Source organism: Emys orbicularis, chromosome 4 (assembly GCF_028017835.1).
Source record: "Emys orbicularis isolate rEmyOrb1 chromosome 4, rEmyOrb1.hap1, whole genome shotgun sequence".
Classification (NCBI taxonomy): domain Eukaryota; kingdom Metazoa; phylum Chordata; order Testudines; family Emydidae; genus Emys; species Emys orbicularis.
In genome coordinates, this window is record NC_088686.1 from 44,813,417 (window position 1) to 44,885,505 (window position 72,089).

Below are 72,089 nucleotides of genomic sequence, written 5' to 3' on the forward strand. Positions count from 1 at the left end.
ATGCTGCTCTGGGCAGGTGGGAATGCAGCAGAGGATAGACTCGCTCTCAGGGTTGGGGTGGGGGAGACTGGACCAGGGGGGAGAGAGTCGCTCTGACATGGGAATGGGTGGGACAGAGACTCACTCTGAGGCTGGGTATGTTGGACCAGGACAGGAGAGACCCAAAGCTGGTTCTCAGGCTGGTACAGAGGGACCCAGAGCCTCAGTTAGCCCCAGCCTCCTCTCAGAAGAAGATGGTGATAATTCCTGATCCCTCAGAAAGGAGGGGGCAGTGTGGCAGGAATAGTCCTGAGGGCAGGGAGGGTGGAGGGGCAGGAATGCTCCTGAGGGGAAGTCTCTGGACACACCTGACAGTCAGAACTTGGCCTGAGCCTGTGGCTTCCTGAAATGCAGAGAGACCATGTGGGGCCTCACTCCCTGTGCAGGGGCTGTCGGAGGGGCCCTGTCAGTCTGAGAGGAGGCTGCAGCCCCCCCAGAGGAGACAGTCTTTGGGGGCTGGTTTCCATCATCTCTTTCCCTCTAGATCTGCTTCTCCTCCTCTTGTGATGAGTTTGATTTCTCCATTTGTCTCTCATCCTCTGACGCTGCCTCCTCCTCTTTTTCTGGCTTCCTGGCTGGGGTTGGGGGGTCCCCAGGGACGGTCCCCAGGACTTTGGTGCTATGCTCCTGAGCTTTGGCCCTGAGGGCAGCAATGCTGTTCTCTCTCAGTTCCTCCTGGGAAATGGTGGTTTTGGGATCCGGGCCCCTCTCTTCCTTGTTGCTCTTGTCGAGCTTGGGCAGGGCCTGGCGTTCCACCTCCGGCTTCCTTCCCACCTCAGCTGCTGCCTCCAGAGACTTTTTGTGCATCCCTAAAAAGAATTGTTGGTATTCGGGTTTAGAAAAGCGCCTGGGCATGGGAAAGCCATCTTGAACTGAAAACAGCAAAGATAAAGAGAGGCCAGAATTAAGGAAAAGCAGAAACCCTTGCTTCAAACAGCAGTCACACAAAGAGCCCATTGCTTTGGGCCCTGCATGAGGGAGAACTCCGGCCAATTCTCTTCTAGAGACAGGCCAGCACTGAGGGGGAGCCCAGGACAGACCAGAGGGGGGAGCTTGTGCCAACTCTGTGCTCTGAACAGGCCAAACATAAGGGAGGAACCTGGCCTGTAGCAAAAGGCATGGAACTTGGCCAGAACTGAGATAGGCCACACCTAAGGGAGAGGAGAGCGGTGGGAGGGGACAGATCCCTGTGCTCCTCAAGGGCCAGTCCTGAGAAGTGGATAGGGTGACCAGATGAGGGGAAGAAAATATCGGGACACATGGGCACATGGGGGGGTGCCCGCCGGCAGAGCAAAAAAAAAAAAAAGAAAAAAAAGGCCGAGTCCTGTCGGCTGAGCAAAAAACCACAGTGCTGCCAGCGGATATCGGGACAAAATGCGTCCCGACCAAAGATCGGTCGGGACGCGGGACAGACACCGAAATATCGGGACAGTCCCGATTTTATCGGGACGTCTGGTCACCCTAGAAGTGGACAAATGTGCCGAATATGATGCCACTTCAGGAGGCACAGTCTAAACATCATGAAGAGCCAGAGTTTTCCTGCCTCAGAGGTTACGGGTGTGGCTGCAGGACTGGAGCATGAGGGACCAAACAGAATGGGCTCCCTGGTGCTAGCGAACAGTGAAGGTACCCAACTAGCAATGACAAGATAACGGGGGGGGGGGGGGGGCTTGTACAGCACCCTGTTACTGGAGCCAGGTAGCAGGAGGGGTATCTGGCTATTCTCTCACCCACAGGGCTGACAAGAGGTGTCCCTTTGCCTGTTCTCCTCCCTCTTGCACAGCCTACCCCTCCACCTTTCTCGCTCCCAAATTCACACAGACAGAAGGACAGGGCAGTGCATTTCTAAGAGGCCAGAAATGAGCTTTTTGGCAGAATGAGCCTGAGAGATCAGAAAACAGGAAGCAAAGAGCAGGAATGTGAAAGGGAATCTGCTACTTCCACATCCACACAGCCCCGGCCCACCAGAAGAAGGCAGGCAGGAATTAGACTGCCTTCAGCTGCAGGGAGCTGCGGGAGGATACCAGTCCCTCCCTTCCTCCCAAAAAGAGGACTCAAGAGGACACTTGGTTCATCACAGGCACAAAAAAGTTGCCCCCCCCCCCCAAGCAAAGGATCACACAGGGGACCCCTCAAGGGCTGCAGGAGTCAGACCCAGACAATTTCTTGCTGTGTAGCAGGGAACCCAGCCTGCTATGGTTTTTGAGTACAGTGGATGTTGACGCCCATGCCACAGGAACCTGGGCCAATGGGATGGTACCCCCACCCCATGCCACAGGAGTCTGGGCTCAGGGCTGATAGCCCCCCCCCCCATGAGTCTGGACCCGAGGACTGATACCCCACCCCTGGGCCAACGGGCTGATACCCTTGCCCCTCAAGTCAGGACCCAGGGATGGCAGCCCGACCCCATGCCCCAGGGGTCAGTCCCTAATATAAAAGGCAGTGTCCTTGTGCTCGGGGGTATGGGGAAAGTGTGAGTGCAGGATAACTTCCTCCCTTACTCAACCCTTCCAATGTTACTCTAAGTTTCCCTATTTCAACATGTCACTCCCTGGAATACTGGCTGTGCCCAGGGAGGGTGCTGGTCTCTTACCCAGGAGCCAAGGGGCGCAGGACTCCATGATGCCATCCTTGGCAGATTTGAGGATAGACTCTGGCAGCGGGATTGAGTGACGTACCATTGCGCCATACAGCCCATATTCTGCCATCACGCTGCTCCTGCCCCAGCACTTCTCCCGCTTCCGCCACTTGGCCCGACGATTCTGGAACCAAACCTGTAAAGAGCAGAGCAGTTTACTGAGGCCCGGTGAATTGTCGCTGCCCCCTAAGTTAGCCTGGGATTCTGTGTGCGCGTCCACGAACGCGTGCTTGTGGCTATCTGTGTGAGGAAATATGTCCCCCTCAGGAATCACAAGCCAAAACAAGAGAGACTTCTTACAAATGTTGCGAGAGACTTTAGTCACCTTTATTCCTGACAACAGCACAGGCCTGACCATGCTGAATGGATAGGGCACAGTGCAGGCCAGAAATGGGCAAGCTTCCACCTGCTGCTCTGCTGATGCCCCTCAGGTCCCCTTGCTACGTCAATGGTGGGACTCTCTATACACAGCTCTGCCAATATCCCTCTATCTCATGGGAGAGGGTGGGGAGCGCCCTTCTACGGGCCATGGAGATGTCTCAGGAGCAGCTCCACCTCTCCCCTGAGTGGCTGTGCACATCTCCCGCAGGGGCCGCCATGTCTACCCCAGGGGGGGCAATACATTGCCTCTACTGGAGCAGCTGGAGCTTTCCTCCCCTCCTGCGCCCCTTCAGTAGACTGTGTCTTTTCCCCACCCTCGCAGGAGCCAAGCTTCAGTGCAAGTCCCATCCCTTGCTGCAGGATGTAATTAATTTTCCATTGCAGTGTCTCTCGCTAGTGGCTTTTGGCTCGGGTGCCTGGGATTTTCTCTTTCATTATTTACTGAGTGGCTGAGCCGCAGAGAGAGGCTGTGTGCAGCGGTGTCTGTGGGGAGGGTCGGCCCAGGGTGGTGTGTGGGGTGGGAGGCAATCGCCACAGCTTGCCCTGAATTCCCCATTTGAAAAGCCCCTCATCTTCTCAGAAAATTGGCAGCATAATCTCTGGGCTGTGACCCAGGGGGCAGTGAGCAGAGACTCGGGTGGCACCAAGGGGAGTGTGGGGGGGGGGAGACTCACAGAAATCTATTAGTGTTCTCGCTCTGATTTCCATTCCTCTTGTCTCGCTCTCCCCCCCACCCTCCCCTCATTCCCTCCCTTCCCGTAGTGGAGAGGCATCAGCTTTAGATGAAAAATTGCTTGAGGTCTATTCAGAAGGCGGCAAAGGAAGAGTCAGCCCCAGGGGCAGCCCGGGCCTGATTGAAAAATAAGTTAATTTCAGTTTGAATCGATGGGCCTCAGGCACTGAAATATCACGGGAAATTAAAGCAGCTGGTCCCCAGGGAACCGCGCCATTGACCCGCGCTAATTAATGCCACGGAGTTACCATTCGCCTCTCTGTGAGGCAGCCCCTCCTTCCCTGAGGACACCCCAACCACCTCCTCATTTAACTAATTAGACTCACGGAAAATTGGGTGTTAATTTGTTTAGGAATTTTTTTTTCTTTCCAGGGAAGTACATGGCAGAGTGGAAATGAATGGCGGGGTCTCGCTGGCAGATGGATGCTCGGGGTCATTCCGCAATCTTCTCCAACTTGATTGCTTGATTAGGTCGTTAGCACATTAAAAAAAAAAATTGCTTGCCGTCTGGCGCTGGCCTGATGAGTGGGATGAGGCGGGAATCGCCTGGGTAATTTATCTTTTTATACTGCAAAGAATTTGATTTCAATCTGCAGATATATGGAGGCGCCTTTGACACCTGTTTAACATTACAGAGCTGACAACTTAACCCTCTGATGCCTCCACTGCCATGAGCCAGAGGGGAGCAGTGATCACCGCTCCAGCTGGGGGCCCGATGCTGGGAAGCGGGTTCCCCAAGGGCTGGGCTGGGGAGAGAAATTCTGGAATGAACTCCGGACACTCCCCTCCGGCAGCGAGGGAGCACTTGGAGGGATGCATCGCAGGTGGGGGCTGTGGGGATGCAGCTGACAGGTTTCTTTCTCTGGCACAGCGGAAAGTCAGCACGTTTGCCGATTTGAAATGGATGAGTCTGGGAAGACCCTACAATGGCTGTGGGGAGCACCCCAGGTTATGGCGAAAGTGGTGTCAGCCTCTCCCAGCAAGGAGCTCTGTGAGGGGAAAGAGGTGGGTGCACCCCTGTGGGGAAGCTCCCAACTACTCGACTCCCAGCCTTTCTCAGAAGGAGGCGCTGTTGGGGACAGAACAGGGCGCCAGCAGTTACTTCTGTATCCTGGGGCGGGGAAGCAGGGGTGCCAGCTTCCAGGGGCTGCTGCACCACTGTGCTGTTCTGCTGGGGGATTTTTTGGCGGGGGGAGGGACTTGGCTTTTTTTCTGCTCAGGGACTCGCGGGGAGGAGGTGACACCAAAAACGTTTTCTGCCCTGCCCGGCGGAACGGCTAGTGCTGCTCCTGCCAGTACCAGCCTGTTCTACCAAGAGCTGCGTAGGGTATAGGACAGCAGCAGTTACTCCAGTCCCGCTCTCTCCCAGCAGGGGGCAGCAGGAAATGGACCAAGGCACTAGCTGTAGGGGAGTTGCCAGCTACGTTAGCCCCAGCCTCTCCAGGCAGGAGTTGCTGTAGGGCAGTGGTTTCCAACCTGGGGTCCGTACGCTGTGTCTAAGATTTCCCAAGGGGCCCGCACCTCCATTCAAAAATTTTTAGGGGTCCACAAATGGAAAAAGGTTGAAAACCATTGCTGGAGGGAATGGCGGGTGAACATCTCAGCTACTCTCATCCCAGCCTTACCTAGTAGCAGGCACTGTAGGGAGTGGAGTCAGAGAGCTCACCGTCACTGACTGCCTCACAAAAGAGTAATGTAAATAGCATCCTTGAACATTTAAGATCCCATATTCTTTGCATTTTCATTCTGCTGCTATTTTATTTCTGGACTGTTAATGGTTCTGAACCCATAGATCCCTTGGCGAGCGCCCTCCAGGATTCGCCTGCACCCTCCTGGCTGGAGGGCTCTTTATCAGTCAGGAGGTAGAGGAATTCTTGCTCAGGAACGGCTTTGTTCATTTCTCCTGTGAGCTTTCCAGTGTCAGGCCTGTCACCCAGAGGACAGTAGCTCCTTCTTCTCTAGTACAAAGAGGATGAAGCAGAAGGGGACTGTGGAAGTCCCCACTCGGAGGCAGCAATGCAAATGGTACCAGTCCTTTCTAACTGACCAGCTTTGAATATCACTGGCAACACCACCTCTGACCCATACAGCAGTTGCCATCAAAAGGTCTCCACCCCCACACCAAGCGATGGAGCTTGCCAATTTTACCTTGGATAAATAGATACAGTTATCTCCCTATCTACAGAAGTCCCACGTTCTTCCCTTGATATCCTATTAGAAACACGTTGGGTGCTGCAAATTCTGTGGGAAGCTAACTGCAAATAATTACACTCCTGTAAACAATTTCTAAGATGCTCAGCGCTGCAGTAGCTGAGCACCAAGATTATCTTGGCATTTGTCAACAATTATCACACAGCGACAGCCAAGCTGGCCATAGATTTCCCCCTGTGAGATAGATGTGGGTGATTCACTGTGCCTTTTAAAGTGCATTTACTGTACATAAAGGACTGTCCATACATCAATGCATTAGGGGTGGGTGGGTTCTTAATTTTAAGTGTTTGTTTCCGTGTTACAAAAGGGGAGGTCTTGAAAATCACCAAAAAATGTGTAACAATTTAACTCTTCCCCACCCTTCTCTCTTTTTTGTACATACCCCTTCTTTCCTTCCCCAACCCATGTTTTTTATCACCCTTCACTTTCTTTTCCCCCTCAATACTTCATTTCCCTCCCCCACGCTTCCTGCTGCTCCTCCCCTGGGACACACAGTCTTGTGAACTTCTCTCACTCACATCTGTGACAAATGCACACCATTACTCACACCCCTCTCTCATGCCACTTGTTTCCCCAGCTCTTTCATGTAACTGCATCTGTAATGTCCACTAGGTGGCTCCATGCATTGAAACTCAACATACTTACTATCTTTTTCACAGCAGAGGAGAGGAAGCAAATGTAGAAACAACAGCAACAGACTGCCAGGTGGCAAACAATTTTCTATCAGCTAATGCTGTGTCAGTGAGATCAACATGTTTCATGAGAACTGTCAATTCGGTCAAAATTTTTGATGAAAAATTATCAAAGTGCTTAAGAGCAATAAGATCAAAGCACCTCATTTTGGCTTTGTTTTGACTATTATATATTATAATTTGTAAATATAAAAGTCATGTTATATCATAAATGATATTAAAAGTCAAAATGATAAATTTGAAACAAAGCACTTTGATGAGGTTGTTCTGACACTTCCAGCATGACATTTTTTTGAGATTCTTTTTTTTAATGGGAAACTTCAATTTTTTGTTTTGAGTTGGGATGAAAATAAATGTTGGAATGTCAGAGTATCTTGTAGAATGGACATTCTGAGGTTTGATCAGCTCTAGTATTGATCCAAGGAGCCAGATTCTGCTCTCACTTACATTCATAAATCAGGCATGAACTCCAGTGAGACCAATGGAGTTTAAAATGGGGGTTAATGAGATCAGACTCAAGCTCTTCAGCGCTGCCACAATTAATGCCTTAGACCTCAACAGACGGAATCACAGAAATGTAGGGCTGGAAGGGACCTTGAGAGGTCATCAAGTCCAGTCCCCTACACTCAGGCAGGATCAAGTAAACCTAGCCCATCCCTGACAGGTGTCTGTCCAACCTGTTCTTAAAAACCTCCAATGATAAGGATTCCACAGCCTCCCTCAGAAGCCTATTCCAGAACTTAACTATCCTTATTGTTAGAAAGACTTTCCTAATATCTAACCTAAATCTCCCTTGCTGCAGATTAAGTCCATTGCTTCTTGTTGTAACTTCAGTGGAAAAGGAGAAAAACTGATCACTGTCCTCTTTATAACAGCCCTTAGCATATTTGCAGACTGTTATCAGTTCCTCTCTCAGACTTCTTTTCTCAAGACTCAACATGCCCAGTTTTTTTTTTAACCTTTCCTCTTAGGTTAGGTTTTCTAAACATGTTATCATTTTTGTTGCTCTCCTCTGGACGCTCTCCAATTTGTCCACATCTTTCCTAAAGCGTGGCACCCAGAATAGGGCACAGCACACCAGGCCTCACCAGTGCTGAGTAGAATAGGACAATTACCTCCCATGCCTTACATACAACATGCCTGTTAATGCACCCCAGAATGATATTACACTTTTTCACAACTGCATCATATTGTTGATTCATATTCAATTTGTGATCCACTATAACGCCCCATGATCCTTTTCTGAAGTACTACTACTAATTCGCCAGCTATTTCCCAATTTGTATTTGTTCATTTGATTTTTCCTTCCTAAATATAGTACACTTGTTGATTTCTCTAATTTGTCAAGACTATTTTGAATTCTAATACTGTCCTCCAAAGTGCTTGCAACCAGTGGCGTAGCCAGGTGGAGCTAACGGGGGGGGCGGACATAAAAAAAGGTGCCACCCACTGTGGCGCTTGTACTCACCGGGCGGCGCTCCGGGTCTTCGGCGGCACTTCGGCGGCAGGTCCTTCACTTGCTCCGGGTCTTCGGCGGCATTGAAGGACCCGCCGCCGAAATGCTGCCGAAGACCCGGAGCGAGTGAAGGCCCGCCGCCAAAGTGCCGCCGAAGACCCGGAGCGAGTGAAGGACCCACCGCCGAAGTGCTGCCGAAGACCCGGAGCGCCGCTCGGTGAGTACAAGCGGGCGCAGCAGGTGGCGCCTTTTTTTATGTCCGCCCCCCCGTTCAGAGTAAAAATTAAAAAGGCGCCAAAAAATTAAAAAGGCGCCACTTGTGTCCAGTGGGGGAGCGGCCACTCTCCCTGCTCCCCCCTAGCTACGCTATTGCTTGCAACCCCTCCCAGCTTGGTATCATTCACAAATTTTATAAGCACACTCTCCACTCCATTATCCAAGTCATTAATGTAAATATTGAATAGTACCGCACCCAGGACAGACCCCTGTGGGACTCCAGTAGATACCCCCTCCTAGATACCCCCTTCTAATTTGATAGTGAACCATTGATAACTACTCTTTGAGTACGGTTTTTCAACCAGTTGTGCACCTACATCAGTAATTTCATCTAGACCACATTTCTGTAGTTTGCTTATGAAAATGTCATGTAGAACTGTGTCAAAAAGCCTTACTAAATCAAGCTATATCACATCTACTGCTTCCCGCGAATCCATTAGGCCAGTAACCTAGTCAAAGAAAGAAATTATATTGGTTTGGCATGATTTGTTCTTAACAAATAACATGCTATTTATTCCTTATAACCCTTTATCACATAGGTGCTCATAAATTGATTGTTTAATAATTTGTTCCAGTATCTTTCCAGGTATTAAAGCTAGGCTGACTGGTCTATTATTCTCTGGGTCCTCTTTGTTCCCCTTTTTAAACATAGGTACTATGTCTGCCCTTGTTCAGCCCTCTCGGACCTCACCTGTCCTCCATGAGTTCTCAAAGCTAATTGCTAATGGTTCTGAGATTGCTTCAGCTAGGTCCTTAATTACCCCAGGATGAATTTCATCAGGCCCTGCTAATGTGAATACATCTAACTTATCTAAATAGTCTTTAACCTGTTATTTCCCTGTTTTGGCTTTCATTCCTTCCCCCTTGTTGTTAATGTTAATTGTGTTGAATATCTGCTCATCATTTTGGTCACCTTTTTAGTGAAGACTGGAGCAAAATAAGCATTAAACACCTCAGCCTTCTTGATCTCGTTATTAGTTCTTCTTTACGGCTAAGTAGAGGACCTTCATTTTCCTTCATCCTTCTCTTCCTCCTACATAAGAATGGCCATACTTGGTCAGACCAATGCTCTATCTAGACCAATGCTCTATCTAGACCAATGCTCTATCTATTCCAGTATCCTGTCTTCTGATGGTGGCCAGTGCCAGATGCTTCAGAGAGAATTAACAGAAGAGGGCAATTTATCAAGTGATCCATCCCCTGCTGTCCAGTCCCAGCTTCTGGCAGTTTGAGGTTTAAAGACACCCAGAGTTTGGGGTTACATCCCTGACCATCATAGCCATTGATGGACCAATCCTCCATGAACTTATCTAATTCTTTTTTGAACCCTGTTATACTTTTGGCCTTCACTATTTTTGGCAATGAGTTCCATAGGTTGACCATGCATTGTGTGAAGACGTATTTCCTTTTGTTTATTTTTGTATTTCCTGTTGCTTATTAATTTCATTGGGTGACTGCAAGTTCTTGTGTTGTGAGGAGGAGTAAGTAACACTTCCTTATTTAGTTTCCCCACACCAGTCATGATTTTATAGACTTCTCTCATATCTCCTCTTAGTCATCTCTTTTCCAAGCTGAAAAGTCCCAGTCTTATTAATCTCTCCTAATATGGAAGCTGTTCCATACCCCTAATCATTTTTGTTGCCCTTTTCTGAACCTTTTCCAATTCCTTTTTTTTTTTTTTTTTTTTTGAGATGGAGCGACCACATCTGCATGCAGTAATCAAGATGTGGGCAATCCTCGATTTATATAGTGTCATTATGATATTTTCTGTTTTATTATCTATCCCTTTCCTAATGGTTCCTAACGTTCTGTTAGCTTTTTTGACTGCTGCTGCACATTGAGCTGATGTTTTCAGAGAAACTATTCATGATGACCCCAAAATATCTCTCTCGAGTGGTAACAGCTAATTTAGACCCCATCATTTTGTATGTATAGTTGGGATTATGTTTTCAGCGTGCATTACTTTGCATTTATCAACATTGAATTTAATCTGCCAATTCTAATGTATTTAAAGAACCTCTTCTTATTGCCTTTTATTTCCCTTACTAGGTATAACTCATTTTGTGCCTTAGCCTTTCTGATTTTGTCCCTACATGCTTGTGCTATTCTTTTGTGCTCATCCTTAGCAATTCATCCATATGCTACCCTTGTTGTAGGATTCCTTTTTGTTTTTCAGGTCATTAACGAGCTCCTTATGGATCCATATTGTCCTTTTACTATCCTTCCTATCTTTCCTTTGCATCAGGATAGTCTGCAGTTGCACCTTTAATACTATCTCCTTCAGAAACTGCCAGATCTCCTGAACTCCATTATCCCTTAGATTTTCTTCCCATGGGACGTTACCTACCAATTCTCTAACACTGTGGAAGACACTATGGCTGTGAGCCTTAGCAGGTCACATCCAGTCCACCATTGTCAGACAGGGCAGACTTATTCCCTACAGTTTATTCTCAGGGTTTTGTCTAGATTTAAAAGGCCCAAGCCTTGGGACTTCTCTTGGGAGATGATTCCACGGCCTAACAGATCTTGTTCTTGGGAACCGTTTCATGATATTCAGCCTACGTTTTCCTTTGCTCAATTTGTCAGTTGACTCAGGGCCAAGGGAAGCCCTTTCTTTAAGATAGTGGGAACCATTTTTATTTTCTCTGCTTTTATTGATGCCTCACTTTTGGTAAGTCTGTGGAATTGGCTGTTATGCAAGTATATCTCTTCAGCCGCCACCACAATGTATGAACGTGGAGCCACTTATTGTAGGCAGGCGTCTTGTCTCCACTTTCCCTTTCCCTGGAGAAAATGGCTTCACCTTTACTCTCTGATTTCCTTGCAGCTTCGGTTCTTCTATGGCTCCTTGATCAGAGTAGCCTTTGCTTTGGAATGGTGCTGATATTTTTGTTCTCCAGCTCTTTCCATAAGCAGCATCAGCAGTAATTTGTTGGCCACTGGGAGTAGTATCCAGGTTAAATCAAGACATTAGCTGCTGTATAGGTCTGCTCTTGGTGCCTCCCCTCATGGCAGGCTTTGCATGTATATACCATACACTTTGCTTTCACCTTGTAAAAGCTTGTCCTTAGCTTGGTTTTCCCATTATACTGACTGGGATAGGGCAAGGAGCTTATATATTTGCACTCCCAAACTTCCCTAGTAATGGCTTTGAGCCATTAGCAATGGCCACAACATTAGAAATGCACAGGTGACTAACCTGCTCACTGCAACACTCCACAGTCATAGCAGAGGCTGTGTCTCTGGGAGGTTCAAGCTCCCTGAAGTCAAAGTGATAGTTAACTGCTCTGAAATACTTAAGCTGTTTGTCCATACTAGCTTTGCTCCAAGGTCTGAGGGAACATCATGTGGCATAAGTGGCTCCTTCATGTTGTTATACAAAACATTACACATTGCACTGTCTCTCATAGCACCTGCTGTCCGAGTTCCTGCCTGGCCAGAATAACATCTCCGTCTTTGCCGAGACATCTTCTCTGTGCCTTGGTGACCAGCATGAATTCTTGACAACATAACTCATAACTTTGGCTAGAACTATTCTGGGTCCTTTGTAGGAGACTCTATTTTGCATCCTGATTTCCTCCCAATACACCAAGTATTCCCTAGTGCTGTCAGGATCCCTGTCTTTTATATCTGACCTTCCAGCTTGCAGCACAGCTTTCAGTGCTTGTAGTATTTCATCTCATCTTCCATCTTCAGTTAGGTACTGATCTGATGTACAGAGGCATACACCACAGGGAGAAGAAGAGTAGAGACCTCTCTGAAAGACCTGATGTTTTTTACATTTTACAGATACTTTGCTGATAGGCATATTCAAAATGAGAAAGTTAATTTCTCAAAATTTTATTTCTGTTTGCTGAACAATGTCTTTGAATTTTTGCAAGGCTCTCAATTTGGTGATTCCCTCTTGGACCAATGCAAAGTATCTTGAGACAATGCTACTCCTGAAAGAAGTTTGCAATGTGTACTTCAGATCCCTTTTTATTTCATTTGAGCACATTCTGTGTGCTCAGCCCTGTAGAGACAACAGAAAATATGGAGCCGGCCCCAAGAAGCTCATAATCAAAACTGCTCAAGACAATATAGTAAACAGGAGGGATTTTGTTGTTGTTTTTACCTTTTAGGATCTGGATGAGAAAAGGGAGGTTGTTCAGCATTTGAACAAGAGAGAGAGGGTGTACCAAGTATTTGGGGAAGCAGGGGAGAAGGTGCAAAGAGGAAAGTGGGAGGATACAATGGTTAGGGCAAGGAGAGACTCTTGGATGGAGCACAGGCAGCAAGTGGGAAGAGGAGGGAGAGATGAGAGCACAGATGTAAATGGGTGGAGTCATGAAGGGGTTTGAAAGTAAAGATGAAAAGCTTGGAAAGCAAGAGGAAGCCAATGAAGGGGCTTGAATAAGGCAGCACATGATCAGCACATGCCTCTATCTCTGTACTTCTAGAGGATTCAGGGGCAAATTGCAGGGAAAGATGTTACCCTGAGGCTTAGGGTCTGAATCAGCACTGATCACAGCTCGCCATGCAGATCAAATCCTCTGGATGCGAGCGCTGTAGCCTGGCACTACTTTTTAATCTGTGCCTATGGCAGCTTCCTAAACGAGAGAGACTTTGACCTTCAGGCTGTCTTTCCTGTGGCAGGGTTGAACCTAGTCCTGGCTCACTTCAATCACTCCGAATTGTTACATCCTCGTTGACATCTTAGTATCCAAGTGCTGATTGCTGAAGACAATTGCTTTCACTTGCTCAGAGGCTTATTATGCTGCGACTGCCACTCCCAGGCAGTGTCCTTGTCTGACAGTTGATGGAGTGGCTTATACACACCGTACAGGTGGGCAAAAATTGAGAGAGGTAATTCACAGACACCATTAAACCTCGTACTGCCTGCACAGTGGCTGGCTTAGGCATAGCCAGAATTGCATACATCTTCTCTGATCTGGACACATCCCCTCAGCAATGAGCAGACGGAAAATGCAGGAAACTCCTTTTTTCTCCTGGCTCTCTGTAGTATGTTGCTATGGTCAGTTACTGCTTCTTCCATTGTCTCACCACAGCGACATACTGGAACACCTTCTGCAATAGCCACTGCTTGATGCTGTTGCTGCTAGTACTCCTCTGGAGCATCTGAAATACCAAACAGCACCTGATGCCTTTGATATTGCCCCACTGGGAACCAAGGTACTAGAGAAACGTGGGTGTTGAAGCTGACCCACCACAAGCTTCTCAATACCCTTTTCCTAAGGAGGGAAAGGTAGAGACAGGGCAGTAGTTGGCAAGCTCTCTGTCACCCAATACAAATTTCTTGAGTGAGGTCTTGACACTTAAGGACCAGTGGGAGCTGACCCTCCCCCAGCAAGGCATAATTGGTCTCCATTAGCCCCACATCCTGTCTTTCATTAACCGGATGGGGAAGGGGTCCATGTCATATGAGACGGAATGGTCTTCTCATTGTCTAGTGCCTTCAGAACCTACACCTGTGTGACAGGCCCAAGTTGCATCAGGAGTCCAACCGCCCCCTTGCGCTCTGAGCCCATTTCCACAGATCTGGTGGAAATGACACAAATTCACTCTTTTCTGCAGGACAACAGCTTTGCACAACAGGACATGTTAGATTCTGAAGTCAGGTGAAGACAGCTCATCCTCAGTGTTTATTGTTTAAATGTCTAAAGTTGTCTGCCCCGCTGTTGACGAACCAACACTGTCATGTAAGGCTGCCCTTTGCAGGTAAACAGCTGATACCTGGAGCTGTGAATCCCAGCCAGACACTAGCTGGGTTAAGAGGCAACAACACAAGCATAAGTACAGCAAATTGGCTAGATCACTTTCTGTGCAGTACCGGTGAGACAAGAAGATGGTCACTGCGTAGTGGGCTGTGTGTGTGCATGCACAGACTTCCTGAGTGACCTTGGGCAAGTCACATGGGGTACATCTGCACTTCGAGCTTGAGGTTTAAATTCCAGCTCAAGGAGACATACCCGCACTAGCTCTGATTGAGCTAGTGTGTTAAAAATAGAAGTGTAGCCATGGCTATGTGAGAAGCGGGAGGGGCTAACTGTCCTGAGTTTGTACCTGTCCAAGACACTATGTGCGTACTCAGGTGGCTAACCACTCCCACTACTCGTGCTTCTATTTTTATCACGCCAGTTCAATCACAGCCTGTGTGGGTATCAGGACCGGCTCTAACTTTTTTGCCGCCCCAGGCAAAAAAGAAGAGCGCCGCCCCGCCGTACCCCCCCCCACCGTGAGCGCCGCCCCGCCGTACCCCTCCCCGCGAGTGCCACGCCGCCGAACCCCCCCCCAGCGCCGCGCCGCCAAAATCCCCGCCCTCCCGAGCACCACGCCACCCGAAGCCCCACCTCCGAGCGCCGCGCAAGCCCCCGCCACCCAGCGCCGCGCCGCCCGAAGCCCCACCTCCTCCAAGCGCCGCGCCGCCCGAAGCCCCCTGCCCCCCCTCCGAGCACCGCGCCGCGCCAGCCCCCGCCCCCTCTCCGAGCACCATGCCAACCCCCGCCCCCCCATCCAAGCGCTGCGCCAACCCCCGCCCCCATCCGAGTGCCGCGCCGCGCCAACCCCTGCCCCCCATCCGAGCACCGTGCCAACCCCCGCCCCCCATCCGAGCGCCGCACCAGCCCCCGCCCCCTCCGAGCGCCGCGCCAGCCCCTGCCCCCCCTCCGAGCGCTGCGCCGCCCGAAGCCCCACCCTCCGAGCGCCGGGCCGCGGAAACAAAAAAAACCTCCAGCGCTGCCCCTACGAACCAAAAATAAATAAATAAATAGATAAAATCCCGAGCGCCGCCCCGCCCCAAGGTGCCGCCCCAAGCACGTGCTTGGTGGGCTGGTGCCTGGAGCCGGCCCTGGTGGGTATGTCGCCTCAAGCTGGAATTTACACCTCCAGAGCGAAGTATAAACATACCTGCAGTCTCTCTGTGCCTCAGTTCCCCATCTGTAGAATGGGAATAATAGCACTTTCCTACCTCCCAGTGATGTTGTGAGGATAAATATATTAAAGATTGTAAGACGCTCAGATTCTACAGTGATGGGGACCATATAAGTATGATAGATAGACAGACAGACAGACATGTTTTCTCTGGTGACTAGAGCCACAGAGCAGATAAGGGGATCTGCTCCTGCTACCAACTAACAGAGCTCATCTTTATGACAAGTAGCAGAGGCCTGTGTTTTTTAGAGGTCAACTACCCTGCTCCCCAGGTGTGTGAGAGAGTTATCTAGTTGCTGTGCCTGGAGCACTAGGATTATTACATTTGGAAACCTGCCATCATTATGTAATAAGCGAATACTGAGAGGTCACATGGCATCCTCAACAAAGAGAGATGTGAACATCATCTGGAACACTGTAATTTGCTTTAGATAGCAGAACAGCATGGGTTCTCTGAACCCACTGCTGATCCCTTTCCTCTGCTGGAGCATAGGACACAAAAAGCTGATGCATCCTAGGACGGAATAAGCTGCACGCATCAAACTGATACCACATATCTCCAGTAGATATCACAATCTGTGAACCACAATATCACCTCTTGGAACATCACACAAACACACCCCTGCCTATACCTGTGACGCCTTATCACCAAATCTGGCTGCACTGTGAAATCTTGGAAAATGTGACTGTTCAGAAACTATTTCACCTGGCAATGGGGTGACCACTGCTCCAGAACAGCAAAATCTCAGCTATGATACACTGTAAAATTGCTTCACTGTAAGGGCTTGACAAAGTTATTCTTGTCTGTTTCCTTCTTCTATTAACCACAATTGAGATGACTAATTCTTATTATTATTGATGATGATGTTATGAGTACATTGTATCAGAAAGATTCTTTCATTTTGCAAAGGGAGATGAGACAGAATGTACTCTAGTCATTTGCATTAAGTATATTAGTTTGTTTACTCTATGAACTCCTGAAGCAATGCCTGCTAAAGAGAGATTTCCTTCATCTTAGTCTTGTGGTTGGGAATCAGAATTAGCAAACAGAAATTTAAAAATGTCTAGTTTCTAATGCTGTCCATGTGCTCAAACAGAACACAGGATATTACAATTTGGGGGGGGGGGGAAGTGGGGACAATATGCAAGCGTATCTCCCCTCCAATCCGTGTGAGATGGATAGACCATTTTTTACCTTTTTAATTAAAGTTTCATCCTATATATCCAGGCATTGTTCTTCCCTGGATCTTCAGGCTTGAAGTTGATTAATTTACTTACTGTTTCTGCGATGGAGCAGCTTACAAACACCAAATCTCACCCAGCACCTTTGATACCATATTTCAGTAAACTTTATTGAGCATAGAATGCTATTCTAACAAACAAGCGCATCCTGAAATGTCCACTAGATGGCCACTGGCAAATATGTACACCTATAGACAGACAGACAAACCAACAAAATCTCTCTGTCTCTCTCTCAGCACATATTTTGCATAGTCACTAAGATGCAGGTGTACATCGCTGTTTGAGAGTCTGAGATTGAGGAAATGAATAGCTGGCATTAAGAAGCTCTTCTCTAGCTCTTCCCACCACTGATTCATAGTCAATTTCCCCTTGTCCTGCAACCAACCTGATAAACCAACATGCAGCCATTTTACCACAAATTTCTTCAGATCTGATATTACCCGTGTCTCAAACATCCTGCTGTTTTCTCAGGCTACCAGACCTGTTCCCTTCCACTACGGAATAACAACTCATAAAAAGGAGGGGTCTCTGACTGAGAAAATAGCAGGGAATAATAAACCCCACCTGATGGCCAGGAGATCATGGCCAAGGAGCTAGTGAGCTTTGCTGGGTGGATTTTTTCCCTTGACCCTCTTTCTTGGGTGATTTTATCTGCTCCCATAATCTCATTTGTCATCTCTATGCTGATGATTCCCTGATCTACTTCAATCCCTAACATCTCCCTGTCTAATCTGGCATCTCTGACTGGCACTTCTCTGAAATGTCCTGCAACCATCTCAAACAAAACAAGGCAAAAGCTGAATTTCTCATACCTCTTCCCGAGCTCTCTCCTTGCTTCCCATTATCTAGCACATTGAGAACACCAATGTCAGTCAGTCATCCAGACTGTCAACCTCTAATTTCTGATGCTCCCTTCTCTCCCCATATCCAGCTCTTGACAAGTCCTGGCACTTTCTCCTTTATGTCATCTCTAAAACCCCTCCCTGTCTCTCAGTTCCAACCACTAAAACCTATATCAACATGCTGGCCCTCTCTTCCAACCACCTCCTCTCCATCCACCTCCCCTCCAGTCTGTGAAACACTGCTCCTAAAATCATCTTCCCCTTCTGCAGCTGTGAACATGCCACTCCCCTAACCTCTTCACTCTTCCTTGAGAGAAGGCTTCCTCTTGCCTTGAGTATCACATTGGAGCTTCTTGTCCCCACCTTCAAAGCCTTGAACAATCCTGCCCCTGTCAGCATCTCATCCCTCACTCCTCCTCCCCTTCCTCCTAAGGATGACACACCTTCCTTTGTATCCTTCTCCTGACATCCTCCTTCCACTCTTGGTTTGCCTTTTCTTCTTATGCTTCCCTCAGCTTGGGCACCAGTTAGTTAGCTTCCCTCTCCTGACTCAAAACCCTTCTTCCCCCAGTGCTTTCAGTGATAATCCACTGAAATAAAAACACCACTGCAGCGATATTGATCCCTCTGCCTTTGCATCAAATGTGTCCCACTACATCGTCTGGGTCCGATTTAAGCTGCAAACAAACCCCTTGGGACAGAGACTCTCTCTCTTTGCACATCACCAAGCACATTGTTGATGCTCAATAAATCAATTAATTATAATAACAGTGCAAGTCTTGACTGGATCTTGATAACTCCCTAGCGAGTCTTGATTGCCGGCCAGGGGTGCAATTGTAGACTTGGCTCAGATACTGCTTTCAGATAGGTACTGGGCCCTCCTCCTACGGGCCCAGGAGTGGAAGACCTGGCCTGGCTTGGAAACTTCCAGGCTGCTCAAGGAGGCTGCACCATGTTTATAAACCAGGAAGCTGTTTATTGCTGTTTATTCAAATGTAATGTCAAGATTATTGGCACTATTTATGGTGACATCACTTTCTATGGAGGGTGTAAAAGGGCTATGAAGTTAAACGAGCACAGTAAAGGTGGCACATGGCCTGCATGGCTGATCATAGAAGTCATGACTAGCATTGTCCCTGCTGCTTGCCTAAGCACAGCACAAGGGAGCTTTGCACTGACACCAGGAAGATGGATCCCACCACGCTGGAGGACAAAGGCCTTTCCTTCCAGGCTCAGCAATTTGTAACAACTACCTCTGCCTCTGGACTCACATCCACACCTCTTGAGGGGGAGGGTAAATCTATGTGCAACTTTAAAAAATGCAATTGTCTGGCCTTCATTTGAGAAGCTGTCACTTGCTGCTAGTGATCTTACCAACCACTGACCTGTCTGAAATCTCTCCCTCCAAGGTTACCTCCCTGATGAGGTTGCTGCAAGCTAACTACACTAGTTCCTCTTCTCCGACAATACCTTGGACCCTTCCAGGCTGATTTCAGCCTGGCATGTGGCATGGAAACAGTGCTAGTGTCACTGATGGACTGTGGACAAGCTAATGTAATATTAAGGTTTATGGACATGCTAACATTGCTAGATCTGGTAGCATCTTTCATCACTTCCATCATGTGATGCTACTGACCCACCTATGGGAGTCGAGAAGTGGGCAGCAGGCGTCACGTTCAGCTAGCTTCACTTCTTCCTCTTGAATAGATCCCTGCGGGTAATGATGGGCACTATTCCACAACACTGAGGGCTCTCACTTGTGAGACTCCACCAAGCTCATCCCTGTTCGTCACCTATGGTAGGTTGCAGGGGAGATTGAGAGACACTGTGGGCTACAATACCATCAATATATCAATGCCACACCACTCTTGCTGTCCTCGTGAAGCACAGACATACTATCCTACTAATGCCCCGGTGTCTGACGGAGTTAGGAATGGGGATAGGAAACAGCTGGCTCAAGATCAATCCTGAAAAACTGAGGTGCTGCTGGTAGAGAGGGAAGAGTAGTAGCCGTGGCTGTGCCCTCAGCAGAACGTGTCTGTCTTCCCAGCCTTAAGGTGGATTCCCTGCTGCTCTCAGGAGCCCAGACAGAAGGTGGAGCCAGAACTGCTTATGTTCCAACTTAGCCAAGAGACAGTGCCCTTACCTCTTGAATGTGGACCTGACCACAGCGATCCATACTTCGGTCACCTCCAGGCTGAACTAGTGCCATTGCTTGTTTGATACATGCTTCGTGGGTAACCAACAAGAGCATATCACACCAACACTCCACACTCTGCTGATTTCCTATCCAGTCCTTGGATATTTTCTTTAAAGCACTAAGTGGGGGTGGGTCTGGATACCTGATACACTCTCTGTGCAGGGTAGCCACGCTCAGTGGGGATGCTAAGGCAGGCGGAGCTCAGTTTCAAACTCATGGAGGGTAAAGTAGGAGAGCCCTGGGCTGTGGACTTCACCATGGCTGGAGATCGGGCTGAGCAAGAATTTTACCACTTTTAAGGCTTCACTGTTGTTATTGATTGTTTTTAACAGCACCCCAAAGCATGCTTGGAACTTTACAAAACAAGCGAGACCCAGGCCCTGCCCTGAAGGGCTGAGACAGGACACAAGTGAGAGAAACAAAAAAGGGATTAGAGAGGGAGTCCAGGGTTCACCTTGCCCAGAGAACACGTTAAAATACAGCACTGGGTTTCAAATGTGCTAGATACAACATTGTAGATAACACATTTCAAACATACACACAAATCCTAATCTAGACAAGTCCAAAGATCCATTTTACATTAACACAAAGGATGGCACTTCACAGGGTTTTGCGCGGTCTTGTCCAGCATGTGTCAAGCTGATCTGAGGGGCCACAAGTAACAAGTGAAGTATGAGGGCTGAGTAGAAAGTGGCCTAATCTCCTGAAGGCCAGTGGAATAATCTAGTTGCATCAGAAGTGCCTGAAGAGCTAAGGCAAGCCCTATTGGAGTCTATCCACAGTCAGATACCTTTCTGTTGCTTCCATATTGTGTGGGCTCTCTCCATGAACATATGGCCCATCTCTGCCGGTCAACTTATCAGAAATTGTAAGATAAGCAGTCAGGGCTGCTCAGCATTTAGATGAGAGGAGGCCTCCAAAGAAGAGACATAGGAAGTAGTATGGGTTGTGCTGTAGCACTGCTCTCCTCTCTGACTCTGTACCAACCCAAATGCCCCAGTGTGGTGCACTTCAGGGGGTGGTGCAACTCAGCAGGGGGTGCTCTCCCTCCTGAGTCAATGCTGCCCCCATTCCCCCAGGGGAAGAAATGTGCTAGGATAGGTGCACACTTTCGGAGGAGATATAAAACCAATGTGGTATCAGGCTACACCGAAGGCTCACTCATTAAATCTCCCATGGCACTTTTTGTAACATAGGGAGCTACAGCCTTGGGGGCCAAACTGAACCCGTGAATATCTGCACTGACTCCTAGGCTTTTTGTTTACAACTGTCATGTTCCACTCCAGAGGTGGCCATATTTTGGTGAGTAGTCCCTAAACAGAATGCACACTGAAGAATGTAAGTGCTTTGGCATTCTTCAGGATGACAGACAGTATGGCAGCATGAGGGTAATGTCACAGAGAGAGAGAGAGAGAGAGAGAGAGCGCATGTACAACAGCCAGTGTGCCCAGATGTCAACATGGTTAACCACCCGTTTACTGAGACTAGGCTATAATCAATAGGAGATTACAAGACACTGATGCTGCTAACCAGCTCCCCCTCTTCTGCGCTGTCCAAGATTCATCTCCATACTCCATTGGAGGGAAACCTCCAGAAAGGGAAGCAGGGGGAGGGGAAGAGCAAGAGATCTCCAGAGGCTCATCTAGGTTTAAATATTGCCCAGTGAAATATGCATTGGAGGAGAGGGGGAGAGGAAGAGCACACACAGCTCCATCCCGGGGGCTACACTACAAAGGGGTGAATATCACACAGTCTATGAAACCTCCAGTTAGCGCACCAGCAATTAGCAGGCGAGTTGGGGTTAGGGTGCTAGCCAGAGAGCCAGGTTCAATTCCCTGCTCTATCACAGCTTTCCTGTGCAACCCAGGGCAAGTCCCTTAGCCTGGCTGTGCCTCACTCCCTTAACTGTAAAATGGGGATAACAGCATTTCCCTCCCACGGAGGGGTCTTGGGAGGCTGTTAACAATTGTGAGGTGCTCAGGTGTTATGGTAATGGGAGCCATCAGTACCTACAATAGACAGACAGAATTTCCCAGAAGTGCCTCAACCTGGGTCCAGTTCTCAGGGACTTTCCAACACTACAGAGGTTTCCATGCAGGATCCTTGAGACTCCTGAGCTACACTTAATGTGTGTATTAACAGAATGACTTGGGCGGTAAGCTTTTTCAGGCAGGCACTGTGGCTGTGGAGCCCCTACCAGCAGGGCACCAAACTCATATACCCAAATAATACCCAATTTATGATTATTCAGGGAGGAGGGCTGCGTTCCCACTGTAGGTAGGGGACTGGAGCAGAATTCTAGGACTCCACACCCATCTCCATCCACAGCAGAACACCTGCTGTGGTCAATAGGAGATTTGACACAGATCAAGGGTAGAAGCTGGGTTCCTGTTCTAAATTAACTACTTTGTTGTCACACTCAGTAACACTTGGCAGAAAAATGCATCTCCCCTGTAGGCCACAGTTATTTCTGCCCTTTGTTTCTCTTCCTTCTCCCTCCTTCTTTGTCTGTTTCTCTCCTTCCTTCTGTTTTTTGTGTCTCCTCAGGTCTTCCCTGTGCATTTTCTTCCTTGTACCCATTCCCAATCCGCTGGGCTCCTCTCCGAATACTGCCCCCATTCCATTTGCTGAAAGGATCAGTAACACAATTCATGTCAACATTAACATGTCCTTTTGGTTGACACTTCAATGAAATTAATAGGAGTCTGAGCAGCGAATGCCTCTCTGAGCCATTGTTTCAGGCTGGCTGCAGACTTAGGAAGACAGCAGTGCATCCATTTACTCTCCGTTCACCTATTGAAGCTTTTCTTTGCGACCATGAGGGCTAGAAACTTAATTTTTTACAAAATGTAACCAACAGCCTGATCAGTGTGGTGCTTTGTCTCCCTCTAGTGGGGACTGGGCCACAGCTAGAGGTTGAGGCAGCTTTTACAGCCTTAGCTAACGGAGCTTAGTCTTTTAGCTCAGGAATTAGAGGGTCATGACATTCTGCACAATCTGAATATGTCACGCAGGCCACAACAATACAGAAGACGGGCCAGATCCAGCCTGCAGTCAATACATTTGACACTCCTTGCCTTACCCAACAGGGTCCTGCTACTGACGCAGGTCCCCAGGTGTTATGGCACTATAAAGAATAATACCCAATTTATGATTATTTATCCTGCTCCCTTTCTTCTTGATTGTTAGTCATCTCCTTTGGTCATTTACATAGCAAGTGGTGCTGGCAAGTCCTTGTTTCATGCAATAAGAAATCATTTTACCACTATGCTCACGACAGCTCTTACCCCAGGCCTCCGCGTGTATGGGGCAGGGAAGAGACCCTCAGCAGTCCAATGCACCAGGTCAGATGAAGCACAAAGGAAAGTATCACCAGAACATCGCCAGACGACACAACAGGCGAGATGGCCATAGTCAGAGCAGCAGAACAGGTGGAAGAATGTGACAACCAAGAAGAGTAATACGTGTAGAAACCCTCTCCCTGGCACTAGCACCTGCCCCAGCTGTGATGCAGCAGCACAGAATGCTGTGCTGGGCAGAAAGACAGCCAACGAGAGGGCAGCTCGAGCTGGGGCAGAGGCTCAGAACCCACCCGAAGGGGGCAGTTGGAAAAAGATTTTAGAGAAGAAGGAGGGAAGGAGAAGGATCTAGCTGCTGAGCCTGCAGAGGACCCGGAGCTGGGGTAGGAGGTGCGGTAATAAAAGAAGAAGAGAAGAATAAAAGTAGGGAACTGGGGAATAAGAAGGAGGTTAGCAGAAGCAGAAAACAATAGACCTGGGTATGTGAGCAGACGCTATTCGAGAAGGGAAGTAGAGGGAAATAAAATCTAGACTTACCAGAGAGCGAGTATCAAGGGAATAAACCGAACGGAAATATAATTGGTGGGAAAAGGAATTGATCAAAAAGCTGTGTTAGATGCAAACAGATCCTGGAAGTAGTAAATGAAATGCCCATCCACAAAGGACCTAAAATACACGAACAGAGAGTGTGACTGTTTGAACGTCTATTGAAGGAATACAGTTTAAAGGTGGCTAATGGAAAAGTGATGGCCCACTAGGTGAGGAAAACCCACAATGCATTTGGTACTAACTGCCCAGCATGTAGAAGCTCACAAAGGTTAAGGAGTTAGTAACCTATAGTTCATTACTATAAATAGTGGGCCTTTGGTAATGTTCTATATTATTTATACTCCCAGTACAATTTGAGGGTTTCCCATATAAAGTTCTAAAAATTTACAATCATCCCTGTTGGCTTGGTTTGCCTCTGCCTCTCCTCACAGCTAGTGTAGCCCAGCCTGGCTGGGTCAGCACAAATGCAGAGGGCAAAGGGCTATGGAGCCTCCCAACATCATCCCTAATGACAGGAGCCTGCCCTTGAAGGAGAAGAAGAGACTGAGACCAGGCCAGATATGGACAGTTCTCTGACCAGTGCCCAAGAAGACAGGAAGCCACCAGAGAGAAAAGGCAAGTACTGCTATTTAGCCTCACTGTATGGGCACTTCACAGCTCTGCCGCAGCCCACATCTCAGCTCCTGTCTCTTCCTACCCCCCTCTTGCACCTCACACTCTGCCCACTCCTCTTTTAATGCACCATTGGCCTTCTTCGCCCCATTCATGACTCCTGAACTTTTTGCTCCATTCCCTTCCTCTTTCTGTGCACGAAGCACTCTCACTCCCAGCCTTCAGCTCCCTCCTAACCCTTACCCCTTTCGGTTGCTTTGCAGCACAGGTCTCCACACCCATGTTTTCTACTTTGGCTAGAACACAACATGGCTAATGGTATGATCCACTACCCATGTTAGAGAACGTCCTCTCCAGTGCAGTGCACCCTTGCCCTTGCTGTCTCTTCTTTATCCTTCTTCTTCTTCTTCCCAAAACTCCATTGCCTGTTGTCTTCTCCTTTCTGGAACAGAAAGGAGTTTTCTGTATAACTTGGGAACCCTGTTGATGAGGCTTGCTTGGCTTTGTTTGTGACCCAGCATACATGGATAATCAAAATTCCCCAGGAGCTGAGCTGAGAAGAGAACACCGAGAACTGCGCCAGGAAATTGTCCTCCTCGTCTTTTTCCTGTTCTGAGAGATCTTTCTGCTTTGTTTTTCATTCCCCCCAAATGTCTCCACCATTCTTCATTGTCCAGTTGTAGCTCCCTAGCACTGAAAACAGCTCTGACATACTTCGTTAGTCCTCCACCTCCTCTTCCAGTCAGTACGATGATTCCCACGAGTTTCCATCATGCTCACAACATTGTTGAACTGTTGAGGAGGAGACAGAGCCAAGCATTCTGCCCTGGCCAACAGAACTGGCCCAGCTTGGCAGAAAGGAGCACTGACAGCATGCTCTTAAGGGGCGGAGCAACGTGTGCCTTTTGCCTACACACTGAAGAACTCTGCGCAGCATCATGCTTCTCTGAGTTCCCAGTGGGGTAGAGCCACTCCACCCTCCCCTACTCAGGGCCATGCCTTAATGGCATCATCAGGCCCCTTGTGTCTAGGAGATCAGAACCTATTCTGCTTGAGTGATGCCTGGCTCCTGTTCTTCCTCACAGAGGGCATTCCAAAGCTCTAACTAGCAAGCCCTTCTCTACACTGGCAGATCCTACATCAGTTTGTCTCCAATACCAGTCTTCTCTTTCCTTCTCTTGCACTTGGCACTAGAAGAATCTCTGCTGAGAGGGTCAGTATCACTCCTGACTTAAGTACTCCTCCCGGGACTCTGAAACGGGTCTTGGTCATACCAAGTCTTCCTTTGCTGCTGTCATTTGTCGCCACAAGGACTGTAATCAGTGGGAAATCCCCGCCATCACATCCAGCACCTGGGTAAAGAATTAGTTTTGGCAGAGAGGAGGCAGCAGATTTTATTTTATCTTATCTGATCCCCATATCTCATGCTAGGTCCTCACTATAGAATCACCCAGTAGACTCGCATGTCTCTCTTGTGGGAGGCTCTCTTATACTCCCTTATTATCACCACTGTTTTTATTTTATCCAACATTTATTGACAGTGTTGCTAAGGATTGTACTTTGCCTGTCTCAGTCAAGAGAATGTGAAGGTTGCAGGACATACTGCTTTGGAAATGCCCTGGTTTGCTCCCTTGTGCATATGTGATATGATGATATCCTCTTTAGTTACATGATCACTTCCCATTTCTCAGATACGGAGCCACCAGCTTTTTCCATTATACTTGTGTTAATTTCATGGCCAACACGGCCCAGTGTGTTTTTATTGTCATAGTCCTTTAGGTTCACTTCTCACTGAGGTCTGTATCTTAATCATTTAAGCAGAAGCCACAAACTTGACAATTGATCACCCTGCAGCAGTACAACAACTCTGGTGAAATTCAGGGGCTGAGGCAGTTCATGGCTACATTAGCTTTGCCGTTAGCTTAGGCGGCTAGTGTGCACTGGCCAATGTCGCTAGCATTCTGAGTTGTATACTCAGGGCTACAGTCTACCTTTTGCAGGCAGACACACACACTAGAGGGAGAGTGACGCCAACCTCGGTGAAAATGCAGCAGATGCTCCCATAGGCTCAGTTCCTGCCCCTGGGCCACTGCCCCGTCTCATCCCACAGCCTCATCAGGTAGCTAGAGCCCAGAGGAACACTAATTGGAAGCAGAGCCTGTGCGTTACGAGCACATCATAGCCAGCCACTGGTGGGGGCATAAGAATGAAGAGAAGGTGCCATGAGCCCTTTCTCTTCTCCGGCTTGCACAACTGCTCAGGTGCCAGCTACAGTCATTGGCACTTAACCTGTTGTGCAATAGGCACGTACCGTTTCTATGTATGTGCCTCTCCTAAACTCTAGCTGGCCTTCACAGCTCAATGGGCAGGACTCCAGAATGCTACACACAGTAGATTAAGGGTGAAGAACAATTGTAATTTTTATTGTGTTTAAGAAATAGTACGTGGCTATGTAATTAAGAACTGTCCACACTGCTGTAAATGAGAAGCAGCTCCACTGAAAGCACTGGTGTTACCCCAGCATAAGAGGAGAATCGGGCCCACCATAAGCATATATTCACACAGGAAGGCAGACCCAGGCCTGCATATACAAGCTTAACGTTGGTATTTCCAGATTGTGATCCATTTGTGTGTCTTGGCTGTGTAGACTGTAAGATCTTCCAGGCAGAGACTGGTTCTTGCCTTGTGTGTGTGTACAGCACCAGCATGGTGACACCCCAATCACAACTGGGGCTGCTTGGTGCTGCTGTAATATAAATAAATCAACAGGAGCACTCCAGTAACAAAGAGTGGGACAAATTCAGGTGCATTTTGAGAACATTCTCAGCTGCTACTGAAGTGGGAGGAGCCACACACCCATCAGGCAGGACAAAAATACAAAGGGACCGATAGCAATTATAAATACAGGCAGGAACCAGCAAAATGTGATTCATCTTGGCATAAACAGAGCTAGCCTAGCTGACTAAAAGTAATCCCAAACTCAGGTACTCACTGAGAGAGAGGAATCGGAGGTGTGAGAACAGTGTAGAAAGTCGGAAGGGCCAGGGAGGGCTAGGTGTAGTGCAGCAGGTGCAGTTTAGACAGGAGCTTGCCCTGTGATATGGCAAGGAAAAAAGCTAATGCACTGCTGGACAGCGTACGCCATGACCTCACCCAAGGAACAAAGAGGGGAGCATCTGTCCTCTACACAGCTCAGGTATTAGCCCTCTGGGAACGCTGCATTCAGGCCCCGAGTCAGCAAAGCATTTAAGCAAGTCCTTTGCTGAATTAAGGCCTCAATTCTGGGCATATCCTTACCCCAGGAATAGTGACAGATTGGACCTTTCAGGACCAGGAAATAGACTCTGTGTCATGGTGCTGACAGCGAATGGAGCCTTTTGTTCTCTGGTGGATGACAGGGCCTAGGACTGTCAGGATGTCCATACTCCAGCAGCTGGCATGGCGACGGGGCTCAGTTCAGTAGCATGGATAGGTCAGAGCAGTTGTGTAGCACCGTGGCTCAGGCTTGGCTGAAGACAGCAGTCTATCCCAGCAAAGTGCTGCCACCTGCCCTGGGGGGCCTGACACTCCCCTCCCAAGTTGCATCAACCAGGAGCCCCAATAGCCAGAGAGCAGTCAGTCACTTCTGGGTCACAGGAAAGATACTTTCCCCCACGACGTCATGCTCCTTATCACAAATCTTCACCTGGGAGTTTGTGTTTGATGCTCCGCACACCGGCATGAAGAGGGAGACAACAAAACCAGTTATGCTGCACTTACACCTCCTCTGCTGGGGCTTTGAAGAAACATGCAAATCAAGGTGGTGGTATTAATAATAATTATTTATTAATATTTAATAAAGCTTCAAGCTTTATTAGCTAGCAGCCAGCAACTTCCGCTGTGCCTATGTTCAGACTGCACAGCATGACACCCCAGCTGGGGACTGACACAGAGTCCCTCTCAGGCTGGCTGCATGGCAAGGGAGCAGACACCACCTCATACCCAAAGTCAGATCATGGCAGGCTCTAAGGCCTGGTCTACACTACCCGCCTGAATCGGCGGGTAGAAATCGACCTCTCGGGGATCGATTTATCGCGTCCCGTCAGGACGCGACAATCGATCCCCGAATCGACGCTCTTACTCCACCAGCGAAGGTGGGAGTAAGAGCCGTCGACGGGAAGCCGCGGAGGTCGATTTTGCCGCCGTCCTCACAGCAGGGTAAGTTGGCTGCAATACGTCGAATTCAGCTACGCTATTCGCGTAGCTGAATTTGCGTATCTTAAATCGACCCCCCCCCGTAGTGTAGATGTAGCCTAAGCTAATGCTTCCAGCTTCACTTGATCTGTTTACAGGAGTTTGCCAGGCCCTCCGGCCATTAGCACTGCTCAGATTAGAGTCAAGAGATGCCTGTTTGTTCGCACCGCCTCCAGCCAAGGTGGCCTGCAGCAGGCCTCAGAAGCCACCACTGCTGTAGAGCATAACTGCAGCCGTTTCTTCTTCACCTCAGTCTCCGGTTTCTCCCATGCAGTGGCTCATACAGGCTTCAAGTCAGGGAAGGACAAGAGTCATTTGCACCTGCACCAGGACTTCTCTCCTGGTTTTGATGCGCCCAATGGTTAGGATGCAGGACAAGAGTGACAATATGCTTTTTATATCTATATATAGGCCCTAGGACCTGCTGCAACACCACCCAATCACAGGGGAAAGATAGAGGGCAGCCAAAAGGCAGGATGGATTAATTCTGGCAAAGAAGAATCAGACAGCTTTTAGAGATCTATCAGGAAAAAGAAGCGCTATAGAAAACAATCATCCATTAAGATATGAAGAGGGGTGTGTGAAATTAACCATGACTCTAAAATGGCTGTGATATTGAACTGCATTTTAAAAAGTCTGTACTCAACAAAATCAGGGAAGAAAATTTTATAAAAATAAAGCAACTAAGGGGAAATCTGAACACATACCAGTCAGCTGGTCCCTTTGACATGCACCCAAGGGTCTGATGAGAATTAACTATTGAAGATACTGGGCCATCCACAATTTTTTTTTCCAACTCAGGTCATGAAAAGTTGGGGAAGTATCAGAGGATTAGAGAGAAGTGAATTCCTCAGCCAGAGGAAGGAGTGAGCATGACAGTTACTAGCACAGATATTTAGAGTAAAATTTTCAGGAGCACCTTGGTCCCATTTTCAGTCATTGTTGAAAACAAGACTGAGGCGATTTGAAAGTTTTACCCCTAACTTCTATCTCTAGGAAAATAATGGAACACATATTGAGAAGAGTAACTCATATCTAGACTCTCACAGCTGTACTCACCCATGCAGAGACCTCCCTCACACTCTTACCTGGACCATGGTCCTGGCTGTGGTGGGGAAAGCAAGAGCTAGGCACCCAATGTCCCCTGTTGCAGGAAAGTGGGTGGGAGTAAGCCACTTCCCAACAAGGGGCTCAGTAACTTATTCCTTGAGCACAAGGAAAGACGGGGGAGGAACAGTCACTCCTGACTCATGTCAGCAATGTGCTATCATGTGCCAGCAATGCCCCTCTGCCATGTACATTGGCCAAACCGGACAGTCTCTACGCAAAAGAATAAATGGACACAAATCAGATGTCAAGAATTAGAACATTCAAAAACCAGTCGGAGAACACTTCAACCTCCCTGGTCACTCAATTACAGACCTAAAAGTCGCAATTCTCCAACAAAAAAAAACTTCAAAAACAGACTCCAAGAAAACTGCAGAATTGGAATTAATTTGCAAACTGGACACCATTAAATTAGGCTTGAATAAAGACTGGGAGTGGATGGGGCATTACACAAAGTAAAAACTATCTCCCCATGCTAATTTTTCCCCTACTGTTACTCACACCTTCTTGTTAACTGTTGGAAATGGGCCATCCTGATTATCACTACAAAAGTTTTTCTCTCCTGCTGATAATAGCCCACCTTAATTGACTAGTCTTGTTATAGTTGGTATGGCAACACCCATTTTTTCATGTTCTCTGTGTATATATATATCTGCCTACTGTATTTTCCACTGCATGCGTCTGATGAAGTGGGTTTTAGCCCATGAAAGCTTATGCCCAAATAAATTTGTTAGTCTCTAAGGTGCCACATTTTTTGGTGATACAGACTAACATGGCTACCACTCTGAATCCTGACTCACAGTTCATTCCCTGCTCCTTGGTGTGGGTGTGTTGCCTCTTACTTTGAGTTGGCTCTTAACATCTAGTAGGTAGAGCCGCAAACAACAAGAAGCAACGTGATATGTAAAAAACACACTAAAAAAAATGAGTTCCGAACATTAATTTGTGGCTGAAGGAAGTCAGTGGATTGAATGCATCTGCAGTTTAATGAAGCCCTTGAGAACCAAGAGTCACAAAATTTTAATTGTTTTAGCTGGACATGCCCATGCTTTCGTTAGCACAACCCCTTGCACATGGAATGCCATTCAAGTGGGTCCACCTTCTCATTTAATTCCTTCCCAAGACTCACTTCCACTGCAATGTCTACAAGAAACTAACCAGCTATTAATGACTAGATATAGGGATAGTCAGGGATAGTTTACATAATAAAAGTGAAAAATATATGGCACTAAGAAGAGGTATTCCAGACACTCCATTTTTTCTTGCCTACTATATCACTTCTCCTCCTCACAATTCAGCTGTTTTTAACTCAACTCTTTGGGGCAGGGTTCACATTTTCCTGTGTGCCCATACAGCAACTAGCACATTTCTGGCAGTGCTAGAATAATAATTAGTTTGGATACAAGCATGAGTGTGTGCACTGAAAACTGTCTGAAGGACCATAAGCAAAGGGGAATGAAAACAAACACCCCATTACAGCAAGGGCTAAACAACTCAGTTGAAAAAAATGAATATGAATTTAGAACTAAACAAGCATTTTACGCAAGAAGTGGTAAAGCAGAGAACTCCTTACATACCAATTAAAACACAAGTGCCGAGAAACACCAAGTGCCTTGAGAAATACTCAAAATAATATGGTTACTAATCCAAATGTCTGCTTACTTTTATCTCACTTGTGCACTTCCTCTCTGCTTTTAGAAGTGTATGAAGTTAACGAACACTTATCTGAGATTTCACTGCCCAGACGTGCCCCATGAGTTACTGGAAGATGATATCTCTGTTGAGGAGATAGCCTGTTCTATTTCAAAAGTACCTCATGGCAAAGCCCCCAGCCCTGATGAACAGACTATTTTATTTTATACAATTCTTTAACAAAAATGCTGGTTCCCAATTAACTGATACCTGAAACTTCTCTGTATGCCCTGGCAGTTTACCTCCAACTATGTGTTCAACCATAACCTGCGTTTGTGCCTTAGGTTGGCCTATTTTACCCTTCGATAAGGGCATAAAATCATCCCAAGTTTTAGCAAGCAGGAAGAATTTCGTCCTGGTCTGGTCTTTACCAATCACATGGTACTTACACAGGCAAGAGATGATCTCATAATATTAATATTCCTTAAGGTAGCAGAATGAATTGCATATTTCTGCAGCAATTCCATCCTTAGATTCCAGAAAGGCCATTGATTGCATTGAGTGGTCAGTCCTCATTTCTAGCCTTGAGTGATAGGATTGGGGCCAAAATTCCTTACTTTGGTACGGTAATTGTACCAGACCTCAACATGATCTTTAATAATGGTTATGAGTCCAAAAACTTGGCCTTCAATAAATTAAATGTGCTGCCACTTGTCGTTTTCTTTTATTATGGCTCCTCTAGCTCAAAAGGATTCATTCCAGTAACTATTTCCAGGTGGAAAAAAATCAGGGATAACAATCATCCCCCAGGTTCTGTGTTTCACCTCCTAAGAGATCCCCTATGGCCTAGTCTCATGGGCTCCAACTCAGTTAGACATTGGAACATTAGAATTGGGTATTGGAGTCCATGTAGCCAGAGATTCTTTAGACCTTTTCAAGTTGAATTATCATCCCTTAGCCCCGCACTTTAGAAAACAGTCTTGCATAACTAGAATATACTTAACCTCTATTTTCCAGAATAAACATTATTAGTATGAACTCCCCTCTTCATCCCCCTGTGATTAATTACTTTCCCCCAATTCTTCCAGACCCAATCTCACTTAAACTTCTTTAACAACTGTAGGGTGATATTAAAATGTATTTTGACAGGTGGCAGATAAAAAAAATCTTTATAATTCTGTATCCAAAAAAATAATAATAATCCATCGGTGGTTTGGAGTTTCACAACTTAACTGTCTAGCAGCACTGTTGGATCCATTATGAGAATAGTGCAGATACTGCCCATGCCCTTCCAAACAGCACTGGATCCCTATGGAACCACAAATCCTAGATACCCCATTTGAATACATCTCTTCTCCTACACAGTCTAATTTTTATCTGCTGTAATCAGGGCCGGGGGGGAGAGGGAGGGAACCGGGGGAGAGAGAGAAGGGGGGTGGCCAGGGCGTCAGCGGGGCACTCGCCATGCGGACCCGACCGCCGCGCCGCCTGCCGGGAGGGCTCCGCGCCGCTCCGGTTGGCGGGGAGGTAAGGACTCGGGCTGCCCTGCCAGGCTTGCTACAGACCTGGCACCAGCTGGGGCAGACGGAGCGCGCAGCCCTCTCCCAGCAGGGCGCTCCCCTCCTCCGCGCCACCACCCCCTACAGGGCGGCTGGATTGGCGAACAAAACAAAACAAACGAAATAAGCGGCCGTGCTGCCCTAGGATTGGGCAGAATGCCGCCCCGTGGAATCTGCCACCCCAAGCACGAGCTTGCTCAGCTGGTGCCTGGAGCCAGCCCTGGCTCTAATATAATTACATTGTTTACTCACCATACAAAGGTTATACTGACTAGAGTTGCCAGAATTCTTAAATACTTTCCATTCCCTTCTCCCCTCTGTAATAATTGATCATTTCCCCTAGAAGATTATCCTACTCTCCATCCAAAAAAAAAAAGACAGGCATGGTCTTAACTAGATGTACCCAATTTCTTGATATGACTGGTCAGATATATTCCTTTGATCAGTAAGCAACAGTATAATTACACCAATATATCATTATTTCAATAATCCCATACATGGACTTTTACAGGGCAATAGCACTTTGAATACAAGAGGCTTACCAGGCTTGGAAAATATAACATTTTAGATAACCAGAATTTAAATGTATCTAAAATCCACACAATACATTTAAGAGACCAGGATCTGCCCTCTTAAGTATATAGGTAGAGTTGGATATTAGATTCCTGATGACAGAGTGACTATATTTTGTAGAAGAGGCCAGACTCTTAACTCATCTCTTATGTTACCGTAGCTGGGAGTGGAGTCGCCCAGCCTGGGTAGACAGACTTGCACTAGTGGGGCTCAAGCTAGTGTGCTAAAAATAGCAGTGTGGACATTCTGACTCAGGCTAGAGCTTGGGCTGTGAAGCCTAGGAGATCAGGTGGGCTCGAGAGCCTGAGCTGGAACATCCACACTGCTACATTCAGTGCACTAGCTGAAGCCCTGCTAGTGCAAATCTACCTGCCTATGCTGGGAATCTCACTTCCAGCTGCAGTGTAGACACACCCTGCATGTACTAAACATGTGCATACCCAGTAGCAGCCTGCTTAGCCCCATACAGATTGGCCTCAATTTATTTTGATAAATGTCACTTCAGTTCGGCTATAGGCTCTTTCAAACATGTGTGATGGGATTACACATTAATCCTGATATTTTGTGAAATGGTCACAATGCAAGTTACTAGGAGATGAGAGAGAGAACCTGCTAGAAAAAACTAGTTCTCTCCTCGGTTTCCTTTCGATAGAGGAGACTTTCTAATGCTGCCCAGTGAGGAAATCCTCATGTTCCTTCTATGAGCATCTCCTTCAGCAAAGCATGGGATATCCTGACAATGAGGAAACTTGCTGCCCTAAAGAATTAATATCCATATGATCTCATTACCTGGGCACCTGGGAATATTTTTACTGAGTGCAGTATAATGTATCAAAACCAGAGTATTTGATACCTGTTAAGAACACATGGTGCTTTGCTACAGGTATTGCTTGTGTGAATAGTTCTTATACACCACTCTATTTCAGTTTTTCCATTTACTTCTGTAAGTATTTTAATATTGGTCTCTGCTTGTGACCTCCAAAAACTAAACCCATACATGAAAACAAAGGGTAGTAATAAATTGCAATATGCAAGACGGGTCCAGTGGGAATGTGCAGGGGTTGGCATTAGGAGTCAGTCTTATATAACTTCTTTATTAATGATCTAGAAGAGGGAGTGAACAGCATGTTAATGAAATTCACAGATGGTACTAAATTGGGAGGAGCTGCAAATCCCATGAGGACAGAGAAATATAGAGGGCCCTGGAAAGATTAGAAACATGGCCAGGGAATATGGAGAGATTCAGTTTCGGAAAAAATATAGCTAATATGTTAAGTGGAAAAATAATTTGAAACAAAAAATACTGAGTGGAAGAGGGAAACCTGGGAGGCAGGAATGTCCAAAGGAGACTTAGGAGCGATAGCAGACAGCCACTAGACAGATAGGAGTTTGCAATGTGATGTGGAATCAAAACCAGGCCAACACTAGTTTGGGGAGAGATGTGCAGAAGGACACAGGAAGGTAGCTGTCCCTCACTATACAGCACTGGTGTAAACTCATTTGGTATATTCCAGTAGGCTCTTGATCCCCTGTTACCAGAAAGGCTGACAAATTGGAGAGAGTTCAGAGAAGAGCAACCAATTGATTAAGGGGTTGGAGAGACTGATTTATGAGGAATGATTAAAAAAGATATTATAGCTTGGATAAGCAATGACTAAAGGTTGGAGAGTAGAGGTTGGTGGGGAGAGGAGAACAGGTTAACAGTGTACCACTATTTAGAGGGTGTAAATCTCAAGGCTGGTGAGATAGAGATTATTCAGACTGGTACAAAGGAGAGAGTAACTGGATAAAGTTTAAAAAGGGGGTATTGAAGCTAAATCTCAAGGAGCACTTTCAAGCATTAGCATCATCTTCCTGATATGTGGGGTGGCTTATAACATGAAAGAGCAGCCAGGGAAACACTAGAAAATATACAATAAGGAGCAATCCTGTACTGGCCCCTTGGAGACAGCCTGCTCTTTTCCTTCAGTATCTCTTAGGAGTCTCTTATGGGATTCTGGGATCTCGGTCCTGGCCCGAGATGCTCATATTCCCCATACAATAATGCCATGAAAAGCTACCGTTTCCCATACCATCCCAGTTTCACTAACAATCACTTCCCCCTGGGAGACCGGTGCTGATGCTTATTACGCCCGTTACAGAGTCTATAGCTCCTACTAGATGGGTCTAGTCCAGTTCCAGTTTAGTAGGCAGACCACAACAATGACAGGTTGTGGCACAGAAGTTGCCAAACAGTTTCTCACTGGATAGTGACAGAGTAAAATATAAATAGCAATTCCGTGAAAGAAGAAATAATTGTCAAGCGCTATTCAGCTACTAAATAAGACAGATGAAAACATTGGCTCACATCACAAAAATGACCCAGATATTGACATTACACATGTAACCTTGACCTGCAGCACATGAATATATTGGTCAATCCCAGCCTATCAGCCTGACGTGATCGGTAAATGGTGTCTCTAGATTTCAATAGTCTGGTTTTGTCCATGGCTAAGGTTCATTCCCAGACAGACAAAGGGTGAAGGCCCGTCTGTGGGAAATCAAAGAATAGTCTTTCTACTCTAGCTCCAGATGATGAATGCAAGCAATGTTTATCTCCCCACAGGCCTCTTACACCCTGATTCACAGAGAGACGACATCCCAGAAAGCCAGAGGTATCTAACTGGCTCTCCATCTAATTCTTTCTTGATAGAAGCATCAGGACCTATCCATCAGTGAAATCCCAACGTGGAATACAAGGAACAAGAGACCTTATTCTAGGCATTCCTATGTCAGGTAAGGAGCCAATTAATTATGTCTCAGGCCTGCTGGAAATCAGTGCTTAGGATAACAGCAGTGAGGTCACCAGGAGTCATGCCAGCACAATAGAAGGATTGGGACTTGATTTTATCAACATGGTACGTTTGATTAGCACAAGCATTTGGTGGGGGAAGATTTGTGTTGCAAAGAAAAAAAGTGAAGCTGTTTGGTTTGGGAAACTCTCTCCATTCCTCCCTTTCCTCTGCCACTCCCCCCTCCCCCAGTTTATACCTCAGTAATATACAGCATCGGCACTGTATCCTTGAGAGTTCTCTAAGGTTGTTGTGAACCCATGGAACGGGCAGTCTACCAGTGCTGAAGAAACAGCCATGTAATGATGTGTTGGCCCCCTGAGTGCAGGGAAGAGGCACTGAAAGAGGCACAGACTGAAAGAGCAGATTTGAGTCAAGGGGGCAAGTTGACAGAATGAGGGGACCAGTAAGAAAACGTGCAGTTTAGTGTGGCACGAAGAGGAACCCAGGCCAAGCCCTTCACAGAGCAGCCGAGCTGCATCAGCTAGAGAAGCAGCTGCCACAGGTATGCAGGGGAACAAGGCCAAGTTTCAACCCTGCAAGCCCAGAAGCTTCACTCTGTATCAGCACATGCAGGGAAGCCAAAGGGCTCCATACTTTGCCGCTTTTTTCCTGCGCTTTGTGCAGGAACCAGGAGCGGTGGGTAGGGGAGAAGGGAAAGCAGAGGTGGCTTTAAGCTACCTTTGTGATCCCCACATTCTCAGGTTGTCAGGGTCCTACACTGCCTCTGACATTAGTTACAGCAGTCATAAGTATTCTCTAGCTTCTGTTCTGGCCTCAATGCGCCCCTATGGGCTGTCTGCCAGCCCAGAATAGCCAGAGAACAGCATTCTCCAACCACGCCCCCTCTCTCCGCGCCCTGACACGCCCTATACCAAAGGCTGTGCTAGGGCATTGACACACACAGAGCTGTTCTGGCAGTTCAATGCCACCCAGGGAATCCCCATCTAACAGGGATATAATGCCAGAGGGAAATAAGAAGGCAGGGGTGCAATGGAAAATCAGCCCCAAAAGGTTTTCCTGGGGAGCCACAAGTCCCTGTTTGGAGAGTTCGACACAGAGGACACAAAAGGCACATACACATGCCTTATTTAGAAACTCATCCATCCTTGAGTTCATAATACAATCTTATCCAGGGCTACACTAGGCAATCTGATGCACCCTCAGACAATGAGATCTAGCCCTCCTATGCGCCTCCAAGAGAATAGAGATTGGCTGTTCCCCATGTCAGTGCTTCAATTTGTACTGGGTTGGAATCAGGGATTTCTCAGTTCAGGGACCAGGTCTCTATGGAGTTTCCTCTTTAACCATGTCCACACAGACCCTTGGGAGCTGCAAGGCATGGCTATCCAGGTCATTTTGACCATTTTGGACTCTTTCAGTACAGCAGCTCCTCATTTTGGGGTTATTTTTCTATTCTGCCTATTGTAAAATATATCCATTATCCTGGGCACCTTGTGGCAGGTGCTATGGAAGTTAACAAAACAAATACACACACAAAACAGGACAGGACAGTACACACACTAACAGCAGCACACAATGCAACCGCACACCCAAAACACCACACCCATACACCTAACAGAGGCTTGCAAAGAAGCAAAGAAAATATGACTGCCTAGAGGTTTCGGTTCTGAGGGGTGGAGTTTTATTCAGTGGGATGTGACCATTTCTGTGCTGGAAGCTGCTGTGTCCTCTCCTGAGGGAGAGAGCGAGCGAACACTGCTTGGGAAGGGAGGGATGAGAGGGTTGCTCTTAGGGCCCAGAGAGGTATGATTACCTGTATCCTGTCTTCAGGCAGTTCTGTTTTCATGGCCAGCATCTCTCTGGCATAGACATCAGGATAGTGGGCCTCATTGAAGGCCTTTTCCAGCTCCTCCAGTTGGTAGGATGTGAAGATTGTCCTGAGGGGAGTAAAACTCATTGATCAGAATATAAAGAAAGCTGAACAGTCACAAAGACGGAGAAACAGGGAAAAGAAAATCTCAGAAACTGGATAACGTATGTAGATTGTGTTTTACTGTTTTTCTATGGACAGAAGGTCAGGCCCTTGGCTGAGAGAAAGCCCAGAAAGTGGCAGGACATTGTGTTCTTATACAGTCACAAGTCACCTTCCTTTTCAACCACTTCCTCCTCTAGGCAGCCTCTCCTCCAGTTTCTCTCCCCCAACAGGATCACTGAGATGACCATAATCTCTAGATTAGATCTCAGACATTATTTCCTTCCAAAAGACATTGAAGTGTCTCTTTTCCCCTCAAAGAGGGCCCCACTTCCTGATTTACGGGCACTATGGTCCCCTTTATGTTTGCCACACAGACACTCCAGAAGATTGCACTGAGGCACGGAGAGGAGTGACATTGTTCTCAGCATCTCACCTCTCCCTGCTTACAAACAAACCAATCCCTTCAGATCCCTAACCCTCAGCAAGTCCCCAAAGTTTTGTCACAGCCCTCACTACTTTCACCAGCCAGTTCCTCCCCCCCATGCATGCAATCTCCAACCACGAACCCAGTGCCAGTTCCCTTGCTCGACTTCTACACAGGAACCCTGAAAAACCCATCTCCCACTAGCAGATCCCTCCTTTCCTCTGATTTGCATTACCCCATTACCCATCATTGGAAATCCTTCCTGACTGCCCTGAATGGTCAATTGTCCCAACCTGCATCCGTATGCCCAGTTCTCAGCTTGGGATGGGTGGATTGAAAAAAATCAGCAGCTGGAAGCTGAGACAGATGAGAGCACAACTCCAGGGGAATGCAAAGAGATTCTAGCAACGGGGAAGTAAGGTACCAAGACCTTCTTCACCTCCCTGGTGCCAGAAATCCTCCCTGAACCTCAGGCTATCCTAACTACAATTTCTAATTTCTTCTTTTCTGTGTGGTCAGCCTACACAGCAGTCAGCTTTCCCATATTTGTTTGGCTTTTTAAAATTGACTTGCATTTAAAGTAAACAATCAAACCACAGGACAGGAGATACAGCGCCCGAAAGAGAATTTTAAAAAAAAATTTCACTCAAATAAATTAGAGAATTTCAAAAGATCCTACGCCTTCCCAATAGCACAAACAGAAACAGTCTCAAAATTACCTTCCAACATTCAAAACCTAAGGATTCTACCAGATCAATAACATTATTAACAAGAGGGGCTTGTGAATGCAGGGGACCAAGTCTGCAATCAGATCTTTATTTAAATTCACTCCTAAATCTACTCTGTGTTCAGAAGGATTCTGCTCCTGCTCTTGTAGAATCATGGACACTAGGATGAAAAAAGACCTATTAGCTCATCCGGTTTCTCTCTTCCAGACCCAGTGCAGGATTATTTGTTATTGTACATTCGCTAGTTTTTAAATGCCTCAAGTGTTTGGGGCTTCTACCATCATCAGGAGAGGATGCCACAGCCCAGAGCAGCTCACTGGCTGAATATATATCCTGAAATTCATCCTATATTTTCCCTTTTTAAACATCTGATTAGTCCAAGTCCTTTTTACCACAATACATAATCCCTCCTCCAGTTGTCACTTAGCCCAGATACAGCAGACAGATTTGGCAGTTTTAAGCTTTTCTTGTTAAAAAAAAAAATCACTAAACATGAAAAGTTTGTTACTATGCAAAATTGAAAATTATAAACAAATGCAAATCCTGTTTCCAGTATCCTGATCCATCTCTAGTCCTGATCCAATTGTGATCCTTACTCCAATCCTAATGGAGATCTCACCCATCTTCAAGCCCAATCTAGTTCACAAAGGAAATGAGTCCATATTTACTCTGGGGGGAACCATAGAATTGTTTGACTTGAAAGTATGTCACATAGGTCACTAGTCAATCCCCCTGGATTGGGGTGGAACCTCTAGCAGGGAATCTAGCCCATCCTGGGATATTTAGTCTCTTCCTGCACAGCATCCTGGCTAGGCTTTCACTAGGGTATCTTTTAATCCACCCATCCTGAATTGTGGCAGGATTGATTTAATTACCCCTAAACCATCCCTGATAGATGGCTGTCCCACCTCCTTTTGTCCTGACTATCCCTGGCCATGGCAATCCCAGAATCAAGCTAGGTACTTCTAGCCATCACTGTAGTGTCTAATGTTTGGGTGGCTCATTGATTTTTAGCTGCATTTTACAGATGGGGAATAGAGACATAGGGAGGCAAAATTTCACATAGTCTGTGGCAGAGCTGGGAACCGAAGCTAGATCTCTAAGCTGTGACGCAAGTGCCTTAACCAACAAGCCATCTTCCCTCACCTACCTTAGCAGCTTGTTCTACCTCTTCTTGAATATCTTCAATACTTTATTAATAATGAATAAGTGATTGATAGAAACTGCTATTTGCCTAATAAATGATGCTACAATTGCTCTACTGCATTGCAGAGTCCAGTTTTAATAACCTGACTACTCCCATTTCTAGTGGCCCTGGGATAAATGGCTTGTCACTTTAGGAAATATTTTAAAACTATTGGGGCCTCTGGGACCTACATACCTAAAAATTGTAGGCACCTTTTGAGTAAAGTAGTAGCCTGGTTTCAAGGTTCCAGGATCCAGAGCCATAGGGAATAAATCCCTGAGGGTAACTTTTTAAAATAAATAAACAAGCTTTTTATTATTACAAAGTTACAATAAAACTTTAACATACTAAATTGTATATGACTTATTCAGGATCAGATTACTATTCAAAAAACCTTGTTGGCTGGGGAGCCCTCCTCCTCCTCCTCCTCTGAATCCACTAGTAAAGATGACCAAATGTCTTAATACTTTATCCTCTCTTTTTGGCACTTCTCTTGTTTATGGACTTGGTGGGAAAGCTTTCCTATTAGGACAATCCATATTTTACTATATCATAATTGTATAGGTGAAAGGGTCACCTATTTCCAATAATGTGCAATACAAAGATTCACTGACAACAATTAAAAAAATTAATTTGTCATTCTGTTTAAAATGCAGATACTTAATGAACTGGTGAAGAGAACAGGTTAGGGGATCTCTAGGAAGCCGGCATTTTGTCATAAGATGGATATCTTTATTAATTTCCTCCCCAAACCATCTAATTCTTGGGTACAACCACCACATGTGCAAATATGTCCCTCCAGTTCCCTGCAACTCTTTCAACAGAGTGCCTCTCTAGTAGAAAATATATGATGGATCTTAACTGGAATCAAATGCCATCTGTGGGTAATTTTCTTGCGATTCATAATCAAAGCCCAAATCCTGCTTCCTTTGACTGGGGAGCAAAAAGCAGAAGGTTCCCTTCAGATAGATTCCTCCCTCCTGTCGCCTTTATCGGGGGAGTTCAGACCTGAGCCCCTGTTCCTATGGGCTGAATTAGCTCTTATGTGAAGGGTGCGTGGATCTATCTAGAGGAGGAAGACAGGAATGGAATAGAGGTGGAAGGTAGGGTTGGACCCAGTTTGCGGCCTTGGCTGACTACTAGGATTGCCGATCTCATGTATTCATTTTTGTTTATATTTTTAATAAAACGTCCTTTTATTTGAAACCCATCAGTGGCACAGCAAATCCATGCAACCAGACAGTCCTACCGCTGTTGTCCTCATCCTTCATCCCTAGCCCCTTCAATCGCCTGTTACACCGAATTAGTGCATTCTGTCTCAATGCAAGCCCCCCGTGCAGCAGCTGGATCCAAGTGAGCGCGAGGTGCTGCATGCACAGACCCAACTGCACCATCGGGGCCCGAGGCTGGAAAATCTTTGGGGGGCAGGAGCTGCGCCATCCCGTGCCTCTGTGCAGTGCCTAGCACGACAGGGCCTCGGGGATAGAAATAATAAATACGGCTCCGAGAGGCCTAAAGGTACCAGCCAAGGTTTGGGCAGGTTCTGCTGCTGGGGGCAGGCAGGAGAGCCCACAAGGTGCGGGGGGCTCCAGGGTAGCCCTGCGGGGTCTCGCCCGGTGGGGAGCCGGGCAGGCGGGGAGGGGGGAAGCGGACTTCTCTCCTACCTGTGCCGTCTCTTCTTCCGTTTCTTGCTCTGGTTTAAGGAGGATTTGGACATTTTCCTGTCGCTGGAGGAAACATCCTCGGAGTCTGGGAAGAGAAACGCGGCACCGATTGAGGACGGGCTCGGGGACTCGTCTCTCCCAGCTCCGCAGAGGCCCCCAGGCTGCCGGCGCTCCCTCCCCGGGCCGGGCCAAAGGCTCCTTGCCCGGCGCGGGGTGCCAGGGGCTGGCACGGCCCTTGCTTTGCCTCTCCCTGGGGTTTCGCTTTATTTTTCGTTGGTTCGGCGGGGATTTCGTTGCGATCCCGCAGCGGCAGCCCCCGGGCCGGCCGGGCGAGGCAGAGCCCTCCTGGAGCGCCTGTCCTGGGGCGCGGCGGGGGAAGACTCGGGGCTCGGCCCCTTGTGCTCCGAAGGGCCGGTTCTTTGCGCGCCTGTGCCCCGATTTCACCCAGTTTCGTTGGTTTTTAATTCCAGGCGGCTTTAAAACAAAACCCCCGAGAGGGCGGGAAATCCCCGCGCTGCGCCAGCTCCCCCCGGGACCCCGCCGCGGGGGGAAATCGGGCTCTGGGGGATAATCCGCCCGGCTCACCCGGGAGGCGCCGGCCGATTCCCGGCGTGGCTCGGGGCGCGTCCCGGAGCCGCCCGGCGGCTCCTTCCCTGTATTCGCCGCCCGGGGTGGTTGTTCGTTCCCCCGGGCCGGGGGTCGTTCCGGCAGCTCGGGGTCTCCCTTCCCCGCCCAGGAGCGGCTGGTGCAGGGCGCCGGGACCCGCATTTCGATACAATCGGTTCTGCCATGGGGCAGGGACCGTCGGGGCTCGCCCGAGGGGCGGCCGGGTGGGATCGGCCCGGTTCGGTCCGGCCCCCCTCGGTAGGTATCCCCGCTGGGTATTCGCGATGCGGTCTGGGCGTTAAAGGCGGGCGGGCGACCCCGCCGGGAAGCGGGGTGTGTGTGTGTGTGTGGGGGGAAATTATTACGATATTTACTAACTTTCCCCCGGGCAGCTGCGGGTGAAGCGCGCCCGGCCGGGTCCGGGGCTCCGGAGAAGGCGGCCGGGCGGATCCTGCCGTCCAGCAAACGGACGGCGAGGCACCCAATTCCCCGCAAACGAGTTAGGGGCGCCGGCGCCCCGGGGGTCTGCGCCCCTCCGGCTCCGGGAAGCCGCGGGGACGGCGCCCCCAATCCCCCGAGTCCCCACCCCCCCCATGTGGCACCCGCCGGCTGGGGTTCCCCATCGCCAATCCATCCACCTGGCGCCAGAACGAATTTTAATAAAGCCCCCCCCGGGGGGGCAGAGACCTGGGGGAGGAGCGGACCCGGCTATGGGGGGCGCCCCGGGCAGCAGCCTGAGCATACCTGAGCTGGCCGTCTGGCTGGTGTCCAGCTGTCCGGGGGCCCGGGCCAGGGGCTGCAGGTGGACGCTCTGGGGGTCGGACAGCACCTCCAGGAAGGTGGGCTGGGTGTAGAAGCTGGGGATGCTGCCCGCCCCCAGGAGCCCCATGCTCACGCCACCTACCCCGGCGGGGCTGAGCACAGAGCGGGCCGCCAGCAGGTGCCCGGCGGGCAGGGAGTCCAGGGCAGCCCGGGGGTGAGAGGGCGGCTCCTTGTTCAAGCCCAGGATCTCCTGGATGCCGAAGCCGGTGCACCTGGGCGGGGTGGGCCCGGAGCTGGGCTTGGCCCCAGCGGCGGCCCCGGCCCCAGGCGCACTGGCCGCGCTGTCGGGTTTGGGTTTGCTGGGTAGGCTGTGGGTGAGCGCGTCTCCCGCTTTGCCCGTCATGCTGCGGCCGGCCGGTCCCTAGTGCCCGCTCCCGGGAATGCTCGGGAGCCCCCGGCTCAGGCCCCTTTTATCCGCCCAGCCTGGAGCCCAAGTGGGGTCAGAGCCGAGCAGCCAATCACAGGGGCCAGCCGCGATTAGGAATTCCAAAAAGCCGGCAGGCTCCAGCACAGGCAGCGGAGGGGCCGGGGGGAGGCGGCCTGGGACACGAGGTCCAGGGGGAGCCCGGGTGATGGGGGAACCCGGCGGAGGCAGCAAGGACCTGGGGGCTGCCCGGGACGGAGGGAGCCTGGCAGGGCAGAGCGGGGAGGTCGGGGCAGTGGGGCCCTGCCGATCAGCTGGGCCAGGTGTTATTACTGATGTCAGCGCGGTGCCCAGCGACCCCAGCCAGCCGCTGGCCCGCAGAACGTGGGGTCTGACCGGGGACAAGGCCTGACAGGTGGGTGCAGCAGGCAACAGCGGGAGGGGGAAGGCAAGGCCAGGGCCAGCCGGCTGTGGGCATTTGCCAAGTGCAGGCTTCGGAGCTGGTGTTTTAAATAAGCGAACAAAAAGCCCTGAATCAGGCCGCCTGCTAATAGCGACCTGGGGCAGGGGGGCCATACCGCCCCACCGCCGCTGCTAGCGTCTTTGTTGGGGGGGGGGGTGATCAGAGGGCAGAAGCGGACCGAGGAGCAGTATGGAGGGGGCATTGCTGAGCCCACAGTGAAGGTGTGCTGTGGGGAGGCTGCCGGCTAGAAGGTGTGTGTGGGGGGGGGGAGGATAGGGGCAGGAAGGGTTGTTGTGGTGGGTTGGGAGTGCTGTAAGAAGGCATCAGAGTGACTGGAAGTTGAAATGCCTGAGCACATACCTCTGAGTCTGCCAAGGCCCGGGCGGGCGGGCGGGCGCTGTGTGTCACACCCCCGAAGGGAGAGACACAAAGTGGTATTAATGCGGGAAGCTGAAGATGCTGCGGAATTAGCCTTCTTGGTTACATGATTATTTCTGAGGTAAACAACAAAGGTGAGGGGCTATCCAACTTGTATGGAACAGAGGTAAGGTAGGGACTGAACTGAGTTGTGTCCCTTGACACAAGGTACAGCTGAGAGCAGAGGAGATACAAACTATTCATTGCTAAGATTGCACCTTCCCACCTAGACCCAAAGAGGCAGGTAAGAAGTGCAGACAGAGGACGACCCACACAACCTCTAAGCCTGGGGCTCCTCAGGGAGGGAGACTGGGCAGCAGACAAAGCACCTCCTTGGTGCTTGGGCTTCGGAGGAGCCCTGGTCAAAGACTTCAATTTCAGAAAAGATCGCCTGTTGTCAAGCCTACATTTCATCCAATGCCTCTTAGGTATAACCTGTTTATCACCCTGACGGTCCCCTCCTTCTTGGGGTTTATGCCCATCAAATATTATTACACCTCTCAAGTGTCAACAGTTGCAGTACCACCCATCGGATGTGGGGTGTTTTCCAGCCACATTAGAAGACTGCTTTGGCAGTTATTGGGTGGAAATTTTCACCTCTGAGATATGGTTCCCTGTTCTGCTTCCCCCACCGGAGTCCTTCCAAGGGGACTTGATGGGATTCCAATTTCACTGAACTAGAAGGGACAGGGTGGAGTAGCCTGCTAGGTTCCTTTGCACTCTTCCACACAGACTATGGGTCACAGTACAAATGTTTTAGTGAGTCCCAGTCATCACATAGGCCATTCTGCTTTTCAATACATTCTAGAGAACAGAAGAAAGATGCACATCAAGATAAAATTTGATTACAACTGATTTTGAGTTAATTGCACCCCAGCTTGAAGGTTTAAGAGAAAAACAAAAATACACACAAACCACTACCCATGACTTTTACTAAAAAGGAACAGCACTTGAGAGATGGGGAGAAGTGAAGGTAGGTGTGTCGGAGGCAGAAAGGAAGTCCAAACATCTGCAAGAGGGAGCTGTATTTGGAGAATGAGACATTAAGAGAATTGGGCCTCTTACTGTCCACCTCTTTTACACTGCCCCAGTGGCATGAGAGTGTAAAAACAGCAAGTGGAGACAGTCTCCCAGAAGCTCCCAGAGTAAGAGCCAGCCAAAGGCATGGCAAGGAATGTGGCCAACACTGGCTATTCCAAGCCAGCAGTGCAGCCTATAGCTTGTTTAATACTGGCCTAAATTAAAGCAGCCCCTGGGGCCGCTCTTACTTGGGCCAGCCAGGGTGCCAGAATTCAGTAGACACAGAGGTAGCTTAAAGCCATCTTTACCACCACGCCGCCCCAGAGGCACCACTCAGAATCTGTCCCTACCACTTGAAATTGCTGTGATTTATGAAGAGCAGCAGGACTCCTCATGCAGTAGGGGGCAACTGTTTCCATCCTTGAGGCAAAGGCTAGTCTATTTTGTTATACTTAGATAGAAAAGTGAGGTCAATTTCCTGCCAGCACTACCTCTTTATAGTGCTTTCCCTCCTTCCCCTCAGAATGCTGCCTAGTGCTCAAAGTTCCATTATACTTCAGTGTTTAGGGCTAAGTCATGCTGGACCAGCCATCAATGTACTGGTGGGAAGAAGGGGAGACCGTGCAGAAATCCCCTGTCCCTACCCAACACTCCCATGGAGAGGACAGTCATAATGTGACAGCCTGAACTCTCAGGGTCAGCTCCTGGGGGCTTCTGTGTGGCACACTGGGAGGGAAAGTGTTTCTAAGCCACACTCCTGTTCCCCAGTCTTGGAGCTGGCTTGGTCCCTGGCATGTCTTGGCACCCCTCCCTGGTGGAGCTCTGAGGCAGAACCTTAATGCTGCTACACTGACAGTCATAGTCACCTAGGGATCAGTCTGCTGGCCAAGAATCACCAGAGAGTACAACACTCTGGCCACACCACCTTGCCAGGTAGAGGGACCAGGAGTGGACAGCATAGAGCTGTAGAGTCCTCTACACCAAGGCCTGGTCTACACTACAACTTTAATTCGGATTTAGCTGCTTTAATTCGAATTAACGCTTGACCCGTCCACACAACGAAGCCATTTAATTCGAATTAAAGAGCCTTTTAATTCGATTTCTGTACTCCTCCCCGACGAGAGGAGTAGCGTCAAAATCGGTATTGTTAATCCGAATTAAGGTTAGTGTGGCCGCAATTCGATGTTATTGGCAATTAGATGTTATTGGCTACCCACAATGCAACGGTCTGGAAATCGATGCTACTACGGTAGCTTGGACGCACACCACCGAATTAATGATGCCTAGTGTGGCCGAATACATTCGAATTTATAAAATCGGTTTCCTAAATTCGAATTATATAAATTCGGATTAATCCTGTAGTGTAGACATACCCCAAGGGAACTCCCAGCAAGGCAGCTAATTGGTTGTACAAAGCCAACCCTCAGAGTACACAGGGTGGTGGGGTTTGCTGGCATTACCAGCAGGCCTTAGTGCCCTGAAGTGAATATGTGTGGCCATGCCCAGTCCTCCCCCCCCCCCCCCCAGCTTCACAACAGCAGAGAGGATCATGTGCTACACCTGTTGTAACTGCTGGTGGAGAGTATGCTCCTCTTCCCCCCCCCCCCACACACACTCCCAGAGGCATTATCCTTTCTCCTCATCTACACAGGCATGATAGTTCAACATGGGCAGTGTCCCTTCTCTTCCTACCCTCAGTAGATCCCAGCCTTTCATTAAATATCTGAGGTCTCAGAGATATTTACTCCAAGGTTTTATTACAGAATCATTCTTTTCTTCCTGAAGAGTAGTACCACATTTGCCCATCTCCCTTACCTCCTCCCCACATTCTTCATCTTATTATTCACATCATTTGAGAATGGGAAAATGGCTATCGACTTCGGGCTGAAATGAGAAGAATAGCTTCTCTTGCACATGGAGGAATTCTGATTATTAGGCTTTAGAGTGGTCCTCAATGGAGGAACATCTTCAGTGATTGCATTGCATTTATAGGATACCTAGCCTCCTGCCCCCAAGCACAAAGACTTCTGTATATCTAGGAAAATAGAACTGAATGCAATTTTTCAACAAGCAAGAACCCATGTAAGCCAAAAGTTAGGGCTCTCCCTCCACAACCCAGACACAAGAACAGAAGAATTACAATATGCCTCATCCCTCCCAACTCACCCCAACCACATGAGATAGAACAAACAGAGAAGCTAAATCTTCCTGTGTCTCACCCAGGAGGCCACAGCTCTACCCTGGCATATATCCAGGGGACAACAGTCCAGAGTCATGATGTTCTACTCTGCCTGCTTAGGACTATGCCATAGGATTGCCAGCAGCTTCAATCCCAAACATCCGAACTGAGAAGATGGGCTGTCAAGCTGATTTATATCCTATCAGCTAGACTAGTCCTATGCCATTCAAAGCTTTATATTTTAACAGGCCTTGAAGCACCTCCAATGTTTGTGTGAAAGAGGGTCTTTAGCTGTTTCCTGCACTGGCTACAACCTACTGAGGCCCATCACAGAAAGTCACTAGAAGATGCACATTTAAGCAACTCAGCCACAACCTTCCCCAACACAGGGTAGATAGTTGGGTAGCTCCAGAGTGTCAACCCCTGGTTTCTTAGCAGAGGTCAAGCCTTTGGCATGTTTCTGCTGTCCTCCAAAAAAGGAGGCACCAACCATAGACAAATCCCATGGAAACGGAGTGGGATCTAGGCATCCTTAGGACCCTCTGCATAGCTAGGGGTGAGTTTCTCCCCCAGGACAAGATGTATTTGAAACTATACTCCTAGCATAAGAGATGCTGGTGTGGGTGGAGAATGTTGCACCTTCCGTAAGGGTTCTACCAAGGGAGAATAGCTTTTATCTGCAAGTAAAGAATCTAGAGAAGCCCTGCAGGCAATGACTGTTAAGTGGTGCTGCCCAGATTCAGCGTGTTCAGACATCTTTCCGTGACCCCTCAGGCAACATTGCCGAGGTGTGGGGCATGTAATCTTCAGTCCCCCTTCTGGAGCAACCCACAGCTGACTGCAGCTAATTTCTCAGCAAAGAAGGAAGTTGTTCACATCATTTAAACAATGAGCCTTCAGGGAAGAGAGTGTCCAAGTTTAGTTTATTAATAGCAATTTAGCCTTGGCCCAATGTGCAAAAAACAAAAAGTATTCCAATACAATTTAAAACTAAATCCAAAATTATAAAATGTTAAATAATTATAAATACAAATTAAAAGACACATCCACCATTTTCCATATATGATCCCAGTGCCACTTGCATTTTCCTTATTTTAGCAGCTGACTGTGCCAACAGGGTAACCGCTCAGCTCACAGATCCGTTGTCAATTCCTAACAAATATGCTATTTTCTGAGAGGTTGTAGAAAGAGGCATGCAGGGCAAAGACATGGAAAGCCATTTTGACCTCAAGTGGCAATACAAATTAAAATGTAATAAATAATGGGGTAGGAGGACAGCATGTGCACCAGACTTCACCACTCTGAACACCTCCACTGACCAATTCTTTGCTACATCTATAACAAATCAGAGGTTTGCCTATGCTCTAACCCTCTGATAAGCCAGACCCAACTGGGTTTTCTGAGCATGCAAGGCTCCTTCCCTGTCATTTCATTTCCCTGGATTCAACTGTTAGCCATGGGAAGACCCAGCAAGATTGTATCTTTAACAGGCAAGAATTCAGTGGCTGAGGACAGCCAGTTACCAAAGATCCCATCCTGATAGATTAGCTTATTCTCAGGCTCTCCTGGAATTGTGTCATACAGAAGCCTCTAGAGACAAAACACACACCTTTTCTGCTTGCAACACTGGATTGTATTTGGGTTGCTTTGACCTCCAACTGCAGCAGCTAGTCATGTGACCATGAACTCCAGATAGCTACCAGACACCTGTTGTAGGGCCAAGGGCAGAACAACAAAAGAGAGAGGGAGACAGAGACAATTCATTGTGACTCAGGTTAGAAAACAGAATCCCCCTTTCTGGAGAAGGCTTCACTGCAGGGGTCTAGGTTAATCCAGATGGACAAAGGTCTCTAGCGCCAGTCTGTCTATCCAGTCCTTCAAACATATAAAACAAAAAGAACCATTAAGGGTCATTTCTGTTTGTCCATCACTGGCTTCTAGCAATCACAATCCCCCTCGGGCTTTCTTCCTTCGGAGGTTCCACTTTTCCTCTAAGGTGTTCAACCTAAATAGGCTCAGCTGCACTTAATTAACTCCTAGCTGGGTGGGCTTCCCTGAGCTTCCTCTGAAATTTGACTGGAAATTAATCCCCAAAATGCCAAGCCACGAGTTGGCTCAGCCGAGCCTCTTGCCAGGGATGCCAGTGGGGAGGGGTGAGTCAAGGTTTTCGTGCTGCCCCAAGAGGGCCTCAAAGGACTGTTAGTCCCCATTACATACCTCTCCAGACCCAAACCTCAGAAGAGATTCACTCATAGCATGGGTAAAGTCCATAGATGCCACAATGTCCAAAAACTCTCTGGCAAACAAGCAAAAGTAATTATTGACTTGGCATTTTTAGTATAATTTTGAGGATTCCAAATGTAGCCCACACTGGCTGAGAGTGGGTCTTTATCCCCCTCAAGTGGCTCATCTCCTACAGTTGCTATGTTAACAAAATTACTTCTTTTGCCCAAGTAATAGATGCCTATGCTGTGAGTACTGAAGGTCTTGGGTTCCAATCCCATTGCTCACACAAGTGGGGTCATTGTAAAAACAATAAAGGAACTCATCTAGCCCAGCAACAAAATCCCTGGGATATGGAGGTGGATGGTAAACAGATGTCTTGGTAGCTAAATTTCCCCATAAGAATAATATCTGGTAGTTTCAAGCTGCTTGAAAGTTGGGCCAGAGATTTTTCATTCTCACCCTCCTCCAACCTCCGTAGATGAGGAATTGCTGGGAACAGAGTAAGAGAGTGGGGGTGCCAATACAGAAATTGGGTGGGCACTGGAATTCTTGCAAATAGCCACTGCAGGGGCTTTGCTTTTTCCTTTTGATTGCCTTTCTCCAAATACTTCATCATATCTTCTCATCAAGTTGCATTTCACTGGCTTTGTAATTACTATTAGCATATAATGCCATCTTTCCCCCTCTTCTTCCCTTTCTATTTCTCCTTAGATACTTTGGGAACTTCCCAGTCTCCTGGCCTTGCCTCCATAGGAGGGAGCCAGAGTTGTCTTCCTAGTTATCATACTCTTTGTACATCTCTAGTGGTGACACCTATATTGTGCTAAGATCACCTCTTCTGTGGAGTTCCAAAAGGCTCAGTTCTTGATTGTCTTCAAATTTCTATGCACCTCCATCAACTTCTCTCTGGCTTTTATTGAGCCATCATTTCTCTGCTGAGGACAGTTGGCTATACATAGTTTGACACCTTCTGTGATTCACCCTTGTACCCTGTCTTGACCAAATGGACTTTTGGCTTCTTCTCAACTTCCCGCAGCTGAATGTCTCAAGGACACAAGTTTTTCTCTTTGGGAGAGGCACCTCCTCAGGCCTAGCTCCTCCTCCTCAAGTTTCCCAGACTCACATCTTCCATTTCAGAATGAGGAGGAGGTGGATGAGGCATTTCTACAACAAGCAACAGAAATATCCTAGGTACCAAACCTGGTAGCAATGGGGGACTTTAACTATACAGATATCTATTGGAAAAGTAACACGACAAAACACAAAATGTCCAATAAATTCTTGGAATGTCCTGGTGACAACTTATTATTTCAAAGGGGGCGGGGGAGAGCAACCAGGGAGGCAGCTATTTTATACTTGATTCTGACTAAGAGTGAGGAATTGGTTGCAAATCTGAAGGTGGAAAGCAACCTGGGTGAAAGTGATCATGAAATGATGGGCTTCATGATACTAAGGAAAGGAAAGAGTGAGAACAGCAGAATAAGGACAGTGGACTTCAAAAAAATCCAACTTTAACAAACTCAGAGAAGAGTTAGGTAAGGTCCAATGGGAAGAAAATTAAGAGGAAAAGGCATTCAGGAGAACTGGCAGTTTCTCAAAAGACAATTACAGCACAACAAACTATCCTGATGTGAAGAAAAAGTAGGAATAATAATAAGAGGACAATACAACTACATCAGGAGCTCTTTAATGACCTGAAAATCAAAAAGGAATCCTATAAAAAGTAGAAACATGGACAAATTGCTAAGGAGGAGTATCAAAGATTAGCTCAAGCATGTAGGGACAAAATCAGAAAGGCTAAGGCACAAAATGAGTTACACCTAGAAAGGCACATAAAAGACTATAAGAAGATGTTTTATAAATACATTAGAAGCAAGAGAAAGACAAAGGAAAGAGTAGATCAACTACTTAGCAGGGAAAGTGAGCTATTAATGACCACCACCAAGAAGGCTGAGATGTTTCATGCATATTTTGTTTCACTCTTGCCATAAAAGGTTAATTGTGACCAGATGCTTAACACAATTAATATTAACAACCAAGGGGGAAGGAACACACGGCAGAATAGGGAAAGAACAGGTTAAAGAATTGTAATGGTTCACTCACCACTATAGCACCTTCCAATGGCTGTTTTGGGAATTAGCTCAGTTTGCAAGTGCACCGTCCTCTGGTGGTGCCTCGCCACCATCACTCCTGCTCTTGGACCCACATCTGTCCAAGGACCACGGTGTTCTTTTCAGTGACACAGCCCTCCGGCTGTATCACACACTGTTCTCTCCCCTTCTAGGGGACCTGCAGTCCGCTGTTCAGCCATTTCTCTTAGTGACTGCTGCAGCAAATTGTCTGGCCACTTCCTCATGGCTCCAGCATCCTCTTTGCCCTTGCCTCAGGGCCTCAGCCTGCAAACCCCAGCAGCCAGCCAGGAGCTGTCTCTCACTCCTCCGGTTCTGCTGGCAGCACTGCTCTGTCCAGGGTGCTGATGGTTCTCTTAGCCCTCCAAAGACACAGTCCTTCCTCCCTGGGCTCACAGCCAAGAACTACCTTCCTCCCCCCCCCCCCCCCCTACAGCTCCCTTTTTATATGGGCCTGCGTGGCCCTGATTGGCTGCTCCCTTCAGCCCTTCTCTGATTGGCTGCCTCCCCCACAGCCTCCCAGGGCTGCTTTAAACCCCTTTTCTGCCAGTGTGGGGCAGCCACCCCATCACAAGAATATTTAGATAAGTTAGCTTTATTCAAGTATGCGGGACCTGATTACATTCATCCTAGGGTACTTAAGGAACTAGCTGAAGCAATCTCTGAACTGTTAGCTATTATTTTTGAGAAATCACGGATGATGTGTGAGATCCCAGAGGACTGGAGACAGGCACACATAGTACCAGTATTTAAAAAGGTGGGGATCAAAGAGGACCTGGGAAATTATAAACCAGTCAGTCTAACTTTGATACCTGGAAATATATTGGAACAAATTATTAAGTAATAAGTTTGTAAGCACCTAGAGAATAATAGGGTGATAAGTAACAGCCAACATGGATTTGTCTAGAACAAATCATGCCAAACCAACCTAATTTCCTTCTTTGACAAGATTACTGGCCTAGTGGAATCGGGGGAAGCAGTAGATGTGATTATAGCTTGATTTTTAGTAAGGCTTTTGACACAATCCCATATGACATTCTCATAAGTAAACTAGGGAAATGTGGTCTAAATGAAACTACTATAAAGTGAGTGTACAACAAGTTGAAAAACTGTACTCAAAGGGTAACTATCAATGGTTCACTGTCAAACTAGGAGGACTGTATCAAGTGGGGTTCCACATGGGGTCTGTCTGTCTTGGTCTGTTTTTATTAAATGTTTTAATTAATGACTTGGATAATGAAATAAAAAGTATGCTTATAAAATTTGCAGATGACACCAAGCTGAGAGGGTGCAAGCACTTTGGAGGACATGATTAGAATTTAAAAGGACCTTGATATATTGGAGAATTGGTCTGAAATCAACCAGATGAAATCAAATAAAGACAAATGCAAATTACTACACTTAGGAATTAAAAAATCAAATGCACAACTACAAAATGAGGGATAACTGGTTAGGCAGTGTACTGCAGAAAAGGATTTGGTGATTATAGGGGATCACAAATTGAACATGAGCCAATAATGTGATGTAGTTATGAAAAAGGCAAATATTATTCTAGGCTGTATTAACAGGAGCATTGAATGTAAGACACAAGAAGTAATTGTTCCACTCTTCTCGGCACTGGGGAGGCCTCAGCTGGAGTGCGTGTCCAGTTCTGGTCACCACACTTTAAGAAAGATGTGGACAAGTTGGAGACAGTCCAAAGGACAGCAACAAAAATGATAAAGAATTTAGTAAACCTGACTTATGAGGAAAGATTAAAAAAACTGGGCATGTTTAGTTTTGAGAAAAGAAGACTGAAAGGGGACCTGATAACAGTCTCCAAATGTGCTAAGGGTTGGTATAAAGGGAACAGTGATCAATTGTTCTCCATGTCCACTGAAGACAGAAGAAGTAATAATCAGCTTAATCTGCAGCAAGGGAGATTTAGGTTAGATATTAGGAAACACTTTCTAACTATAAGGATAGTTAAGCACTGGAATAGGCTTCCAAAGGAGGTTATGGAATCCCTGTCATTGGAGGATTGTAAGAACATCTTAGACAAACACTTGTCCGGAAGGGTCTATGTTTATTTGGTCCTGCCTCAACATAGGGGGCTGGACTAGGTGACCTCTTGAAGTCTGTCCTAGCCCTACATTCCTATGATTTGCCCCCTCTGTCTGTAACTTGAGCATTGTCCCCAACTCTGAACTTGCCTTCTTCTCCCACAGGCTCTGTCAGCAAACCCACCTTATCCCATCCACAGTACTGGCCATGTGCTCTAGTGCCTTGACTCCCTCTCTGCCTTCACCTCCTCTCACTAAAGCTACTTTCTTAACTATGGATACCCAAAGTCCCAGATGTCCAATGTGCACACAGAGCTGCTACCACTTCCTCACACTTGCAAAGAAGCATGACTAGATCACCCCCTCCCTCATGCAATTCCCACTCAATCTCATTTATTTCAGCATCTGGTTCAAAATTGCCCTGCTCTTTGTTTACAAAACCTCCTGTGGATTTGCTCCAGCCAGCTTCACAGACCCTATCTCCCTCTGCTCCCCTCCACTTCCACTCGTCCATCTGCTCTGATACCACCGGTCTCCTCTGACTTCACGCAATCTCAACTCGCTTGGCATGAGAGCTTTGTCCTTTGCTTCTCCTTCCAAAGAAATGGCCTCCCTGTACCTTTCCACCTCATCTCCTATCCATCTCTTTTCAAATATCATGTGAAAAAAAAGATTTTCCACTTTGCCTAAAATTCTTCATCTCTCTCATGCTGCACTTTTATTTTAACTCTTCCCTCATTTAATTCTGTGATGCATTTGGGATCCTTCTTGTATGAAAGACACGAGACAAAATAAAACCGTTGGTGTGATCATTATCATTCAGTGATGGGTTATCATTACTTATGAATGTAGGATATAATGGGGCTATTATGTCCAGAATAAAAACTTACCTGCTGTATCAACAAATACAATATACTGTTATCTGAGATCCAGTGGTTAGAAACTGAAGCTTGACAGATTCAGACTAGAAAAAAAGGTGTGAATTTTTAAATGTGATTGTAATTAGTCATTGAAACAACTTACTTAGAGATGAGGTGATTCTCCAACACCCAAAGTCTTTAAATCAAGACTGGATTTCTTTTTAAAAGATATGCTGTAGCTCACATACAAGATATGGGCTTTGTGAAGAAATTATTGGGTAAGGCTGTGTGGCCTATGCTATGCAGGTGGTCAGTCTAAATGGTCACTTCTGGTCTTAAAATCTTTGAATCTATGGCTCTTGTGTTGTCCTTTATAAGTAATATTTTTCAAATACGTACTTATGAGATTTCTTGCTAGTCTTAGGATAACTGAGATGTCCCATTGGATATATTTTTCTTTAAATAGCATTTTATTGATTTTTGTAACTATTCAGTAGGATACACAAGATACAAGGAGGGTGATGGAATATAACATTTTTACATGCATTTCAGAATGTTTCCCATTAGTAGTTGTTAGTCCATTGTAATACTTGCCTGCCCCACTGGTGGGGTTTTAAATATTATTTAATGTCAGTACAGTGTTTAGTAAGGAGCTAGGGAGGTACTGAGTAGTACTCATTATTTTATCTATTGAGAATGATCCCATCATTTCCCACTTACATCCATTAAACCAGAGTGTCAAATCCTGGCTTTACTGAAGTCAATGGGAGTTTTGTCATTGACTTCAGAGGAGCCAGAATTTCGCTCTGCATCTCCATCATTCACCATAATGTGTATGTCTCCTTTTCCCCATGTGCCTGGTACTTGTTACAGACACAGAAATATCCATGCTCTTCTTTTTCCTCATCATCTGTGGTAGAACATCTCCATATTCTTTGGGTGGAGCATCTTCAACCGAGGCAGTGAACAGCTATTGGTAAAATACTTCCTCTGCCTGGGTCTCCTCTGTGGCAGGGACTGGGCAACAGCTGAAACATATCCTACGAGCAGGGCTCTTTAGGGCTTGGGGCCTGACACCAGGCAAAGAATCTCCTGTGCTTGGGAGTAGGAACTAGACACCAGACGAAGCATCTTTTCTGCCCATGGCTGCTGAGTGGTAAGAACTGGACACTGGTGGTTTCTGGTTCCCATATACACATTTTCATATTAGCTGCTCCCTGTTGCCTATAAAACAGATAAAAGCAATTGAACTGTTATGAGTTAAGGAGTTGCTGGGAGCAGTGCTCCATCTACTCCAGTATCTTGTCTCCAACAGAGACCCATACCCCAGATGAGTCAGATGAAGGTGCAAGATACTCTGTAACTGAATATGCTGCCAATATGGGAAGTGTCTTTACCTGCCTGTTTGTGCTCGGGAAATTTTCTAATTTGTTTTGAAACCAGTTAATTTAAATCCGATTTTAAAACTAATTAGAACCCTAGCATAGACACAGTTTTACTTGGTCTAGGGCTGCCCATTTTTATTAAACCACTTTCAAGTAGTCTGGAAACTAATTGAATGAAAACAAACCAGGACACTTTAAACCACCCAAAGCCAGGTCTACACTACAAAAAAAGTGTGTAAAAATCAGTTCAATTGAATCATTTTAAAAATCAAAATTTCCCCACTGTAGACAGGCTCTTAGTGGGTGCCTTATATCGTAAAGCACGTGAGCATAAGTTTTTACAAGGATTTATGCTGTCTAATGTAACTGTTGATGATCTCATTATCCATATAAATATATATCTGACCCTTTTTTGAATCCTGCTTAGCTTTTGGCATCAGTGGCATCTTGTAGCAATGAGTTCCACTGGTTAATTATGCATTGTGTAAAAAATACTTCATTCGCTGTTTTAAATTTGTTGTCTTTTAATTTAATTGGCTGTCCCCCTTTTCTTGCATTTTGAGACAGGGTGAATAGGAGAACTCAAATTACCTCTCTATACTGTTCTGTAACAGGGTGGTCTGTCTCATTTAAAGGCAGGAGGGGACTATGGCCAACCAACCCTGTTCTAAGGCATGACCACTTTAAGAATAGGTAATTTAATAGAAGTATTACCAGATCCAGCTGGGCATGAGTTCAGCTGCCTGAGTCATGGGACTACCTGCTGAGGATTTTAAAAAGAGTGCTCTGAGCTCTGTTAGGAGGAGTTTATAGGCAGATTCTCCTTCCACAGAGTGTGCATAATGCTGGTTTGTGGGGAAGTCTGACAGACTAGAGCTACAGTCCTAAGAAGGAGACCCTTCTATGGGAGGAAGGAGTTTGATACAAGGGATAGGAAGAGACCTAGAGGAAAGTCTCCCCAGAGAGACTCAGAGGCTAAAGTGGGACTGGCAGAGCTCCCCTGCTCAGAGGGAAGTGGGGAGCCAAGGTCTGAAGCCCTGAAACGAGGGTAAATGCAAGAAGCCTGAAGAAAGGAAGGGAGGGAGGGTTTGATCCTGGAAGGGCCAGAGGAACAGTATTTATTTCATGAGGATTTACTAAATTGCACCCCAAGGGAGAGAACATTATTCTAAAACTCCTGGGTGTGTATGAGTGGATTGGGGAACTGAGAACAGAGGCTGCAGTGCCAAGCCATGGTATGTTCTGGGACCTCCTGCAACACCTCTATTATTTGTGTACCTCTCTCATGTTCCCCCTTATTCATTAAAAAACGAGACCAATATAAAATTAACATGGCAGATGTTAAATAGATTAAAAACTGGCTACCTGATAGGTCTCAAAATGTAAATGGGGATTCATCATCAAGCGGGTGTGTGGCCAGGGGTCCCCCAGGGACGGATTCCTGGCTCATCAGTATTTAAAATTTTTATCAGTGATCTGGAACAAAACATAAAATCAACATTGATAATGTTTGCAGATGACACAAAAATTGGGTGAGTGGTAAATAATGAAGAGGACAGGTCACTACTACAGAGCGATCTGGAATGCTTGGTAAGCTGGGTGCAAGCAAACAACATGCATTTTAATACAGATGTAAATGAGTACATCCAAGAACAAAGAATGTAGGCCATACAGGATGGGAACTCTATCTTGGGAAGCAGTGACTCTGAAAAAGATCTGGGAGTTGTGGTGGATAATCAGCTAAACATGAGCTCCCAGTGCAACTCTGTGGCCAAAAGGGCTAATGCAATCCTTGGATGCATAAACAGGGAAAATCGACTAGGAGTAAAAAGGTTATTTTACCTCTGTATTTGTCACTGGTGCAACTGGAATACTGTGTCCAGTTCTGGTGTCCACCGTTCCAGATAAATTCAAGATGCTGATAAATTGGAGAGGGTTCAGAGAAGAACCACAAGAATTATTAAAGATTAGAAAACATGCCTTATAGTGATAGACTTTGGGAGCTCAATAGATTAAGCTTAACAAAAAGAAGGTTAAGAGGTGACTTGATTACAGTCGATAAATACCTACACTGGGAACAAATATTTGATAATGGGTTATTCAGTGTAGCAGAGAAAGATACAACACCATCCAATGGCTGGACGCTGAAGCTAGACACATTCAGAATGGAAATAAAGTATACATTTTTAACAGCAAGGGTAATTAAGCATTGGAACAATTTACTAAAGGTTGTGGTGGATTCTCCCTCACTGGCAATATTTAAATCAAGATTGGATGTTTTTCTAAAAGATCTGCTCTAGGAATTTTGGGGGGAAGTTCTATGGCCTGTGTTATACAGGAGGTCAGACTAGACAGTCCCTTCTGGTGTTGGCATCTATGAACCTCTTCTCTAAACAGTCCCAATCTCTCCTCATGGGGAAGTCTGTCCAAGCCTCAGTCTAATCCTTCCTGTTTCCCATCTCTGGACTGTTTTAAGATAGGATGACGAGACCTGAACACAGTATTCTGCATGAGAGTGTACCATTGATTCATACAATATTAGAACATTTTCAGTCTTTTCTATGCAATTCTTTATACATCCAAACTGTTTGCTTTTTTGACTCTCCACATTGAGCAGAGGCTTTCATTGAGCTGTCCACAAGGAATGGCTAAAGTTAATATAGAACCTAGCAATATGTATAAGTACTTTCAAAATATTCATTCCAATGTGCACTACCATGTATTTGCCAACACTGAGTTCAATCTGCAATGGCGCTGCCCACTCACCTAGCTTTGTCAGGCCCGGCGGGAGTTCCTCACAGTCTTTCCCTCACAAACCTAAACAATGTTAGCATCTATTGTAACATAAGTAGATAAAAACAGATCGCTGTGGTGCAATCTGCATTCAATAGGCTAGGGCACATGCTCCTGGGAAGCTGAAGTGGAAAGTAAGCATTTCTGTCGCCTGCTGCTATCTGGGCAATCAATGAGCAGCCATGAGTCCAAAAAGGACCCCAAGATTACTTAGCACGTCACCATTCAGAAGACAGATGCCCTCTGTTGAAGGTGAGACTCAAGGATCAAAATAGGGCAGGTGTGTGGCATTTTGAAGAACTGACCATTTTTTTTCTGGAGGCTGCCATCTTTACTTCCAGAAGCTAAATGTTCAAAGAAAAAAAATAAGTCTCTTGCTCTTCTGGTTGCAAAGATAACTTTAAAAATGTAAACAGAGTGTAAAATGATGCAATCAGATATCACTGCACAGGCAGCCTGAAACAACAGCTCTAAGAGAGGCATGAAATGCCCCTATTCATGACAGAGGTTGTTAACATTGAAGTCTACAGATGACAATTCAAATGTTAATATTCTTAACTATTTCACTTTGGAGACCTGCATAACCTATTGTGAATGGCATCTTGGTTTTAGTGTTTCAACTGGGCTAAAGTTGGTTTGTGGGTGGAGCTTTGAGCAGTACCACTACTGATTGGTTTTTCTCTCCATTTCACTCCCGGGTGAGATTAGAGTAGTGCTAGCTCCCCACACTGCTACTGTTTCTTTCTACCTACCAGCATTCTCTCCAGCTTTACTGGCTGATCTACAGCCAGCTGATGGCTTTCAAGGTCCTTAACTCCCTCAGACACTGGGGCTGCAAGGCAACATCATCTGTATTTACTGGGTTCAGTTCTTGGATCGCTACATTCTTCTTTATGCTGCAGCCCTGGTACAAAGCAGGGCAGGGGTGTGCAAGCAGAGCAGCAAGCAGGAGCACGGTTCCCCCAGATAATAGGTGGGGGCACAGAACTCCTCTGGCCCCAAGGCCGTGGTGGGAGCTGACAGCTCCTCTGGTCCCAGGGCCACGGGGAAAGGGTGAGCTCCTCTGGCCCTGGGGGCCATGGGAGGAGAGCACGCTCTTCCAGCTCCAGAACAGCAGCGAGGGCACAGGACATGCCCCTTCTAAAGCTCTCACATTTTTATTCCTGCGCATGCCCCTGAAGCAGGTTTAACCCTCAGCATAGCGAGATCTTTTGGTTGTGTAATGGCATGAAAGATTAGGTGAAATGGGACATGGCCAGTGTGACTGACCCTACAGCTCAGTGATCTCCAGCTGCTGAAATGGCTCCTTGAAGCTGTCGGCATCTGGCTGTAACCAGTCTGAGGCTGTCCTCAGAGTTGGATGGGGGGAAGGAGAAAGGCACCAATGCCTCTCCCAGTGCACCTGACGATATAGTCTGAGGATCCTATCTCCTCTCTCTCATTGTATAAATGCCCCTCCCGCAGCCTTCACCCAAACATTCAGCTGTTCTCAGGACTTTCATTGCCATTTTCTGGATCTTTTCTGTGACAAGAGAGCTGCCAGCCCTAAGAATTTAAACACTTTCACAGGGAGCATTTATTGGGCCAGATCCAGAGGTATGGCTGATCTCCACAGAGCGCAGGTCAGAGGTGGTTGTCCCTATTGCCCCCACTCCAATTCTGGTGCAGCTTCTTCACAGGGTCATTCCCCCTGTGCCACGTTCAAGCAGCCTGAGGTCTACTCAAATTACATTGGCTACAAACAGCACCAAGGAACTAAAATGCAGCTAAAAATTTGCATGGAACAGAGATGTTCTGGTTACCCCCCCCCTTTCCTCCAGCCATGGCTCCTTTTCCCTGCTATGTTGACAGTGGGTTGACTGGGGTTTAGTCTGCAGAAAAGAAGAGTGAGGGGGGATTTGATAGCAGCCTTCAACTACCTGAAGGGGGGTTCCAAAGAGGATGGAGCTAGGCTGTTCTCAGTGGTTGCAGATGACAGAACAAGAAGCAATAGCCTCAAGTTGCAGTGGGGGAGGTCTAGGTTGGATATTAGGAAACACTATTTCACTAGGAGGGTGGTGAAGCACTGGAATGGGTTACCTAGGGAGGTGGTGGAATCTCCATCCTTAGAGGTTTTTAAGGCCCGGCTTGACAAAGCCCTGGCTGGGATGATTTAGTTGGTGTTGGTCCTGCTTTGAGCAGGGGATTGGACTAGATGACCTCCTGAGGTCTCTTCCAACCCTAATCTTCTATGATTCTATGAGTGGGAGAGCGGGAGTGGATAACAGCCTCTACACTGGCACTACACCACCATGTTCTAGGGGGCTCCTCCCTGGGCTAAGACAATGTTGTAATAGCACAAAGCAACCACACTACACTGGAGAAGCTGTCCCATCATCCCAGCCTTTGGAGAGACCAATCATCTCCCAGTGGAACTGGAATCCAACAGGGGTGGGGGCTGGGGAGGTGAAAGGGACTAGGAGGAGAGGCTTGAGATGGTTTGGGAATGCAGAACTCAGCAAACCAATACTTTTCTTCCCCTCATACCTGCAGATGTTGCTTGAGGATGGACATTTTTGCTCACAGCAGAGATCAGACCAACGAGAATTTTTTTCCCTTCACAATATTCAATTCCATTTTATGTGAAATCATAAAAGTCTGAGCTTCCTGTTCATGAAGATTTGATAACAGAGTCGCTCCGCTCTGAGAGCTGACACTTCGGTATATGGGGAGAGAGGAAGAGCTGAGGACTTGGTGGAGTGACTTGGACAGAGTCACCATGAGCAGAGGGAGGTTTGTTTATAAAACATGGGATTCTAGGCAACATGGGAGTGGGAGGGATAGGTTGAAGATAGTACGTTGCACTGGGGCTCCCAGTGTGTAGGGTCGAGGATTGTGGGAGGGCTGGGAAATCCATCCAATGTGTAGGGTTGCTGGGGAGTTGAGCACATAGGGTCAAGATTGTGTGGGACTGTAGAGTTCAGAGTGCAGCACGACAGATCATGCATGGAATGGGTTTTCTAGTATATGCAGTTGGACTGGAGGCACTGGAGTGTGGCATTGGGAGTCCTGTGTTGTGGCTGGAGTATCCCATCTTCTCAACCTGGGGGCTGAGCACCTTGTTTCATAAAGGTCGATGAGCCACAATCAGGACTTGGGGGCAGATTCTCTGCCCTGTTCCACTCCCACTGTGCTGCTCAGGAGGCACAACGGGAGCAGAAACCTCTGAAGTCCATGGCTGGGGATTCCTCCAGTGGAGCGAAAGCTGGCATAGCCATCTCCTATGCCTCCCTCCCTGCAGCCCTGGGTGCATGGGCCAGAGAGGGGGGAGTGACTGAAGCATGCTGAGCTCCAGCTACTGCAGCTGGTGTATGGTGTGCAGGGGGCCACTGGCAGCTTGATGAAGCTGCAGTAACTGTCAGATTCTCCGACCTGGGCTGGTGCAGGGAATAAGAGAACTGCAACTCGTTATTGGTTCTCAAATTCAGCTTCTCTTTCTCCCCTGGCTTGGGCTGCCCTGGGTGGCTGTGTGCGAGAAGGGACCATCCTTTGCTACATGCCCTCCAGGCTCAGGCAGAGGTGATCAAGCCCCTAAGCTGTTCTCCCTGAGGTTCCCCCAGCCTGGCAGGGAAGCAGGCAATGGTGCATCCCGGGCAACTCTCTCCTCCCTTCCCTGTGATGCAGCAGCTGGCAGATAGGCGTGCTGCTGAGCAGCTGCAGCAGGGAAGGGACAGCCTCTGCTCAGAGCGCTGTTGCTCACACCAGAGATTCCCTGGGGCTGTTGGACATTAGGGTGACCAGATGTCCCGATTTTATAGGGACAGTCCTGATATTTGGGGCTTTTTCTTATATAGACGCCTATTACCCCCAGCCCCCTGTCCCAATTTTTCACACTTGCTATCTGGTCATCCTACTGGGCAAGCACTGGGTGACAGTGGGAGGCGTGGAGTCCACTCCCCACAATGACAGGGCTCCTCAAATACTTCTGTTTAAAACGAGCATGGCTCAGGGAACACATATATTTTCTTCTTAACACAAACTCAAATGCCACAGGCTAGACATCCCCAGTGTGGAATGTTAAGTGCCAGGCTGTGGGGCTGGGGACCCTGTGTGGGGTTAGGAATCCTTAAGCGTGAGGTTGGGGATGGTGTGTAAGGCTGAGGGTTCCAAAGTTCTGGGCAGAGAGGGCGATGATAATTTTGGGGTGTGGATTTCTGTTGCCTGTGAGACACTAGTTTCTGGCTTGCAGCATGAGGGCAGTTGTGGGGCACAAGTTAGACCAACCTGGGGTAGATGGAGACAGGAGAAAGTCTTTCTTGCACCCTCCCATCACCACCTCTTAGACCTCTCTCTGGTCTAGAAGGGCTGAGTGCTTTCCTGTGGGCCAAGAAGGAACAAGGCTATCCAATGGCCTCCCACTTGGAACATTCATCCTCCTTTAGGAAGGATTTTAATTCGTGTAAATGAGTGTTTTTAATTTGTTATACTGGGCTTTATCTCTATTACCATCTCATTTGCTTTTAAACCCAGTTTTGCCCTCCCAACTGAATTCCATTTGCTGCATTAGGAGTAATTCTCTTCCCCAAGGGTTAGACATTTTCTCTCCACATAAAAGTCGCTTATTTTGGATAAAGAGACGATTAGATTTATCTTTAATATTTTAATGGCAGGCGGGATTATTGGGTAGGCAGCCCCGGTTTCGGTTGTTGTGGGGGGATTAGACTCTAATAAATTCTTCAGATTGGGATTTTTTTTTCTGTTTTGCACAAAGTACTTGTATTTTTTTTTAAATAGTCGTTTCCTTTTTTTGAGTCATAAATTCCATTTGCTGTTTCCTATTAGTATTAAATCAAGTTGATTAAATTCATAGTGACTATTTGCACATATATATTTTTAATTTTAACATCCACAACATAAAATCTTTAATGGTGCAATTTTAAATACCTGCAACATACATTGCTATTCCTGTAAGAACAGATGGAAGTGAGGAGCTTTACAAGGAAGAGTGAGGGACAGACAGACAGAGAGAAGAGGGAAGTAAATTAGCTCCTCCCATCACCCATTCTGCTAGTGCTGTGGGTATTCTGCAGTTGTAGGGTTTTAGAAAGCAGCTTCCTGCTCTCTTTGGAACATCAGCTGCATCTCTGCAGAGCTAAAGAGACTAGACACCCCCCGCCCAGTGGGACCTTCATCGCTACAAACAGAACTCCCCGTCAAGTCTTCAGCTCCAAGTGACTACTGGGCAGTCCCTCAAAGCTGGTATCAACTGGTGCCAGGACGGGAGGGCTGAAGGTAAAGCCCACTTGTAGGGGCCGGTTCCCCCTCTGAGCTCCGCACTCCTGGTCTGCCTGCCACCGGCTCCTATTTTAGGCTAATCAGAAACTTGGTAATAGAATAAAATGTCAGCAAAGTAGAAATCAATAAGTGTTAATGCTCCGGGACTTTCACTGCTAGGCAGCCCCTCGCCTCCCCCCTCCCAGCAAGCCGCACCATCCTGTCTCTTTGATTTCGGTCCCTTCTCTAATCCCCACCTCATCAGCTCCCGGGAAGGGCTGATCTGCAGCAGAAAATCCCTCATTCGGGGCAAAATCAGCTTAATTTGCAGCAATTTGTAGCAGGTCTTTGCTGGGATTTGAGTCTCAAATTATCCCGCGGGTGGGGGCTGCAGCCGCGGCAATATGGGCCGAGATTTCCCTGCTCCTATGTTTGCACAGATTTGTCTGGGGAGTAATTACCGCCGCGTCGTAGCCCCGGGTTCCGCCCCCCAGCAGCCGGGCCTGGAGCCGCCCGGATTAGCAGCATTAACAGCAAATGCAGCGCAACAATTAATCATTTGCTGGTAAATACAAACAGGCGCCGCCCCAGGCTGGGGATGGAGGCCGGCTGTGGCCGGGCGTGTAACGGAGCAATGAGGAAAGGGAAGGAGGAGAGCCGGGGACCTTGTGGCCTCAGGACAGAGATCAGAGCAGGCAACTTTCCTTCCTCTAATTCTGCTAATTACAGCCTGCAGCTCCTGTGCCTGCCAAGCAGGGAGCCTACAGCCAGGGGACACCCTCCTCAGAACGGGGCGCCTCCCCAAACCCGGGCACCTGCAGCCCGAGGACTCCCCCCAGGGTGCCCACAGCACATGCCCACGCCAAGCTAGGGCGTCTCCATAAAGGAAGTGTCCCCCATCGAGGGTGCCAGCCAGGGTTTCCCCAACAGAGGGCACTCCAAACAAAGGCAACCCTCAACCCAGGGACCCCTATATGGAGCCCACAGCAAGGGCCACTCCCCTTACACAACTGATCATTGACTATAAATTAGTGGTTGCCTAGGGGCATGTGATCACTATGTACCTGATCTAATTACTGTATATTGGTTATGTGAAAACAGAATATAGTTTTGACCATTAATACACAGGGAGCTTTAAAAGCAATGATTTCCCAAGGCTGAAAACAATCATCAAAAAATTGAGAGGAAAAAAATTAAACAAAGTGACCAGTGACTGAGAATTATTTGAGGATATTTTTCTAGATACACAATATATATTTTAAAAAAACCACAATCTTCCCTGTTAAGGAGGAAAGTGAAAGTGGCAATAAAAATAAAATTTAAAAATCCCAATATATAAAAAAGGAGATGTTGAAAGCAATGACTATAAATTAGCAGTTATGAAATGAAGACAATGGATAAGGGAAGCTAAAGGTATTAAAAATCTGTGGCCAGTAGGGTTAAGATAAGGAGGAAATTTTAAAATATACCAGGAACAAAAGAAATCAGAGAAATGGTATAGGTCATTACTAGCTAGGTATTGCAAAATTGTCAATAGTTATGCAGAAAGGGCAGAAATTTTCAATAAATATTGCAATTCTGTATTTGGTAAGAAGCTTGACGACATTTTCACATCTTACAGTGACAATGAAATACTTTCTATTCCATTATTATCTAGGGAAGATGTTAAACAGTAACTATTAAAATTAAACATTTTTAAATCTTCAGGACAGGATAACTTGCACCCAAAAATTTTAAAGGAATTGGCTGAGGAGCTCTCTTAACCACTGATGTTGATTTTAAAAAAAAATCTTGCAATACTGGAGAAGTTCCAGAGAACTGGGGAAAACCTAATCTTGTGCTAATATTTTAAAAGGTTAAATGGAATGACCTGAGAAACCATAGGCCAGTTCGCCTGATATCAGGCCTGTACAAGGAAAGGAAGATATGGGAGTGAATCAGCAAAGAATTAAAAGATGGTACCATAATTAACACCTATCAATATGGTTTTATGGAAAATAGATCTTGTCAAGTGATTTAGCCAAGGCCATAACATTAATCTGTGGCAGAATTGGGACTAGATCAAGGAGCTCCTGGACTCACAGTTCTCTGCTGTAACCACAGGATTATCCTTCCTCTTCATGGCTCTTAACAAATTTCACAATGACAAAGATAAAGCTAAGTATATATAAGTATATATATTTCACAATGACAAAGATAAAGCTCACAGCACTGACTACTGCATATTCTTAGACAAAAAGATGTTAAAGTTAAGGTTCAGACTGAAATTAACAGACATTAGCAAAATGAATACCAAGAAGGTGCAGATGCCCTCTTGTTTCCTTATTTTTTACAGTTTATTGTAATGTACATAAAGGTTTGAATATACTTACAGTTCATACATTCACTAACATTAATCTAAACATGGGTAAATTAACATTATACAGACAATCTAATAACAGCTTTAACCCTAAATCTCCTAGATAGATACCAAGAAACATAGTACTTCCATTTAGGTGTTAGCAATAGTTTTAAAAAAATCAAACCATTTGTTTCAACATATACAGCATTAAAACAGCTTCAGTAACTATAACTTGTCTTGCATCAATCGATGGGCCACATTGCACTACCTTACTCACAGTTAATAATAAACCAATGGAACCCCATATGTATCACAACCTATCCCTATGTAAATAAGACCATTCAAAGTCTATCTTCTAGCTACAGAATACTAACATTTTAATTATCAAATTTTTCAGACAGCAGTATTGCAAACCCCAAGCATTCAAAAAAATCATCAGTCAGGTTGCCCAAATCATGATATGTGTCCAGAGGGAGAGATCTTTGTAATTACCTTTTGGTTTCTGAGCCTTTAGGGTGCATTCAGGTCACATTTTCAAGCTTTTCTCTGCACTCATGAGGACAGACACGTACTCTTTTAAAATGAGAGTTTAGAGTCTCATATAATCACTTGACTCCAGGAGCTGGGTCTTAAAGAAAACGACAAATACGATGAGACTCATGAAAATCATGAGTGTTGGCAACAATGTATAGATAATACAAAGAACATTGCTTTGTACATAATGACATGTAATGAAGATATATCTTCCTAAATTATATTTTCAACCAGATTATTCATGGTCCTTTTACAACTGACATCCCATTCCATAGTTATTAGACAAAACACTGAACAACTATGGCTCTGATTCTGCAAACATTTATGTGATATTACTCATATGAATAAAGATGCACACGTGTTTACAGGCTCGAAGTCTATATTACACAATCAAGGGGGAAAGAGAAAAGAAAATTGGTCCCGACTTAAGGTTGTTACTGGAACATCAATGTTAATTTTCACATTTACATTTTTGTTAAAAAATGTATGTATGGTAGGATAGTCAAAACTTTATATACACGATAAATTAAGATAATTTCCATGCTTTTAAAATGGTTAGATGTTTTTTCTTTTTTTAACTAATATTCTTGGCATTTATTTTTTTCTCAAATGTTTGTTAGTCACTGGAGCAGCTATGACTTTAACCAAAAGCTTTTTGTCTGGGAATGTCCTTTTTTATATTTCTTTAAAACCAACCAAAGTACATTAAGAGCATACATGAGGCTCCTATGGGACTCACAAGGTCAACATTGACTCCTGAAAACTCTGGACTGCAGCACACAAAACTGTATGTTTTAAAGAATCCAAGTTCTCCACCCACCCAAAAATAACTCTCTTGTCTACTCTGGAAGATCCAGTCCAGGTTGTGCTTCCAAGTTGCACAGGATTAGGGATGAAACTTGGAAAATCATCAGAGCCTGTCCTTGGTAGGAATTGTGGAACCAGCACCACGGACTTTATTTGAGCTGGAGAAGTCAGTAATAGCTGAAAAAGGAGAGAGGACTGGTCATCATTCAGCTAACAACCCTTTCTCTTTAAATATTCTATGTATAACCTTTTATATGATTAAATGAAGTGTTATGTGTATAAAACTATATGTGCTGAATTATGTTAATAAGATGCTTAGATACCATGGTAATGTGTACAGTATAAATGTCTAGATTAGATATATAAAGTAGACTTATGTGGATATATAACTGTATGTGAAATACTTCCATGCATAACCACATATGTACCCAAAACTTCATGAGCTGAACAGTGCCTGGCCCTGCACCCATCCCCACACTCCCATTCAGATACCATAGACCTTCCCATCCAAAAGTAAGTCCAAGGTCCTGGATCTACGCACTCTGTCAGCTGCTACAGGGCCTGCTGCTATTCCCATTGACGTCAATGGTGTACCTGAAGGCTTTAGTGCATGTAGAGCTTGAAAGTGAAGCATGGACCATAACTGGTCTTAGAAGCACTGGATGGACTGGTTCAGCTGAGCGTCTAAGTCCTATAACTGTCCTTGAGGAACTGAAAAGCTGCACATGGACTCGGTCAGCTGGAAGGGAATGTGGACTGGATTTTATTTTGCTTGTCAGCCTAGAGTGAGGAACGGGGAATGGGGACCGATGCAATTTTCTGTGGTGCAATGTTTGCAGGAGGTGAAAGCGTTCTGTGCACCAGCCAGGTGGCAGGAAGAGGTCTCAATGTCAGAGTGAGGACAAGGAGAGTTTGAAATGTCAGGTTCCATGATGCTGGGTAAATAGGTACACTTAATATATCGTTTTCAACTTTTCTTTTTTAAACTATGCAAGTGTATAACTACAGCAGTATCCATACACCTCGTTACATCTGGGCACCTTTCCATTTGGAAGTAGGGACTGGGAAAAACATGACATTTTCTCACATATGCAAAAGAGAACTTTTAACGAGTAGATTCAAAATCAAAATACTTGAAGTGAACAGGAGGGGAAAAAATCTACTCCACCCTAATACTAATTGCCCACATTTTCTGCCAATGATCTTTTCCTTGTTATCAGGTACAGTTACAGAAGTAAAAATCAGACTTAAGAGAATCCTGATTGCACAGCCTAGCACCACTGCAAATCACATCTGATGGAGGCTGATACCCAGTGCCCCAGCTGGCACAGATAGAGCTGTGAGAAAACTTGCTCTGTTAGAATAGGGAAGATATAGTAGTGAGGGGGCTGAGGAGCCCATAGTAGATGTTCAAATACCAAAGTGATTGGGTCAATGTTAGATCTATGGTAGGTAAGTAGATAGACGCTATGCCCTTTCTTGCACAGCATCTCTAGAACACTGCGGCTGTCTGATTGGGAGAGGCAGAAATAGCAGAGGGAACTAAACCAATGACAGTATTCTAAGAACACTATGGGATAAGTCTCTATTTACACCAGTCCAACAGCATTGTAACTCCAGTGACTTCCATGGAGCTCCTCCAGATTCCCACTGGTGCAAGTGAGAGGACACCCAGGCCTTATATCATTTATATTGTCCTAACTTCAATACTATGTAGACATTGCTCTAAATTATTCCAAGGGAATCAGACAGGGAAATACTAAAAGAGTTTGGCTTGAAAGCAAAGAAAGAGGGGTGATATTCCAAAGTTATTTAACAGAAAATTGAAAGAGATGAAGAGACATTGTCAAAAGGGCTTGAAAGAGAGACATCAGAGCAGCTGAAAGCTCTTGTTGGCTGGAACCTGCCAGAATATCCATAGTTACATGGGTGTATCCTCAGCAGAAGGAGCTTTAAGTCTGTTGATGTAGGTCTGTATAATCAGGGAGAGAAAGTGGAGAGAAGATACAGGAGGGATAGAGACAAAGAAAATAAAAAAGAAACAAAGGAAAAGAGAGAGGAAAGAAAGGACAGACAGAAAAGGGAAAAGAAGAATGAGAGAACATGGAGGGGTGAGAGGGAGGGAGGGAGAGAGAAAGAGATGGGGAGGGGGAGAGAGAGAGGTTATTTTCTATAATTACTGTGGATTGGCTCGGATTAAGGGCAACTAGCTATCTCTTGGTTTTTCCTTTTTATATAACAACTAATCTCCTTCTAATCAGTTATTATTAAATTATATTCCATTTTTAATTCGTTCACAGATCATTGGTGGCACAATTCGGACATCTGGACAGATAATTGAATAGAGATAATTTATGTAAATGAGGAACAGTTGTGTACAGAGGTGGGGGAGGGGAGAGTCCAACTTCTGAGGCCAGTGACCTAATGAAGAATCTCCGAAAGCTGCAGCCGCTCCCAGTGAGCACTCAGGCTCTGAGGTTTGAGCATTGGTGGTGACATACATACATGCTGGGAGGCTCCAGTCTAGTGGCTGCCTGGACTAGATCTGACCTCTTGGCTCAGGAGACTAGGCAATAGTGAGCATCATTTTACTTTAGCCTCTCTGCTACTCTTTGAGGCAGGGACTGTCTCACTGTGTCTGGGGAATGCTGACCACGGGTTGGGTGCTTCCACCATCTAAATACTACTAACCATCACATACTCATCAAAAACCTGGATGTTCCTTCCCCAGTGGAACTGCACTCACAGTAGAACCCAGGGACAGGATGCTTGCCACCTTCTTAGGCGATGTAGAGGAGTTGATGAAAGCACAAAGGGATGGCAGCAGGCCCCAAACACAAATCCTGTGCAGACTGTCTCACTCTGCAGAACCGGGCCTGGAGCGCAGGCTCTGAACTCTCCAACCTCCCACCAGCTGGGCACTGTGATTTATGGGTTTGGAGGGTAGGGCCATGTAATGGGCTGCACATGGACAGGGAACCAGGAACTCCTGGGCTCCGCTCTGATAGATTCTGTCCCTAGAACACTGCTCAAAGCACCTAGCTGTGACACTGACTCAAAGTGTAAGTACTTCTTGTGCTTCAGTTTCCCCATATGTACCTTGAGAACAATATTACTAACCTATCTACATCGCAAAGGGGTTGTGTTGTTAAGATTTTTAGATTCACTGAGTATTATTGTTTTAAAGGAGGCAAATAACCAATAAATTCCACTGGATAATGCTAAGACTGCTGCTTGAAGTTGCCTTGTGCATGGTGCAGAAAAGTCAGCCTAGCAATGCCTTCTTTTGGAACAAAATGCCGGGCAGGAAGAGATGCCTCATGACAACTGGAGAGGGAGGGTGCTGCTGAGGCAAGTTAGTTATATTTACCCATCCCAGGCGGAGATGAAGTTTGACAGAAAGAACATGGACACCACCTCAAATTCTGTGACTGAGCAATGTTCTAGGGACAGAGGCCTGGACAGAATATATCATAGCGGAGTCAGGCTTGGAAATGTCACCCCCTCACTAGGCTTGCAGCCTGACAAACTTTGTGAGAGATTGAGCATTATCCCCAGCATCCTGGCCAAATTTCAACTCAAGTAATAACTTTCTTCTTCTTTAAAATCGACTCAGATGGACAGTCGTCTTCTTCACTGCCTGCCCTAAACTATCACCCAGAGCTGCTGTCCTTATTTCAACAGCTGCTACTTTGTACTGTCGGGGGGTGGGGGGAAGGGAGAGGGGGCATTTCAAAAGGAGACAAACTGATGCCTAGTTACACTATTTGTAAAGTGCTTTGAGATCAAAGATGACAGATAAACACAGGGGATGACCAAGACAAACGGTGTAACGAAAAGGGTAAAGGGGAAAATTTGGGGGCATTTCAATT

General features: G+C 46.7%; 1 protein-coding gene across 1 annotated transcript; it reads right to left on the bottom strand.

The window, feature by feature from the left end:
- Window positions 1-519: 519 nt before the first annotated feature.
- VSX2 (visual system homeobox 2) lies at window positions 520-43,747 on the bottom strand. The gene is made up of 5 exons (XM_065403269.1): window positions 43,327-43,747; window positions 41,977-42,061; window positions 37,813-37,936; window positions 2,633-2,813; window positions 520-848 (listed from the first exon to the last, which is right to left on the bottom strand). Exons 1-5 carry the CDS (start codon window positions 43,745-43,747, stop codon window positions 520-522), a joined length of 1,140 nt encoding a protein of 379 aa, XP_065259341.1.
- Window positions 43,748-72,089: the final 28,342 nt, after the last annotated feature.

Coding starts and splice junctions, on each gene's coding strand:
- VSX2 (XM_065403269.1), bottom strand. CDS start 43,747: ATGACGGGCAAAGCGGGAGACGCGCTCACCCACAGCCTACCCAGCAAA. Junction 2,814..37,812: donor TGCCTGAAGACAGGATACAG/GTAATCATACCT, acceptor TGCTCTTTACAG/GTTTGGTTCCAGAATCGTCG. Junction 849..2,632: donor CTGCGCCCCTTGGCTCCTGG/GTAAGAGACCAG, acceptor AATTCTTTTTAG/GGATGCACAAAAAGTCTCTG.